Source organism: Solanum dulcamara, chromosome 1 (assembly GCF_947179165.1).
Source record: "Solanum dulcamara chromosome 1, daSolDulc1.2, whole genome shotgun sequence".
NCBI classification, from domain to species: domain Eukaryota; kingdom Viridiplantae; phylum Streptophyta; class Magnoliopsida; order Solanales; family Solanaceae; genus Solanum; species Solanum dulcamara.
The window spans coordinates 8,130,022-8,202,110 of record NC_077237.1 but is presented as its reverse complement, the minus strand read 5'-3'; the positions used below and the strand labels follow the sequence as shown (position 1 = coordinate 8,202,110).

At 33.8% G+C, this 72,089-nt stretch overlaps 6 protein-coding genes across 6 annotated transcripts; 2 read left to right on the top strand and 4 right to left on the bottom strand.

Moving 5' to 3' along the window:
- The first annotated feature begins 1,008 nt into the window (after positions 1-1,008).
- Positions 1,009-7,560, top strand: LOC129900703 (mitogen-activated protein kinase kinase kinase 3-like). Its single transcript, XM_055975726.1, has 11 exons — positions 1,009-1,611; positions 2,638-2,952; positions 3,141-3,228; positions 3,440-3,502; positions 3,679-3,839; positions 3,924-3,999; positions 4,431-4,490; positions 4,583-4,690; positions 4,798-5,034; positions 6,545-6,666; positions 6,767-7,560. The coding sequence occupies exons 1-11, from the start codon at positions 1,265-1,267 to the stop codon at positions 7,029-7,031; spliced, it is 1,842 nt and encodes a 613-aa protein (XP_055831701.1). The 5' UTR covers positions 1,009-1,264; the 3' UTR covers positions 7,032-7,560.
- A 12,770-nt stretch (positions 7,561-20,330) lies between these two features.
- LOC129900686 (uncharacterized) lies at positions 20,331-27,202 on the top strand. Its single transcript, XM_055975703.1, has 5 exons — positions 20,331-20,631; positions 21,809-21,914; positions 24,088-24,299; positions 25,680-26,815; positions 26,921-27,202. The coding sequence occupies exons 1-5, from the start codon at positions 20,443-20,445 to the stop codon at positions 27,051-27,053; spliced, it is 1,776 nt and encodes a 591-aa protein (XP_055831678.1). The 5' UTR covers positions 20,331-20,442; the 3' UTR covers positions 27,054-27,202.
- Positions 27,203-27,303: 101 nt separating this feature from the next.
- On the bottom strand, positions 27,304-28,976 carry LOC129900695 (NAD(P)H-quinone oxidoreductase subunit O, chloroplastic). Its single transcript, XM_055975713.1, has 6 exons — positions 28,701-28,976; positions 28,528-28,583; positions 28,265-28,330; positions 28,116-28,157; positions 27,942-28,001; positions 27,304-27,555 (listed from the first exon to the last, which is right to left on the bottom strand). Exons 1-6 carry the CDS (start codon positions 28,927-28,929, stop codon positions 27,526-27,528), a joined length of 483 nt encoding a protein of 160 aa, XP_055831688.1. The 5' UTR covers positions 28,930-28,976; the 3' UTR covers positions 27,304-27,525.
- A 6,084-nt stretch (positions 28,977-35,060) lies between these two features.
- Positions 35,061-36,610, bottom strand: LOC129886741 (U-box domain-containing protein 21-like). The gene has a single exon (XM_055961570.1). It carries the CDS (start codon positions 36,542-36,544, stop codon positions 35,246-35,248), a length of 1,299 nt encoding a protein of 432 aa, XP_055817545.1. The 5' UTR covers positions 36,545-36,610; the 3' UTR covers positions 35,061-35,245.
- A 5,660-nt stretch (positions 36,611-42,270) lies between these two features.
- Positions 42,271-46,590, bottom strand: LOC129900677 (receptor protein kinase TMK1). The gene is made up of 2 exons (XM_055975693.1): positions 43,798-46,590; positions 42,271-43,141 (listed from the first exon to the last, which is right to left on the bottom strand). Exons 1-2 carry the CDS (start codon positions 46,088-46,090, stop codon positions 42,612-42,614), a joined length of 2,823 nt encoding a protein of 940 aa, XP_055831668.1. The 5' UTR covers positions 46,091-46,590; the 3' UTR covers positions 42,271-42,611.
- A 22,726-nt stretch (positions 46,591-69,316) lies between these two features.
- Positions 69,317-69,988, bottom strand: LOC129886733 (ethylene-response factor C3-like). The gene has a single exon (XM_055961559.1). The coding sequence runs from the start codon at positions 69,986-69,988 to the stop codon at positions 69,371-69,373; it is 618 nt and encodes a 205-aa protein (XP_055817534.1). The 3' UTR covers positions 69,317-69,370.
- Positions 69,989-72,089: the final 2,101 nt, after the last annotated feature.

The window sequence follows — 72,089 nt, the reverse complement described above, 5'->3', positions numbered from 1 at the left end:
TACTCACTCGAATAATTTGATTTCACGTTGCATATGATGGATTTCATCATTCAAAGAGTTTGAACCCAGAAATAAAGGTAAAGGGTGAATTATAAAATGGTGTCACTCATCACGTCACATATCTCGGTGGTCTTTAGTCTCTTTTAATTGACAGTATGTGATCATTTAAGAGGCGGAAATTGTAGTTTCTGGAGACAAAGACAAGTTCATCTCTCTTTGATCGATCCTGTAAAACAACAACTATAGACAGTTATAAATGAATGAGCGATTAGATGTTTGTTGTGCCGATGAAGAAAAATACAACCGCCTTAAAAGACGTCGTTATACATTTGATTACGTATCTAAATGATATTTATAGAGGATTTTGTATTTTTCATCTTTAACGTTATTCGATACTTTATGTGAGATTACGTGATAGTCTTATATCTGTTCATTTTTGTCGGTGAATTTAGAAGGATTGAGAGATTATTTCTATCCCTTTCATTATCAATTAGGTATAGAGTACTTTGGTAATTAAGTTAGTTCTACTAATCTAGTAAACAACTTTATCACAAATTACAAAATAACTATCAAAACTTTCAAATAAGTAAAAGTATTCATAATGAGTACCATCCTCAATTAACAAATAGGTCAATATTAAAATTAACTGGACAAAATCGTTCATTAGATCAAATTCTTTGCACAGTCATATATCAAATACATATAATTTTCCATTCGAATGTAAAAATCTATACCGTAAGAAAAGCTAATACGTTCATTATGCAGCCAAAGCAAAAATTACAAAATTTTTACTTTCTTTCATTAATATATCATACTCTGAAGTATTTGCTTAAGCAAAATTTTATCTACATCACTTAGAATGGAATTCTTTTTCAAATTCTTAAATTTTGAAAAAATATAAAATATTTTGTGCATCATCCTTTCTTTTTTTTAGGCAAAACAAATTTGTACAATGAGAACAAATTTTAGTACAAATTGACATATAGTACATAGATTAGGGGGTGCAAAGCGCAAAACACGTAAAACCAACTTGGCAGGCCCTGCTCCCTCTCCTCCATTTCTCTATCTATCTACCTTCCTATTTCCTTCTCAAAGTTTTCTTCGTCAGCTACATCGATACATCCCCCCTTTCACCTAAAAAAATAATCTTGAAAAAAACTCAAATTAAATTCTTTTTCTCTGACTGTAGCATACCAAGAATCTACAGATTTCACTCTTTCTTGACTCAGTTGGGTTGATCACTGAATTAGCTCAGAAGCCAAAAATGCCTGCTTGGTGGGGGAAAAAATCCACCAAGAACAAAGACGCACAAGCTAAAGACAAAGAAAGAGATAAGTATGTGAAACCCAGAAGTTTTGATGAGTTACTTTGTAGAAATTCACCAAGAACCAGTAAAGATTTTAGTGGTTCTGGTTCTGGGTTTTCTGGGTTTGATTCAGGTTCTTCTTTGGAGAAAGCTCATCCTTTACCTATGCCTTCTGTTTCTTCACTGGGAAATGATCATGGGGTTTCTTTGGGATGTGGGTCGGGTTCAGTTTCGAGTACTAGCTCATCTGGGTCATCTGATGGTGGACCTGTAAATACTGATCAAGCTCAATTGGATACTTTCAGGTTGGTGTTGTTTGATTTCTGATCAAAAAGTTTCTTTCTTTTTAGGATTTTTGATGTTATATTTTGTTCATTTTTTGCTAGGATTACTGAGGTTTTGTTATATGGTTATTGGTGTTGGTTGACTTTGAATTGACTTGTTGTTAAAATTAGATCTTTTGTTGATTGGATTGGATTGTGATCCATAAATTGAATGTTTATTGATTAGCTAGAAAGACTATGTTGGTTCAGCTATTGCACCTGGATAAAAAAAGGGCCTTTTTGTGTTAAAAAGTTGTTACCAGGTACATGTCTCTGGTCGGAGGTGGAAGGTATCCCGTGGAATTAGCGTGGAATTAGTGAGGCCTGGACACCACACTTGTTGTGGGTTGTTCTTCAAAACTAGATGTTTTGTTGATTGGATTGGATTGTTATCCACAAATTGAATGTGTATTGATAAGCTAGAGAGACTATATATTGGTGCAGTTATTGCACCTGGATGAAAGGGGCCTTTTTGTGTTAAAAAGTTGTTACTTGACTCTTGTTGCCCGTGGGAGGTGGTAGGTATCTCGTGGAATTAGTCCAGATGCACACAAGCTGTCCCGGACACCATGGTTATCAAAAATAAAAAAAAGTTCTAACTTTTTTTATGCTTTCAATTTGTTTATATTTTTGGTAGCTCTTGGTGGATTATGCATATTGAATCAAACGTCTGATTAATGAGTCTGAATCACCTGCCCTCTTTTTTTTTTTTACTTTGCGTTTCCAGTGTACCCCAAATGCTAAACCTGAGAGATTTATATTAATTTCTTGATTTTGCACTTGTTTCTATGGTTTTGTGTGCTCTAGTTCAATTACCGATCTTTTAGGAGGCTCAATTAGGAAACTCAGAGAAAATTCTTTATACATGGTATAATCGCACGGTAAATAGTGTTACCTTCCTTTTTTTTCCACGGAATGCACAAGATGCATGAGTTACAAGTATTTCTTTTTAATTTAATTGATCCATCGTACTATCCTAATTGTGGGGACACTTCTGCTTGTTGCCAGAGGACTTGGAGATAATAGGTTGAGCCCACTGTCGCGAAGCCCAGTTCGTTCCAGAGGGACAACTACCACGTCATCACCTTTACATCCTCGGTTTTCGAGTTTAAATCTGGACTCTCCAACGGGCAAGTTGGATGATGTAAGGAGTGAATGTCATCAGCTGCCCCTTCCACCCGGTTCTCCTCCTAGTCCTTCTGCTTTGCCAAACCCAAGACCTTGTGTTGTGGCTGAATACGCAACCATTAATATGTCCAAATGGAAGAAAGGCAGGCTCCTAGGAAGAGGCACATTCGGTCATGTATATCTTGGATTCAACAGGTTTGTGAGCCTTCCAGATTTTTTTTCAATCAATGACGTTTGGGTTCTAATTAGATTCAGGAACATCATGGCTTTAGTATAGGTCATCTTATGCTCATTTTGAATTGGTGTTATGGAAGATGTGTGGCTAATAGTTCCTGGTGGACATAGTTACATAGTGATTAACTGGAGGTTTTCACTATGAACAGGGAGAATGGACAAATGTGCGCAATAAAAGAAGTCAAGGTGGTTTCAGATGATCAAACATCCAAAGAGTGTCTTAAGCAACTGAATCAGGTCTCTTTTATTTTATTTTATCACTAATTTTAATTTGATAAGTGACCAGGTCTCTTTAGTTACTCTTTCAGTATGTTTCTGTTCACAATTTTAATATCCTCTCCTTTCAAAGTCCGTGATAAACTTTATTCTGTAATCTTGGGTCTTTTGTTTAATATCTGCCCTTTTCAATTTTGCATTTGATACCTGACTGATTTTATCTTACGTACAGGAAATCATTTTACTCAGTAACTTGACACATCCAAATGTTGTTCGGTATCATGGAAGTGAACTGGTATGACTAGTTACTTTAGTTGGATGTGCATAATTATATTGTCGTTATGATATTTACACAACTTAGGCAAATATGTTGATCATATTAATTTGTTCTTCTGTAACCTTGTTGCTCTGTAGAACAGAAATATATCTTCCCATTTAGTTCTCAACTGTTGCCTTTTAATTATTTGTCAGGATGAAGAAACTCTATCAGTTTACTTGGAGTACGTTTCTGGGGGTTCTATACATAAACTGTTGCAGGAATATGGGCCTTTTAGGGAGCCAGTTATACAAAACTACGCCAGACAGATCCTTTCTGGCCTTTCCTTTTTACATGCTAGGAATACAGTTCACAGGTGTGTGTCTTTATGATTCGAGTACTTGTGACTCAGCTATTCTGCGGACACTGCTAGATTCAAATGCCAATTATTTCTTTTCAGGGATATAAAAGGAGCCAATATACTAGTAGATCCTAATGGTGTAATTAAGCTAGCTGATTTTGGCATGGCAAAACATGTAAGTAGCAGCACAATCATTAAAGTTATTTCTTTACCACTTTTTACTGAAAGGTGTCAGAGAACCAATTCCAAAACTTTGCCTTTGACTTTATTTGCAAACAAGAATAGCGGGAACTGATTGACTGTTGTTGTAGGTTATACTTGCTAATAACATGGAAAAAGTCTAAAAACTTGTCATTTGGTACCTTTGTTTGTGGATTCTATTTTAGTTATTTGGATGAATAATTTTAGGCCTTCATATAGAACCAGCAGACATGGTAGCCTAGCAAAAGATTAAAGTTTTCTCATTTCTCTTTTTGTTTTTATTTTTATTTTTCTAGTTCTCTTAAAAACAATTGATGCTACTAAAAGAGAAGTGTATGAATTCTTTAGAACAGTTTCTTTTCCAGCAATTGATCCATGCATTAACGTTATATTACCTTGGAGCAGATAACTTCGTGCTCGTCAGTGCTCTCATTCAAAGGGAGTCCTTATTGGATGGCTCCTGAGGTATGCTTCCCTCCCGTTTCTGCAAACCCTCGTGTCAATGTCCAACATTTTTAGCAAAGACTTATAATTATTCCATTCTCTGATATTATCAGGTGGTGATGAATACAAGTGGCTATGGTCTTGCAGTGGATATTTGGAGTTTGGGATGTACAATTCTGGAAATGGCAACTTCCAAGCCACCTTGGAGCCAGTATGAAGGGGTAAGATGTTGAAATATTTGATGAATGTTTTTACCGTGATCATCTCTTCTGAGGCCATCATCAGAGAACTCAAACCTAAGTGTCTTTGATTGCCCTCTATGCAACAGGTTGCTGCCATATTTAAAATTGGAAACAGCAAAGACTTTCCTGAAATTCCAGAACACCTTTCTAATGATGCAAAAAGCTTTATAAGGTTATGCTTGCAGCGGGAGCCGTCCACACGACCTACAGCTTCTCAACTACTAGAGCACCCTTTTGTTAAAAACCAAAGCACAGCAAAAGTTGCTCATGTTGGTGTAACCAAAGAATCATATCCTCGTTCCTTTGATGGAAGCCGGACACCGGTAAAGATTATGGAGTCTTTACTTCTTTTTACTTCTTTGGCAAAACTATAATGAATTATCTTGGAAAGAGTGAAATTACTCTCTGAACAAACTATAAATTACTGAGTTTGAAAATTGAGTAAACTTTGAGAAAGGAACTTAATAAATAGCAAGAGATGGAGAAGTGCTTAAGTGCAAGTTATCCTTTCTAGAGAGATGTGGCACCTTTCTTCCACTTGTCTGTCACTAGGGACCTACCAATTCATATTAATAACCGCGAGATCTGATTAAATGATGATTAGGAATTCATAAAACTATAACAAATTACTTTCTGATTTCAAGCCATTTTTGCGGATCAGTATTTGCATTTTGATCTTAATGAAGCTGCATACTGTGTCATGATTTCTTCACTTCCTATTATTTCTTTTTCGATCTATTTTTCCTTGAGTCGAAGGTATATCGGAAACAACGTCTCTACCTCCCATGGTTGGGGTAAGGTTTACGTACTCTCTACCCTTCCCCGACTCCACTTGTGGGATTACATTGGGTATGTCACTATGTTGTTGTTGTACCCTATTCCATACCTATCACATTAATTCACAAAATTTGAAACCTTACCCTACCCCTTGATAAGGAGAACTGTAAGGAATCAAAACCATATATACATGCATCGTAGCTCATATCCAGACAAGGTCCTGTAATCTTATTCTTCACGGTGTTTTGTTGGGAGGATAATTCATATGAAACAATGGTTTTACTAACACAAGACCTAATATACTAACAGATGTTACTCGATAATCTTTTTCATTGTTGTCTTTGTTCCATGAGGCTATGGGTGAAAAGTTAGTCCCTAATTTAGAACAATTATAAGAAGAGAAGGAATCTAACCTTGTGAGTTATGTTTACAACTTTTACCCAAATACTGATGTCTAATATGTCTTTAAATTTTAGTACGAGCTAATTGACAGTTTATCTAATCAATGCTCTTCTACCCTTGGACTGTGTGCTCTAGTTTGTGTTTCATTCTTCAATGTTAACCAACTACCAGCTAAATCACTATTTGGTTACCATACCATACTGTACCCTACACGATGCTGGTAGGCCATTATTTTGTGCAAGGGAATTCGCCTAGGTAATATAATCACGCTCCCATTATACAGAAATAGCTCTTGAAGATGCTTAACGCAACAGCACATGATTTTGTTTACTTGACTTAACATGGACAAACACGAAAATGTGCAAATTAGCCGATCGAACCAAATACTCATCTGAACCTTTGCCAGATCAAGTCCAACATCAGAAAAAATTATTTGTAACAACTCTTATGTGATTAACAGGAATTGAAAAGGTAGAAAATCTTAGCAACAATACTTGGATAGTTCATCCATCTATGTTATAACACCACGAAGCACGTGGAGACTCTTGGGGGATTTAGATTTTTGAAACTGATCATTTAAGCTTTCCATTTGCCTTTAGGTGGTTTTGGTATATATCCCTCTGAAGATCTCTATTCGATTTGCTTTTTTTACAGCCAGTGTTGGAGCTGCATCCAGGTGGAAGGAATGTTTCTCCTGGAAGGAATATCTCTCCCCCCGAAGGAAACTATGCATCCCATCCGGTGATCACAATCTCTAGACCATTGATCTGCGCAAGGTGATTACCGTTTGTACCTTAATACATCTACTTTTTAGTCTGTTTTCTACTCATACCAGAGGACAGATGTATCTAACTGTTCTTTTCTTGACATCCACAGGGAAAATGTAAAAGCCATAACATCTTTACCAGTATCCCCCACTTCTAGCCCATTAAGACAATATGAACCTGCCCGTAAAAGCTGTTATCTTTCTCCTCCTCATCCATCTTATGGCATCGGGGGCCAGAGTGGATACGATGCAAATGATTACTCAATGTTTCAAGCAAGGCCCAGCACAAGAACCACACTCGAGCCATGGCTTGAAATCCCTCAATTTAGAGCTCAGACACCATCTAGATCCCCCAAAACAAGACCCATTCTTTAGTAACATGTGATGTATGAGGTAAAAGTTTTCTTTTCTTGCATTGCACCATGCGTGGTCGGTCCCCTTCTAGGAAGAACTGCAGAAACTATGGCCCCTTCTAAGCGATCCGTTTCTGTTTGATGGGTGCATTATGATTAAGAGAGATTTTGGGTGACCAGGGGTTTGGTTGCATGATGGAGGAATTGCATTTTCTTGAATATAAGATCTGTAAAATGTACTTCATTCTCAATGTAAATGCAAGATGGCCACTTGATTAAATTCTATAAGATCACCACGAAACTTGTCCGTCTTATAGTAGACTTAGCTATGAATATTCAGGAAGAAACGAATACCGGGCTTTTCTTGCATTATGTGTTAACTGAAAGAAAGGGGAAAATAATGATCAGGGCAAAAAGTGTCTGTGTTAATGACTTCATTTTTCTTTTTTGGGCATGGAAAGAAAGTGAAGGAAAAAAAATGAAGAATGTATTTCCTTTTCCTTTTTGGTTTCTCAACCGCAGTCTAGTATTCACATTGAGTTCTCGATTAATCTACATTCGTATTGCGTAAGACTCCTTAAGGGGGAATTTCTATTTTATACATAAGATTCAAATTTGATCTGCATTTGCATTGCATAAGATAGACTCCCTAAGTGGAAAACATTTTCTACTTTACGTAAACTCAGATCTGCATTTGCGCTGCGTAAGACTAAGACTTTTTAAGGGGGAAATATTTTTTATTTTATACCTAAAACTTAAATTCGATCCGTGTTCGTGTTGCATAAAACTCCTTAAGGGGGAAATATTTCCTATTTATACATGAAACTCAAATCTGATCAGTATTTACGTTGCGTAAGACTCCTTAATGAAATTAGTTTTTTTCCATTGAAGTACTATAACACTCTTTATCTCTGAAGAAGTGGAAGAGTGTAGGATAAGACTGGTTTTTTTTTGTTTTTTTTTTGGAGGGGGGTTGACTTTTTCTTAGCTCTATCTTTAAATTACATTTTTCTTCTAATTTTGAAACTATTTCTAGATGAACCATGAAATTACTAGGAATACAGATTTCAAAGTCTTAGCATAGAAAATAAATGTCCCACAAAGTTGACCATTTTAAACTTAACATAGTATTTTCTCTGTTTCATAATAGTTATCATATTTTGCCTTTTAAAAGTTAATTTGATTAATATTTGAAGTTAAATTGAATTATATTAACTTAATATTTTAAAATTACAATTTGAATGTATAATTCTTCTCATATCAATATGGTGAAAAAATATATTTTAAAATGTTGATTAAAGTTAATATAGTTTGACTCTTGAAAATGAAACATGTTGAAACGGCTAAGAATTTTCACTCTTATCCTTAAATTGCATACATGAGTGTGTGTTTTGCCAAAGTAATATTATTGATCGGTTATATTACATAAAATAAGAATTAAAATGTAAAAATAATATTCTAAATGTTGGAATTTTTTTAAATAAAAAAATAGAATTATTAGTGATAAGAAATATAAGGGTCCTCCATTGCGGTTCCTGTATTACTAATTTTTGTAATTTTCTTCATATAATAATAGTCCCATTTCCCAAATTGGCCTACTAGTTGATTAATGTACTTTTTGTATTGTTGTTCTGTTTGGATGTGTATCATTTTTTAAGTCAATATATATTTTTTGTATAGTTGTCTCCAATCATGGCTAAACTGTACAATTCTTTAATTTGTACCTAAAAAATTGAAGATCTGCTTGATATAAAACGTTATACATGTTAGTTCATGGATTAGGTGCTAATTTGTTTGTGTATGTAATTATAATTCCTTTGCAAATTATGCTTTTATAATTTATAAGAGCGTGTGTTTGTGTTAAATTTCTCATATCTTATTAAAAAGCTAGTGGTTTGGGCAGGCCGCGAGTCAATTGACACCTTTTTATTAAGGAAAATAATAATATATATGTACATGTAAACTGACACTCAAATTTAATCTCGATTTTAATTTGATATATTCTTAAAATATTTAGTGACTAATATGTAGAGATACTTTTACTTGGCTCAACTGTATCTCGTGAACTCCTCTAACTAACATAGCAAAATATTTGATTTTCATATATGTGTGTCAACCCCCACTTTCTTCATCCCCAATCAATTGGCATAGTTATCACCATCCTCACTTCCCTATCCCACTAAGGACACAATAAAATACACGATTAAGTTTTTGAGGTGTAAATTAAATTAATATCTATTTTGATATGTTGTGTCCTCTTCACTCTCTAATACACATTATCTTTACTTCACCATCGTTGCCCCATCACACCCCTACTCCACTCCAACCTTCCATAATATTTATGTATGTAATACCTCGCAACTCTACTCTAAGGATTTGAACCATTTTTCGTGACATTATAAACTTGGTCGAGTTCTATACTACTTGTTCATATATGTTAAGGTTCATTCCTAAGTGTGAGAAGTGTATTGGATGTGGTTTAGGGTCATAATAAACCTCTAACACCAAGTCAAGTGCAAAGCTTTCCTACCGACTAAGTTTTTGCATGAGTTGATTTGAGGGTCAACTTCAAACAATCATATCTCTCAAATTATAAAGTTTTAGCATCGAACGACCTATCAAATTAAACGTCTTTGAGTCTTCTTTCCAACTCCACCAAGTTGCGTCAATCTGAATTCAGAGTAAAAAATTATGACCATTTTACCGGAGACACTGCAAGCTGTCAATGTCCGACGACCAAAGTGATAGTCTGTCAGACTTGTGACGGCCCGTCAGACTTGGCCGTCACACTTAGGTAGAATGTCCATTTTTTGGGTCAATTTTGACGGTCTGGGTGATGGATCGCCACTCAAACGACAGCCCATCACTCAGATGACGGCAGAATGGTAAAGTCGACTTATTTTGAGTTTCTAAATGGGTATTTTAGTCCTAAAACATGTGGGGAGTTATCTAGATGGCCTTAAATGTATAGAAAACCAGTTTTCATCATTAAATGCTCTCATTCTCAAAAATCTCTATGCTCAATAACTTCAAGAAACCCTAAGACTAGGGTTCAGCTTCCAAGGTTTTCTTCAAGATTCATCACTAAGGTATGTAAGGCTATCTCCATGTGTGGCAACACCTTGTTCTTTCCCATGAACTACGTTTCTATGGTTTCAAAGAATCCTCCATGAATGAATTAGGGTTAGGACGAAACTTCATATTCTTGAATTACTCTTGAATCTCCATGAAACCCAAGAACCTTCCATGAAAGTACTTCAATTTCTTGAAAATTCTTTTACCCATGAGTTTCTTTTAGATTTTCTACATGAAATTACGAATGATTATTGTAAGAAGAGAACCTTATCTAGAAAACTACTTTAATGATTTTCTTTATGACTTCTTGATAACTTTTTAACGATTTCTTGATGTTTTCTTAAAAATTCTTATGTTATAAACCCTAGAACTATGAATTATGAAAGTTCCCAAATGTGTGACCTTATGATGCTATCTTATGATTTTCTAACTTTATTATTATTATTATTATTATTATTATTATTATTATTATTATTATTATTATTATTATTATTATTATTATTATTATTATTATTATTATTATTATTATTGTTATATGATATATGTCTCTCATGAATGCCAAGCTATGATACATGAAATGTAACCTTATGATGTGATGATATGAATGAATTTTATGAACTATGGTCCTTGAATGTTATGAATATGAGCCTTCGGGCTAACCCATGATCACAAGAGCCTAAGGGAGCTAAATAGTTAACCGAGAAGGCATAAGTCTAAATGACAAATGCCCGAAACTACGTTTATTGAAGTAGGATAAGGATAGTACTGTTGGTTTGGGTGACTCTTTTTTAATGCCCCTGGTAAGGGCTAGTTATGGATTCATATGACATGTATATGTATGTCTCATATCCAGCAAGGTATGATATAGCTTAACTGATTGGGCCGAGATCAGACTCCATGTGCTCACATGGTGGTTTATGTCGGTTACACTATTAGACTCCCATAATGAACTAGAATATAATAAAAGGAATATCCATAAGGTAGGTTGAACAACCTCAGCTCTTAACCTTTCCATGTTATGACTATAACTGTGTTAGCCGCTTCTATTGATTTGACATGTACGTTATGTTTCATTCCGCCATTTTACATACAGTACTATTTCATATGTACTTACGTCCCTTTTGCCAGGGGCACTGCATCTTTTATTGATGCAGACTCAGGTACGTAGCCACGAGATCAGGCCACTAGCTAAGTTCCATATCTTCTGCTATTGGTGAGCCCCTCTCTGTTCCTGGGGCTTAGTATACCTATTTTAGGAAGTTATTTTTATTTAAAGGTATACCGGGGGCCTTGTCCTGGTTGACATTATTTAGTTCTGTTTAGAGGCTTTATAGATAGATGAATAGTTATGTTATGTTTGGATCTTTATTTCCTTTGACAATGGTTTTAAATTTCTATGACTTACGTTATGAAATCCAATCTCTTATGAAACTTGTCTCTTCAAATGCTTTCAAATTTATTCTTCTGCTCATGTTTAGATGTATACTCATGTCCAATGCCATGTTATGGATACGCTCGTGCCAGCAATGACATCGAGTGCCAACCACGTCCATGGTGTAGATTCGGGGCGTGACAATGTAAATGTGTGAGATCATCATACTTTAACCTAAGTCTTTTTTTTTTCAAAAGAAAAGGATATATGATTTCCTTGGATACTCAAGTCTGCGAGGAAAATAAACTTCTCTTGAACACATCTTTTCAATTAGCGAATTTTCTTCATGTTTGTGACCTTCGTTCTTGATTAGAACATTGCATACCATCCTCTTAATTTGCTGAGATGTTAACTCATTTCTACTTTGAATTCTTAAGAATTCCTTAAAAAGTTGCATCTTTTGAGTCTTCACATTAGTATCAATATTAAATTTCATTTTACCTGCATAAGGAAGAGATGAAAACCAATAATTTAAGGTATAATTAAGTAAAAATACTTGTTGGGTTTAATTGATAGGTTGAATGGGAAATTGAGGGAAAAAGAAGTGGAGAGGAAATGATATGTTCTCTCTTATTTTATTAAATAAGCTTTGGTCCCACATAGGTGGTGGAAATGAAAAGTCTCCTATTTAAAAATAGAAGCACTCCTTCATGTTGCTAAAGGGTCAAGAAGAGGGTCTCCCCTCGCGCCGTCGTCGTCGTCGCTCGCTCGGCTCGGCTTCGGCTTCGGCTTCGGTCGATTGATTGATAATCTTTTTGGACCAAATTTTCTTTAAATTTTTAATTAATTAATATTATTTATTTAGTTAATTAATTAAGTGGAAAAAATCCTGACCCGCGACCCGCGACCCGTTTCTTCCCGGATTAATTTAAAATTTCCCTCCGTTTTTTTCAACCGATTTTTGAATGGTTGCAACCTTGTCCGAAAAGTTGCAAACCTTCTCAACAGGCAAACCTTTTCCCAACAGGTGCCTTTTATGAAAAGGTATAAACAGTCTATATATATCTGTAAATCTTCAGAATGTTATATACGAAAATTCTGAACATACCATCTTCTTCTTCTTCTTTCTGCACTTCCTAAAATCGTGTGATATACATCCTTCAAGTGGTTCGCTGTCATCAAAGATTTGCAGTACCTCTACTTTGGTGAGTAAATCGTTCTATCCTGGGAGGAAAAATTCCAAAACCTCGGATACTTTGAGGGGAATAATTTCCTTAAGGACACACTGTGCATTCAGTGGGCTCGATTCTATTTCTGCATTAACTTTTCCAGATTCTGTATTTTATTACCTTTACTTGTTGTTACTGGTTTTAATATTTACAATACAGTTTACTAACAATCTTAAGGAAATTATATTATTATTGTTTTCTAACCAAACTGTATTCTGTCTTTGGAGACTAAAACCTGTGTGGTTTTCTACTCCGTATGAAATAAATATTCTGATTTGAAGAGTATAAAAACTTCATTGGAATATTAAAGTTCATACTTGTACAACGATTTGAAGAGTATAAAAACTTCGTCGTTGTTTTTGTAAAAGGTCTGATATTCTGAAATATTAAGACAGTTTGTCTATTTTGACAGTGAAAAGAAATGACAAGTGATACTGCTACTACTTCTGCGACTGTTGCTGCAACAAGCCGCACTTCTGTGCCACCGGCAGAAAAACTAGGAAAATTTTCTGGAGCCAACTTCAAAGGATGGCAGCAAAGGGTGTTCTTTTGGCTTACCACTCTTGGTATGCAGAAGTTCACTAACGAAGATCCTCCTGTGCCCGCTGTTGATATGCCGGCCAATGAAAAATTTATGATTACTGAGGCATGGACACAGACAGATTTTCTATGCAAGGGCTACATCCTAAGTGCTTTGGATGATGATTTGTACAATGTCTATAGTGCTGTGAAAACTTCTAAAGAATTATGGGATGCACTTGAGAAGAAGTACAAGACTGAAGACGCATGCTTGAAAAAATTTGTGGTTGCTAAGTTCCTAGACTATAAAATGATAGATAGCAGAACTGTTGGAACCCAAGTTCAAGAACTACAACTTATTTTTCATGACCTTATTGCTGAAGGCATGGTAGTTAATGAAGCATTTCAAGTGGCTGCGATGATAGAAAAATTGCCTCCTTCGTGGAGAGATTTCAAAAATTATCTAAAGCACAAGCGTAAGGAAATGAAGTTGGAAGATCTTGTGATTCGTCTCAAGATTGAGGAAGATAACAAAACAGCAGAAAAGAAGTTGCGTGGAAATTCAGCAATTATGGGAGCGAACATCGTTGAAGATGCTGCTCCAAAGAATAAGAAAAGGAAGCAACCTTTTGGAAAGAATCAGGAGCAGAACAAGAAAAAGTTCAAGGGCAATTGTTATAATTGTGGGAAAGTTGGACACAAAGCTCCAGATTGTCGTCTTCCGAAAAAGGACAAGAGAAAGGGACAAGCCAATATGGTGGAAAATAAAGAAGCTATTGATGATCTGTGTGCAATGCTATCAGAATGCAACCTAGTAGGTAATCCCAAAGAATGGTGGCTTGATTCAGGAGCTACTTCGCATGTGTGTGCAGTCCGAGAAGCATTCTCTACTTATTCACCTGCAGCACCTGATGCGACGATCTATATGGGAAATTCTGCAACTGCAAAGATTGAAGGATATGGGAGAGTTTTTCTGAAAATAACATCCGGCAAGGTGGTGACGCTGAACAAAGTGTATCATATTCCAGAAATGCGAAAGAATTTGGTGTCTGCCGGCCTTCTTATCAAGAATGGATTCAAGTGTGTTCTAGTTTCAGACAAAGTAGTTGTCAGTAAGAATGAAATGTATCTAGGAAAAGGCTACTTCACTGAGGGTCTTTTCAAACTAAATGTAATGGTTGTTGATGATAATAAAGTTCAAGCTTCTTCTTACTTACTTGAGTCAAATAATTTATGGCATTCACGTTTAGGACATGTCAATCATAAAACCTTGCGAAAACTGATTAATTTAAATATATTGCCTAACTTTGATTGCAATAAATCAAAATGTCAAGTATGTGTTGAATCTAAGTATGCTAAGCATCCTTATAAATCTATTGAACGGAATTCTAGTCCCTTAGAATTGATTCACACAGACATTTGTGATATGAAGTCTACACCAACTCGTGGTGGAAAGAAGTATTTTATAACTTTTATTGACGATTGCACTCGATATTATTATGTATATTTGCTTAATAGTAAGGATGAAGCAATTGATGCATTTAAGCAATACAAGAACGAAGTAGAAAATCAATTGAATAAAAAGATAAAAATGATTAGAAGTGATAGGGGTGGAGAATACGAATCTCCTTTTGAAAAGATATGTTTAGAATATGGAATTATTCATCAAACTACTGCCCCCTACACACCTCAATCAAATGGAGTTGCGGAAAGGAAAAACCGAACATTAAAAGAAATGATGAATGCTTTATTAATAAGTTCCGGTTTACCGCAGAACTTGTGGGGGAAGCTATCCTTACAGCTAATCGAATACTCAACAGAGTACCCCACAGCAAAACACAAACTATTCCATATGAACTATAGAAAGGAAGAAAACCCAACTTGAAATACTTCAAAGTGTGGGGGTGTTTAGCAAAGGTCCAAGTTCCTTTGCCCAAAAGGGTAAAAATCGGACCAAAGACCGTGGATTGTGTTTTTATTGGCTATGCTACAAATAGCAAAGCTTGTCGATTTTTGGTTCACAAATCGGACAATCCTGAAATTAATGTTAATACGGTAATTGAATCAGACAATGCTGAATTTTTTGAAAATATTTATCCGTATAAAACTAAAAGTGAATCCTCAAGTGAAAGATCTAAACGACCAAGAGAAGTTCAAAAGGAAAGTAAACCATCCGAAGAGGATCCAAGGCGTAGCAAACGTCAAAAGATATCTACTTCCTTTGGACCAGATTTTGTGACATTCTTGCTTGAAAATGAGCCTCAAACATTTAAAGCTGCAATGTCTTCTTCTGATTCAGCATTTTGGAAAGAGGCAATCAATAGTGAGATTCAATCAATTTTGAATAACCATACATGGGAATTGGTTGATCTTCCTCCTGGAAATAAACCTTTAGGATCAAAATGGATATTTAAAAGGAAAATGAAAGCTGATGGCACTATTGATAAATATAAGGCAAGACTTGTGGTCAAAGGTTATAGACAAAAAGAAGGTCTTGATTACTTTGACACATACTCGCCGGTAACAAGAATAACATCTATTCGGGTGTTAGTGGCACTTGCAGCTGTATATGGTCTTGAAATTCATCAAATGGATGTTAAGACGGCTTTCTTAAATGGAGAATTGGAGGAAGAAATTTACATGGAACAACCTGAGGGTTTCATAGTTCCAGGTAAAGAAAGGAAAGTGTGCAAACTTGTTAAGTCACTTTATGGACTTAAACAAGCACCTAAACAATGGCATGCAAAATTTGACCAAACAATGTTGGCAAATGGATTTAAGATTAATGAGTGTGACAAATGTGTTTACATTAAAAATACTCCAAATCATGAAGTCATTGTTTGTTTATATGTTGATGACATGTTGATAATGAGTAAAGACATTGCCAATATAAATGCTACGAAGCGTATGCTTGCTAGCAAATTTGACATGAAAGACTTAGGGGTTGCTGACTTAATCTTAGGAATTAGGATCCATAAAACTCCACAAGGTCTAGCATTATCACAATCACATTATATAGAAAATATACTTGATAAGTTTAAATATTTAAATTTCAATGTTGCAAAAACTCCAATTGATGTAAGTTTTGCACTTCAAAAGAATGAAGGTAAAAGTGACTCACAATTGGACTATGCACGAGTTTTGGGAAGTTTGATGTATATTATGAATTGTACACGACCAGATATAGCATGTGATATTAGCAAGTTGAGTCGATTCACGAATAATCCTAATCAAACTCATTGGATGGCAATGAAACGAGTCTTGGGGTATTTGAAACACACCCAAAACTATGCTTTACATTATAATAAATATCCCGCAGTAATTGAGGGATATAGTGATGCAAACTGGATCACCGGATCATCTGAAGTTAAATCCACAAGTGGATATGTTTTCACCGTTGGTGGAGGAGCAGTGTCTTGGAAATCATCAAAACAGACATGCATCGCCCGCTCTATAATGGAGTCTGAATTTATAGCTTTAGACAAGGCTGGTGAAGAAGCTGAATGGCTTCGAAATTTTTTGGAAGATATTCCATTTTGGCCCAAACCTTTGGCACCCATATGTATACATTGTGATAGCCAAGCGGCAATAGGGAGGGCAGGAAATGTTATGTATAATGGAAAATCGCGTCACATTCGACGGCGACACAATACTGTTAGACAACTACTCTCTAGTGGTGTTATCACTATTGACTACGTAAAGTCAAGAGATAATATATCGGATCCACTAACAAAAGGCTTATCTAGAGAGGCTGTTGAAAGATCATCGAGGGGAATGGGGTTAAGGCCAAGGACAAGTCAACATGGCGGTAACTCGTAGACTGGAGATCCCAAGAACTAGGTTCAAAGAGATCAAACAAAGTTATGATTGACGGTTCAACATTGTCAAATAACTCAACCCATTCTCGTGATGATGACAATGTTCAGAAACAAAGGATAAAACCTTAAGGCTTTTAATGAGTTAATAAAGCTTTAAAGGTTTTTTAATGATTATCTAAATCTGACGGAAAATAACTAGATAGTGTGTCTATAGGACTACACGTTTAGAAATCACCTATGTGAATGTGAAGTATAAGCCGCTTCAAGGGGAATGACAGTAAAGGCCCATTCTCTATGCATTCACGAAACCAGGCGGTGTTCATGGCTGAAACGAACACAACCGTGAGAACCATAAATGGTTGATGATTGATTGTGTGACTTATGTTGTCTAGTTATACAACAAAGTTCGACGGTTCAAAGATATCGCATCTACCGATTGATCGAGTATATCCTATATAAGTTCACTATGGAAAGTTCAAAGGGAAACCTACTTATCCAGATGCAATTAATTTTCGCTTGTATATCACACACTTATCCGTGCATTCCTTTATCTTGTAGACATTCCCCATTCATGTGGGGGATTGTTGGGTTTAATTGATAGGTTGAATGGGAAATTGAGGGAAAAAGAAGTGGAGAGGAAATGATATGTTCTCTCTTATTTTATTAAATAAGCTTTGGTCCCACATAGGTGGTGGAAATGAAAAGTCTCCTATTTAAAAATAGAAGCACTCCTTCATGTTGCTAAAGGGTCAAGAAGAGGGTCTCCCCTCGCGCCGTCGTCGTCGTCGCTCGCTCGGCTTCGGCTTCGGCTACGGCTTCGGCTTCGGCTTCGGCTTCGGCTTCGGCTTCGGATTCGGATTCGGATTTGGATTCGGATTTGGATTTGGATTTGGATTTGGATTTGGTCAATTGATATGATTGATTGATAATCTTTTTGGACCAAATTTTCTTTAAATTTTTAATTAATTAATATTATTTATTTAATTAATTAATTAAGTGGAAAAAATCCTGACCCGCGACCCGCGACCCGCGACCCGTTTCTTCCCGGATTAATTTAAAATTTCCCTCCGTTTTTTCCAACCGATTTTTGAATGGTTGCAACCTTGTCCGAAAAGTTGCAAACCTTCTCAACAGGCAAACCTTTTCCCAACAGGTGCCTTTTCTGAAAAGGTATAAACAGTCTATATATATCTGTAAATCTTCAGAATGTTATATACGAAAATTCTGAACATACCATCTTCTTCTTCTTCTTTCTGCACTTTCTAAAATCGTGTGATATACATCCTTCAAGTGGTTCGCTGTCATCAAAGATTTGCAGTACCTCTACTTTGGTGAGTAAATCGTTCTATCCTGGGAGGAAAAATTCCAAAACCTCGGGTACTTTGAGGGGAATAATTTCCTTAAGGACACACTGTGCATTCAGTGGGCTCGATTCTGTTTCTGCATTAACTTTTCCAGATTCTGTATTTTATTACCTTTACTTGTTGTTACTGGTTTTAATATTTACAATACAGTTTACTAACAATACTTTCGGTCATAAATTCTATTAATGACTTCTTCTTCTCCCTTATTCTTCGTTGTTTTCATCCTCCTCCTCATTTTCTTTTTTTTTCTTCCTCTATGTTCAAAGCTCATATTTTTTAAAATCTACGTGTCACAAATATGAATCGTTTTGAGTGAATAATATATCAAATGACTTGAAAAATTAAGAAGAGCTCATATCGAAATTATGGTATTGTTTAGAAGAGATTTGAGTCTACAGTGTATACTTTATTGTATCAACAATTTATATAGATATATGTACAACTCTGCTATATAGTTATACATCATCTATACATGAGTATATACTATCTATACAATATCGATACATTATATATACATATCGATATATTAAATATGCATATGACCATTTTGTTGCCCGTACATATACCGCTAATCTTGGGCTATTTTTTATGTAGATAAAAATTTGGCTATAAAAACTTCATATTACTACAAAGTGTGCGGAAGGAGCTAGGTGGATCAGAGGTGTAGGAAGCTCTTATGAGGAGGCAATGAGGAAAAGAAGAAGATTCACCTGGTAGCATAGGATACCGTTTGTGTGCCCCAGTGCAATGGAGGACTGAATGTCAAGGGATGCAGGAACTGGAACTTAGCTTCTGTTGGTAAACTGTTATATCAACTGGTGGTAGATAAAGAATCTCTCTGGATAAAGTGGGTACATGTCATTTATATGAAAAATGACTTTAATTTGGGAACATAAACACCCTCGTGACTGTAGTTGGTATTGGAAAAAGCTAAACTCTTGAGAGCTTGGTATACACACGGAAGATACAACCTAACACTGGGAGGGGGGTACTCTATATCAAAGAGTTATTCAGATATTTTGGGAAGCCAAGTGAAGGTTGGCTATACTACTTTAATTTGGAATGCAGTAACACAACCTAAACATAGGTTCATTATATGGCTAGCTACGAAGGAAAGATTGCTCACAAAGTGGGGATTGACTCAATTGCATATATCTTTAGATGTCCTGCATTGCTGCTTGTGTAGCTAGCGTCAATAACGAGGAAACAACTAAGCATTTAATCGATGAGAGTGTGCATCGTTCAAAACAATCAGGACAACTATGATGCAATGGACTGGTGTCAGATTACAACATGGAACTATGAAGCAAGTACTACTGAAAATCAGGAGGAAACACTGGAAGTCCATCTAAAAGGAGATTATAGAAGCCATATGGAGGGCAATGATTTATAACCACACCTGGAAGGCACGTAACTGAAAATTGTTTAAGGGACAAAATGTATATACAGTGAGGGTCATTAAACAGATTAAGGAGGAGATGGTAGATAGACTAACGGTGTCGTTCCTATATAAGAAGCTACATAGGTAGAGAGGATTAATGCTTAGATTACACATGTAATTAGGCCTGTGTTCGTCCTGCTATCATAAAAGGATATCGAGGTGCTCTTTTAGTTTATACTTATGTTGATTTTGCTTGTCAATGGTAATATTGATAGTGTTACCAAAAAAAAAAAAGAACTTGGCTATATTTACTACAGTATATTTATGAAATTTACCCTTAATTTATCTTATTTAAATATAGAGATTTGCCAAGGAAATACTTCCTTAATGGAGTAGAAAAAGTTTTTGAGGAAAATTACTTAATTATCTCAAACTTTCAGGACTGAATTCATATTTTACATTGTTTAGACGACTCCGTCAAAAGAGACGTGACTTTTATGAATCAAATCAAATTAAAGGTCCTACAATACCACAAAATATACCTCACCACAGAGGATCATTCCTCCATATGAATCGTGTTTCGCAATTTTCCCACCCATTTCGACCTCCATTATAGATGTTGAATTGAATAATTTCCCTCTCAAATCTCCATCTTCCTTCAATCTAAAAGGGAAAATGCCGATTGAGATACTAAAAGGGTTGCCATTTTCAGTAGATACATGGAGTTCGAAGTCAAGCACAAAGAGGCATCATTTCTTAACACATGCTCACAAGGATCACACTCAAGGGATTTGTATTTATGGTTCATTTCCAATTTATTGTTCCCGTCTTACCAGGACTCTTGTTTTACAGCATTCTCCTCAGGTAACCCGTCCTTTTTTTATTATGTTTTTGAAATTTCTGCAATCAAACGCCTGGAAAGTAATATTATTTGTACCAATTTATGACTTTATGTGGCATTTTTAGCTTTTTCAGATTCGAACTATGTAAATTTTGATCAATATTTTAAAATGTAAAATTTTCATCATATTTGATGAGAACAATTGCTTGCTTGCTCACAACTTATATCACTTGGACAATCTCCATTTTAGACGTTGAATTGAAGTTGTAATCCTTGGAGTCCTTATATGACTTGGACAATTATTTGGATTGAGTTAGGTTCAAGGTCTATTTATCATGGTATCAGATTCGGGCATTCCCTGTGGCCCCTGAATAGATTGTCCATGCCCTGTAGGGATAAGGGCATGCGGAGGGCTGATGAGAAGGGATAAAATCTCTGATCTCCTTAGTTGGGACAATACTACAAGGGTTGAGTTAGGCTCAAAAGACTTGCAACTTACATTAACTTTCTGTTAGAGAATGACAAAAGTTCCACATTGATGGTTAATGATATAGGTGGACTCCTTATAAGGCTTGGACAAGCCTCCTCCCTTTGAGCTAGATTTTGGGGGGTGAGTTACGCCCAAGACTCTTGAGAAGTTACAAGTGCCACATAAATTTATGTGACGGAGGGAGTAGTAGTAATTGTACTACTTAGTGGTGAGACTTGAATCAAGCCAAACTGGAGGAACAATATGGACTCCCTTACGAGCCACATGCGATTTTCTATAAGATGTGAAAGCTATAAAGCTAGTAGTTCAAAACATAAATTTAAACAGATGTAAAAATTCAATTGTTCTTACCATTTACATACTTCTTGTGATGACTCATTAGCTTGTATTCTTGTATTAGGAGAATAGGAGATAACCTGTATGTTGTTATTGCTGGAATTTGAGAACGGTAAAGTTGTCTCCATGTGACCAAGAGGTCACGGGTTCAAGTCTTGGAAACAGCCTCTAGCAGAAATGCAAGGTAAGACTGCGTACAATAGACCCTTGTGGTCGGGCCTTTCCCCGAACCCTACGCATAGCAGGAGCCTAGTGCACCAGGCTGTCCCCCCCCCCCCCCTGGTCTGTTACCCGTACAATGAATTCTCTTCGAATTGTTAGTTATTGTTTTCTCAATGTGGTCTGGAAATGTTGAACTGTTGTGTTTTGGACAGCTTGATGGATCATTTTTTGTGGGTATTGAAGTTGGGCAATGTAAAGTGATCAAGGACCCTGATGGTGATTTCAAGGTTACTGCCCTTGATGCCAATCATTGCCCAGGTGTGCATATGAATTTGCAGTGAGACTTTTATCTTTCTTTTTACTCCTTTTTCCGCTTTTCAGTAGCTTTTTGTGCTCAGACAATTCTTGCTTTTTTTTCTCTCGGAAGTTTTGTTCTATTCATAGCTTGCTCTTTACAGTAAAGTGTTTTTGTTGTTCATTACTAGGAGTTTCTTATTAGTTGTAATGTACACTCCAGTTTATATTAAATTCGGGAACATCTGTTGGTGTAATTAGCAAATTTCACCAACGATAGTCCCCTACCTTTTCGGAATGGCTATGTTATTGCATGAAAGAGTGTTTTGTTTGAAATGTTGTGACTCTTCATGCAAGGATACACTATTGAAAGGCAAACCTTTGCAAAGATAAGACCTGTCATAAATGGCGTTGTTAATCTACAAATAGAAGGACTAACTGATTTTTGCATGAGATAATTGAGAAGGAGAATTTGCAGTAACTTTTCAGATCGACATAGTGAATTTCCCAAATTTAATGAGCGTATCAGGGAATTCTTTAATATTGCTAGTTGCAGAATTCACAAGGCTTTGCTGTATCTTGGGAGAATATTTGCCATTAACTTGGGGCAAACCATGAGTGGGGCAAACCATGTGTGGGACAAATAATTCTCTAACGATAGTGTTCTACACACCTCAAAGCCTTACCAATTTTCCTACTTTATTATATTTTCTTTTTCTATATTAACCATCTTCTCAAACAATCAAGAATTATTTTAAACTATAAAGAAAATGTGTCCACTGTCCACCACATCTTTACTACGACCCCTCTGGTGAGGTAGCCGGATGCAATCATGTCACAATTGAAATTGTTGGTGAATGCACCAGCAGCTTTAAAGCTTCGGGTGTGCCAGTAGGCAGTTCATACTTCATAGTTTAGTAGCTGAAGAAAAGAGAAGGATTTGTGCTTCAAGGTGCTTTCTTTCGTCCTCAACACGAAAATGGGACTAGTCAAAATGAAACTTTGGGCTTGTAGAGCATTCTGTTCTGATGCCTATAACTTATGAATAACAGGAGTAACTTTTTTTCTTAAATAGTCGTGGTGTCTGGTCCAGCTTGTGACTCCCTTGACTAATTCCGTGAGGTACTTACTACGCCCCACCAGCACAAGCACCAGGTAACTCTGTTCACCCTAGCTTGGATAGATGGAAAGAGATCAGCTAGTGTATTTTGCCTCCACTGATTTTTTGAACATGAGTTCCGTATTTGAAACCTAGACCTCATGGTTTTTAACCTTCTTTATTGACCATAAAGAGTGTAATGGTGGCAGTGGTACCCACTATTGTGCGTCCACTTGTTTGTTCATGTGTTTTCCCTGCTCACTTATCTGACATTTCTCAGACGTTGTACTGACACTGAGTAGATTGTTGAGTTACCAAGTTGCGGAAGTTGTGTCACGGTGGTGACCACCTCTTTTCGTTTTTCATAGGAGGTATGTCGTATGTGTCAATTGTACATGAGCTACTCTTGTTTTCTGTACCTTGAATGCATGTACTGGATGCAAGTTCAACGAGATCCACTTTACCTGATCAAAAAAGGTGACCACCTCATTTCTTTTTTACGAGGTGGAAAAAACTTGGTGCAACCTCCTTTCTTCATCTTGGAAGGATGCATTTTTCTTTAGTTAGGTTGGTATTTGGCATTTCACCGCTCTTATGCAACACTCCTATCAATGAGCTAGGTGACTAGTACTTGCGTATTATTGTATGGGATTTTTATTTTTCTTTCTAATCCGTCCCACGGGGATCTTTTGTTGTTTTTATCAGTCTGGCTCTTGTTGGCACCTGAAGTGATGCTGTCTAATTGCAAAAATCTCCTTTTTTTTTGGATGGGCATTAACATATATGACTGTGATAAATGACTCCAGGCATATTAGAGTCTCTACCTAGTAAAGTGCAATCTGCTGCTCTTTTCTTCATTTATTTTTTTTTTTGTTTATCTTTTAAGAGGTTGTGTTGTATACCTAGGTGGTCTTATAGTCAACATGTAAACTCAGGATGAGTGGGGGAAACTATTGCCTTAAAGATTGTATCTTTGGCATACGTCAAAGCCTTTATTTGATGGTTTAGTTTCTCATCTTGCATTCTGTTCTTCTACAGTACCTTAGTTATTACAGGGCTATGGTGATAAACGTTTGGCATGATGTTAACAACTTGCAGGAGCTCTAATGTTCTTGTATGAAGGCAAATTTGGAAATTTCCTGCATACAGGAGATTGCAGACTCACGATTGAGTGTTTGCAACAATTACCCCTAAAGTATGTGGGCACCCCTGGAAAAGAACCAAAGTGTCAGCTTGATTGCATTTTCCTTGATTGCACATTTGGTCAGTCTCCATTGAAGATGCCCAGCAGGCAGGCAGCAATCCAACAGGTTCTAACACTCATTCTTGTAAAATCAAGAACCATATTTTTATCTAAAAAAAGAACACTCATTCTTGTTAAATCAAGAGCCATAAGCACAGCAGGAATTTTTTTCTTTGACTGTTAATTTTTTAAAATTATTGAGGTAATAAGAGATGAAGACAACTGTTCCAATAGCAATCTGTGTTTAGGAATACCTCTTTAGTATTGGGTTTCACTGAATACTAGAGAAAGCTTGTTTTACAGGTGGGAAATTAGTTGTCAGATGCTTCTTGTTTTGGGTTTTGTGCCCTATGATTAGATTCAATTCACCCTATACAAATCAAGTATATAAATCAAGTCCTGTCACTGGATCTAGATAGTGCGTGTCCTTGCTAAATCTTACAATTCCGTATCCAGCTTCGTTAGCTCATTGGTCAGATAAGTGGTGTGACCCTGAGTATATCCCAATGAAGCAGAACAAAAGCAGCTGCATGAGGAAGTTCTGGATTTTTATATACAGCACTCTTTTGTTTGTATTGAAGACATGTGTACTGTGCCATAGTGTCCTCCGAAACACCAACGTATTTGAAATTTTACCTGCACAAGTTGTGAAGGTTTCTGCGTTCTTGGTGAATCATGGGTGAGTAGTGAGAAAATGTTAGAAGTTGTGAGCTTTTGGTTCTCAAGCATCAACAAAGAATAGGCTCCAATCTCCTTTGTCGATAAAGTTGGTTCACTCTCATTTTACGTATGGCTTACGATTGGTGAAGAGACTTAGTATGCTGTTGTAAGCCTTCACAGTGATTCTTTTTCCTTTTAAATTAAAGGTTTATAAAATCCCTAAACCCACAACTTGGACTTATCTCAACAATGATTTTTCCGTAAGAGACATCAAGCACCGTTCTTGTTTAGGGTGATTAGAATTTTGCTTGGCAGAAAAAAATGTATCTTGGTCCACTGTCTGTTTTGCAATTAAGGTTTGTTCAAATAATTGATACTCTTGCCATCCTAATGTTGAAGATCCATGCTTACCTGGAAAGAGTATTGAGATGATAAAGGACGTTTTTGGAATGGACACCATTTTGGAAGGAATTAAAAAGGAAAGATGTACATTCAAGCTGGAGATACAGAATAGTCGGGCTTATCAAAGTTTCTCTGGATGCAAATCAATTGCTAGAGAAAGACTCGCCTTTGCCATCTACTAATTCTTACTTAACTCAAGTTTCTTGCTCTATTATCATGCTTATCAAATACAACAATAGCTTTAGCCCCTAAATGAATCATTCCCCTAAATGAATCATTCTTCTTTAGTCTACAGTCTTTAACCATTATTCTATGTGCCATTTCTTTCACTTGTTTGATTGATAAATATATTTAACATCACAAAATTGTTTTTTCAAACAAACAGGTCATCAATTGCATATGGAAGCACCCTCAAGCTCCTACAGTATATCTGACATGTGATCTTCTTGGCCATGAGGAGATTCTCGTGCAGGTTGCACAGACATTTGGTTGCAAGATTTACGTTGATAAAGCTAAAACTCCAGAATGCTTTCAGGCTTTGGAACTAATGGTGCCTGAAATCCTGTCTGAAGACACATCTTCTCGTTTTCAACTGTTTGATGGGTTTCCAAAACTGTACCAAAGAGCAGAAGCCAAGATCACAGAGGCTCGGTCTGATTGTCAGCATGAACCTCTAATTATTAGAGCATCAGCACAGTGGTATGCATGTGATGATGGTATTTCGGATATTGAAAGGCGGAAAAAAGAAAGATGTGATCAACCAGTGAGAGATATATTCGGTGTCTGGCACATTTGTTACACCATACACTCATCAAAGGAAGAACTGGAGTGGGCTCTGCAACTTCTTGCACCTAGGTGGGTCGTCTCTACAACACCTAGTTGTAAGGCTATGGAGCTGGATTATATGAAGCGTCTATTTAATCAACATCGGAATTTTGATGACCCTTTCTGGAAACTTTTGGGATTCACTATGGACGTGGAATCTGAGGTTGATGCAGAAACAGCTCCAGATGTAGTTGAAGTTTCAAGCTCACCTTTGGCCAAGAGCAATGCTCAAGATTATGCAGACAACTCCCAGTCAACGACATCATCTTTTAGCATTTGTAGGCAGTCACATCTGTCTTCTCCAAGCAAAACAGCCCCAGTAACATTATTTGGTAGGGCAAGGCTTGGGCTCAATGGTTCTCATTTCAAACATGAAGAAAAGGAGCCTATACTTCCAGATAAAAATGATGTATTCAGATGTTCCGATGAGTTAGAGGTTATTTCATTTAAGAAGGAAGAAGTTGTGGTGGAAGCTGGTAAGACCTTGGCAGTAAGTGAAGGTTTAGACATCAAGAGTAAAGAGTGCTTGATGCACACAGAAACACAGAATTGTATTTTTGAGTCAGCGGTTGGATTGTCAAACAGTTACAACCCAAGTTTGAGAAAATTATACCGGTCTATGCATGTACCAGTGCCTCGACCCCTTCCTTCGTTGACAGAGCTTATGAATGCTACTAAGCGTGCTAGGAGAAGGCTGTAAGTTCTGCTTTTGCCTGGCATCCCTTCTTTATTGGTTTCTTCATTTCATTCTCTACCCTCATCGCTTACAGATATTGATACCAAGTACGGCATTGTTTACAGGATAAAAATACAGATAACTTATACTCCATATACCTGCTCTTCACCTTCCCTTTTTACAGGCTGCTGTGCACTGAAACCTTCCAATTACCTGCCTACTGTATATTGTTTGTACATCATAATTTCTTATGAATAATTTAATGGTACACTGGAAGATACTTTTCGATATTCATTTGTTAACAGACTCCATTCTATTCAATGTGGAAGGTATTTTATGTTAGATGATATCATATTTCAGTTCTACCCTCTTCAGACCCCACTTGTGGAATTACATTGGGTAGTGTTGTTGTTTGATATATATCAGTTGATCTAGAACATCTCTAATTTGTCATATTTTACCTACTGAATAGTCCATTTTTGAATCAGTTACCTTTTGGATAGTCATATTAAGCTCGTAATAGTTAATTTGACGATTATTAGTATCAACCGAGAAGATAATTGAGTGATCTTCAAGGATAAATAATAATATATCTAGCAATCAGTAAAAATAAATCTGGAGGTGTCTCCATCTCATCTCTCTTCATCTTCAATGATCAGTTGTCAATCTGATGCTCCACTTTGATGTACTATTGTCTGGCATGTACTGGTCTGAAACTGTAGACTTGCTACTATATTCTCTCGTAATCCAGCTTATCAGACTGCAAAATTTGGATTCGGTTAGGGAATGTGTGATGACATAACAAACCACGGCTTTTTATCAAAGTGAAAACTGTATCATCAAATAAATATGTGACACTTATGTCTAACTTAGCTCCAAAAGCTAACTCAAGAGAGAAGGATTGCTCAAGTTCATATAAACAAACCATCAGTTCATTCGCTAAATCAACGTGAGACTCTAACACAGTTAATTGTCATGAGTCGTCCAAAAAGACTACTATTACAGAGATTCTCATTTGAAGTGTTGTGACATTTAAGTTCAAGGAGGTTTGTTATCAGTGTACCATAAGGTTCAACATGAATTTGTTCGAATGAAATGATGCAAATTGTTGCTATAGTATTTTGAATGATTTAAAATGCTGATTACCTTGATTAGCATATCTGTTGGAAGCCAAGCTGGTGCAGTTGGTATTCCAATCCATCCAATCTGCAGCATAGGTAAAGTCTCAACCTTGATTTCTATAAGGTTATATTCAGTGAAATTTATATTTCGAGGTGTGTTTTGATATAATAAATTGAATTTCGAAAAAGATATACTTACAAGTGCATATTCTCCTGTCTCAAATATGCGAATATCCAATACCTAACCAGAGATATGATTAGTGCAAGACCTTAAATAATTAAATAAAATGTTGTTCCAAATTGTATTTTCCCCTTAACATGGTTCATACAAAAATAAGAAAATGGTACCTCACCACGGTCTTCATATATGTAGTCCAGGCCTTTGTAATAAGGTGGATGATCAACAGACAAATACTGAAAATTATATATCAAAAAAAAAAACAGTCAAATTCCAGTGCAAGAATGTCCACAATTTCAATTCAGAATATTTATTTATTCTTTTTTTTCATAAATTTATTAATATTGAGTCTGAATTCATAATCATAAGCATAATGTTGATTAAATAATATGCATTCTCACGCTTTGAGTAGAAGTAGAAAAAAAAAACTCACATTGATGCTATTGAGATACTTCTCCTTATCCACCCTGACTATTTGACCTTTCTTCACTGCCAACCAAAACATAAAAAATTAAAACAAAAAAAAAACTTACATAAAGAAAATTTATGTAAGTAATAAAAGAATTACTGAAATTTGACATAATTTCATGAAATAGTGTTACTCACTAGAATAGACAGGTTTTTTAGGCTTTGTTGCAGTGGCTGTTGTACTAGAGGAAGTTGCTGTTGCTGCTGCTTGTTGGGATTTTTGTTTCTCATTATTTTCTTTTGGTTCAGATGAATTATTTTCTGCTTTAATAATAAAAGGGGTATAATTAATTCTACTTTTTCTTGTTTGTGAGAAAGGTGAAGAATATATGAAGGAGGTCTGTGAAAATGCTGCAGAGAAAGCCATTTCAATTGATTTTTTTTTCTCTCTTTTTTTTTTTCTTGAGATATAACTAGTTTTAGTTGTGGCCAATATAAGTGGATAAGGGAATGTCCTATTTAGCTGTGAGCCTGTGGTCAATAAATATTACTCCCACTGTCTTAATTTACATGATCTAGTTTAATTGAGTATATAATTTACGAAATATGAGAAGACTTTACTAAATTTCAAAATCATCCTTAAAATAAATGGGAAAAAAATAAAAGAATACATTTTCATAGACTTTTTGCCAAATAAGTGAGACCTAATATGGGTAAAATGTTAATAGCATGGCGTTGAACCGAATAAAAAATATGTCAATTCTTTTTGGAACTGATTAAAAAGAAAAATGTGTTATAAATATTTGGGATAGAGGGAGTAGCAGATTTGAGAAACAAAAATATTAAGTCTGTTAATAGATGTGATTACTCTATTCTTGATCGAAAATTTCAAGTTTGAATTTTGAAAATGAATTATTACCTGGCATGAATTCAAATTAATCAGGCCAGTAAAATTTAGATACGACATGGTCAAATAAAAAAAGTAAAAAATTTTGTAAATACCATAATATACTACGAACTAATATATTATCAAATGCAAAAACAGTCGTGGTGTAGAAGTTTGATATAAGTTCGGCCAAATCAAGTAACTTTTCACAAATAATGTATTTATATAAAAAAATTTATTAATTATGTACATATTAAATTTAAAATTTAATTATTAGCTCTTCATATTGTTATTCTAAAATTCAAAACAATAAATTCAAATCTTGGCTTCTGTTGAGGATATTTAATTCATTAATTGTACAAGTTAAATCAAGCAATTAGTTAAATCGGTTAGAGTGTTAGTTAGCATAGGATTCTCCGGTAATTAGAGAATGACAATTGTCATTCTTAGTAGAGAAAAATATCTTGTATAAAGCTCACATGTACAGTACCTAATTCTCACAATGAATGAATGAAGTAGTTTTCTCATTCTCCCAATTCCTCTCTTCACTAGATCTCCTCTCTTCTCTTCTTCCTTACTCCCATTAATGGAGTTTCTCAACATGGTATCAGAGCACAAGAAATTCTTCTCCGCCATGTGTCACTATATCTCCTCCAGCTGTTTCTGATGTTGTAGCCCTTTTTCCTTCTTCTGAGTCTACTATTTGTTGAGTCTGACTTAGTCATTACCCCTTCCACTTTTGTTGTCCCTTCTAGAAGGTCCACTAGATCCTCTAAACCTCCTGTGTAGCTTGATGACTACATTACTCCTAGTACCAAAGCTGCTTGTTTGTATCTCATATCCCAATATCTGTCCTATTCCAGATTATCTCCTTCCTATAGAGCCTCTCTTGCTGCATATTCTGTCATTGTTGAGCAACATTCTTACAAAGAGGCTTGTCAGGATCCTCATTGGGTTGATGCCATGAAGACTGAGATTACTGCCCTTGAGGATAATTGCACCTGGTCCATTGTTTCTTTGCCTCCTGATAAGGAAATGGGTGTTCAAGGTGAAGTATAAAGCCTCAGGGGAAGTTGAAAGATATAAAGCCAAACTGGTAGCCAAGGGGTACAGCTAACAAGAAGGCTTAGACTATACTAAGACCTTCTCGCCAGTTTATAAGATGGCTACTGTGAGATTAGTGGTAGCTCTAGCTACTTCTTATGGTTGTTTTTTGTTTCAGATGGATGTTTATAATGCTTTCCTTCAAAGTGATCTACTTCAAGAGGTCTATATGCAGATTCCTGAGGGTTTTGCAAACCAGGAGGAAAAACACATGGTTTGCAAACTTCATAAGTCCTTGTATGGACTAAAGCAAGAACCAAGACATTGGAACTTGAAACTTACCGAGGCATTGACTGATATGGGGTTTTTGCAATCTCATTATGATTACTCATTGTTTACAAAGAAAATAGGAAGTGAGTTCCTTATTATCCTAGTTTATGTTGATGATATTTTGATCACTGAAAGTAACCTGAGTCTCATACAGCAAGTTAGGAAGGACTTGCAACAGAGGTTCAAAATGAAAGACTTGGGTGTGTTGAAGAACTTTCTTGGAATTGAATATTTCAGAATTACTGATAGTATTCTTATGAATCAAAAGAAGTATGCACTTGGATTTGTGTCTGAATTGGGATTAGAAGGATGCAAGCCTACATCTACTCCTTTGGAGTTTAACCACAAGCTAACATCTACTGTGTTTGATGAATGCACACACAGAGATCCAAATACAGAAGACAAACCACTTGATGATTATGGGAGATACCAAAGACTAATATAAAGATTGTTATACCTAACTATGACTAGGCCTGACATTGCCTTTGTAGTTCAAGTACTTAGTCCATACATGCACTCACCAAAACAGTCCCACATGAAAGTTGCACTTAGGGTAGTAAGATATATCAAAGGAACAGCAGATCTTGAGCTGTTTATGCCTAACACAATAGGTTCAGAACTGGTGGCATTTTGTGTCTCTGATTAGGGGGTTGTGTGGAGACCAGAAGATTAGTAACTGGGTATATAGTGAAGTTTGGGAATGCAGTACTGTCCTGGAAATCAAAGAAGCAAAGTATAGTATCAAGGAGTTCTGCAGAAGCAGAGTTCAGAAGTATGGCCACTACCGTTGCTGAAATAGTTTGGCTAAAAGGGTTGTTTAAAGAATTGGGAGTAGAAGTAAAGATGCCTGTTAAATTATTCTGTGACAGCAAAGCTGCCATCTAAATAGCAGCAAACCCCCATCTTTCATGAGAGAACTAAGCACTTTGACATAAATTGTCATTTTGTAAGAGAGAAGATCATTGATGGGCTCATCCAGACACAACATATAGGAACCAAAGAACAACAAGCAGATCTACTGTCAAAAAGATTGTGCAAATCTCAACATGAAGTGCTTATTGACAAGCTTGGAATGAAAAATATCTTTTTCAATTCTCAGCTTGAGTGAGAGTGTTGAGGGTATTTAATTAATTAATTGTACAAGTTAAATCAACCAATTAGTTAAGTCGGTTGGAGAGTTAGATAGCATAGGATTCCCTGGTAGTTAGAGAATGACAACTGTCATTCTTAGTAGCGAAAAATATCTTGTATATAGCTCACATGTACAGTGCCTAATTCTCATAATGAATGAGTGAAGTAGTTTTCTCATTCTCCCAATTCCTCTCTTCACTCTATCTCCTCTCGTCTCTTTTTCCTTACTCCCATTAATGGAGTTTCTCAATAGCTTCATGTTTTATAATAGTGTAAACGTTCTTATACGCTACTGATTTATGTAAGTTAAATCCTTAATCTCTTACACTTGTTCCAAAATGAACAACTTAATTAATAATCTTTCGTACAAAAATTGCAATATACAGAGTAGTTTTTTTAAGAACATGTACAACTTAGCTTACTCCTCAAATGAATCTTGACATACTATTCTCGCAAAATGATTTTCAGCCTTAAATTTCCATAGTTTAAGAACGTTGATTAACTCAACGATATGAATAGTAATAACAAAACATTTAGAGCAAGTTTTCTTACATATAACAACAACATACAGATTGTAATCTCGCAAAGTGGGGGTCTAGGAAGGGCGGAGTATACGCAGACCTTATCGGACCTTGAAGGTAAAGAGACGATTTCTGCAAGCTTTCACTCCTCAGTTTTCTCTTTTTTATTTCTTATGGGAACAATGAATTAGGGAGCAAGCCACAAGTTAGAAGCTATTGTTGTAAAGCTCATCAAGTAATTATGGTGTCAGGGTCAGCTTCCGCACACCACGACTAATTTCAGGTGATACTTACCACCTCCTACCAATAATAAATATCAGGTAACTCGGTCCACCACGGCTAGGACAAATGGGATGAATCACCTAGTGTTTTTGTCTCCGCTGTGATTTGAACTTGAGACCTCATGACTCTCAGCCACTTCATTGCCACTAGGTTGACCACTTTATAGAAATTAGGCTAGTTATGTTTCACATTGTGAATAGGAGTCCTCCTACATAGAAACACTCATTTTGCTTACACGTTAGAGTTTTATCTCCTACACTTTTGTCAAAGATCTAACCTTCTCAATCTTCTCTTTACTTGAGGATTGAACCGGTTCAATTCTTACCTTTTTCTGAAGAGTTAGGGCAGAGAAATTTACAAGTAAGTTGTTTTAAATTTAAATCAAGAACTACAGTTACAAGTGAAATCACATTTCTCTGCTGCAAGCATAACTTATACCAGAAATTCAAAACATGCAAAGAGTGAATATAGGAGGCTATTATTTCAATACAAAAGTCATAATTCTGAAGGTAGTTATCTTGTATGATCAATTTTCTTAGCTTCGCAGAGTTGATTTCCAAATGCCAATTGTTCTGCATGCTGCTTGTTCCAAAAACTCCAAGTTAGGGCAAACCAGATAATACCTTTTCCAGTGCTCCTTCCATAAAATTATTCAGATGCTTAATCATAAGAAAAACCCACGTTGTGGGATTCCACTGGGTTGTTGTTGTTGTTAATCATAAGAGAAACGAGACTACTCCAGTTTACATTACCAAAAGGGTTCAGTTGGCAGCCCCATAAGATCAAATTTCTCAAGGACGTATTCATTATAGATGCAAACCGAGGAATCTCATAGCTTTGGTTGTTTATAAAATCTTCAAATAGTAGGGTTAGGTTTTAGTCTGGAGCATCTATGTGTTCCCTTATTAGTATTATTACTAGTATGCTAGCATTATCTTATGCTTCGATTTTATTTACTATATATATTGTTATTTCTTTTTACTTTGATTATCTTTAATATTTGTATTATCGGGATTTTTCTTTCTTCAATATCTGCATTATATCTTTTATTCTTATATTTCTTGACCTGAGAATCCATCCAAAACAACATCTACCCCATAACAGATAAGGGGTAAACTATGCGTACACCCTAACCCTACTTGTAATAGGTAAGTTGTAGTATTTGAAATTGACCATTGAATATTTGAAGAAGAAAAATAAGTACGTATGTTCACACCTAACATTTTTAGATTAGAGTTTTATTTTCTTTGAATATATTTTTGGAAAAAATGTTTTTATACTAATTGGGTAATGATGTTTTTATCTCTTTAATGTAATTTAACCTATTATAATGAATTATGTATATTTATTATAAGTTTCCTATTAATATTCAAAAATTGTGGGGCCCAAATTATTCCATTTCACTAAACTTTAATAGAAAAAACGTTTGAGGGTATTTGATTTCATTCCTCTTGAAAAAAAAAATCGAAAGTAAGTTGACGTGTTTTCATACTTCCCTGTAGATGGCAAATATTCCACATTATTGCTTCACTATTAACTGTATTCATAGCTTTGCTTCCCCATTCCACCATTGGTAAGCTAAACAGTAGAGTCTCTCCGATGATAGCATATGTTAAATTCGAGACAATCTTGATTGATTCCACTTTTTTACAAAGCAATATAAATTGATACGTAAAGACAATGTATTAAAGAAATGTCGAAGACAATATTATATAATGAAGTATACATCATCATTTTGTTTGTAACTTGAAAAAACAATAAATAGAAAAAATCTTTCAAATTAAATATAGGTATCTATAATTACTTGTATCATTTAGTAGACCTAACTATTAAGACATTCATTAATTAACTCATTATTATATTGTTACCATTATTTGAAAAGGACTCATGACGTTACTATTGCACCTAAATCATCGTTGTTGTTTTTTTTGAAACTTTTAGACTTGTTAGGACTTAGAAGTAGGCAAAAAGGCAAATTACAGTTCAAAAACTGTGCCTATTTAATTATTTTAGACCTGGCATACAATTTTTAAAATTTCAAAAATTTCCCAATTCACAATGACGATCTACCTAACCAAAATATTCACCCATTAATGGCGAAACAATATCAAAGATAGTAGTAAGGTTATACAATCAGACGAATATGAAAAATATTTTTTCTACATTAAACGCACCCCTAGTCACCCTCTACTCTTTATTTCTTAAACAAGTTTGAATTATGAAAAAAATGGGTAAAAGCAAATATAAGAAGTCATTTGACTATGAAAATTATTCATTTTTTTTCAAAAATTTCAATCAAATATAAGGAGTCATTTGGCCAAAAAAAAAAAAGGGTAAAAGCAAATATATAAGGAGTCATTTAACCCTTTTTTTTGTATATCTATACATATTAATTCCTAAGTACTACAAAAATTGTGTTTCAATCTATGTTGCTCAAATTCTTCAAAAGTATCACTAATATCATAGTGCGGCGGATCTTTCAAAAGTAACAAACATGATCTTACACCACTACAATATTTTTAAAGAGTACGAACAACTTAAATTTCAATTCAATATGACTTCTTGAGATACTTGAAAGTTAATCCATCAAAACAATCCACTCTATCTTTGTAAAGATTCATCAATTTCAACAATTCAGTAGCTTTTTCCTTTGTTTTTTCACCACATCCCACTTGTAAAACCACCAATAGTTTCTGAAATACACCTAATTCAAATGCGTCAATTATTGAATTCTCATTTCCACCTTTGCAAAGCTTCCACAAAATTGAAATTGAACATTCAGTGGCCATTTCTGTAACTCTTATGATTTTTTTGGCTAGTATTGCCATAGTCAATCCATGTTCATAAGCCTTTTGTTTCCCTTCTTGGAAATTGCAAATAATGTCCAAAACAGCCAATGCCTTCTCTGTTATACTCTTTTCACAATCCACAAGCATTTCAAGAATCAAAGAAACTAACCCCATGTTGACAAATTTAGCCACAATTTTGTTGTTATTTTCACTTGATGTATATGAAATAATAGAGTAAATTACCATTAACGAAGCTTTCGTAGCCAAAGGGCAAATCGGTACTTTCACCATTTGGTACAACGATTCAGTCAAATCTTGGATTTCTATTAGGACATTTGTGCAACTTTGGTCATAAAAGAGCAATTCTTTCATGACTATAACTGCATTTTTTCTTGCTGATAAATCTTCACCTTTCATGAACCGTGACATGCAACGTAAAGACGTCGATAACCCGAGTTTCGATATCCCCTCTTCACCAATCGGAAACATCCATGTCATCCCAGATAACAAATCCTTCAATAGTTCCTCCTGTAATATTCCCACGCTAACATTCGAGAAAATCTCGAAACATGTTGCAAAAACAGAACCTGCCCCACATTCCACTATGCATTTCTTGTTTCTTTCACTCTCCTTAGCCAAAATCCTGACTCGTCCTACTAACTCCTTACATTTTTTCTCGTTTCCTCGTTGAGATTCAATCATTAGCCTCGAGTAAATCTCCGTTACTTCAGACGAATCTATTGGAATTCTTGGAGTTGGAACTCTTTCAATGCCATAATTTTTATTATCCACACACCAATCTTGAATCATTTTCCTTATGGCATGGTTCGGTATGATATCGAAATTTCTCAAGGGTTGATTCGTCACGGGGCACGTTGAATTCCGTGCCTCGATCCATTTTTCGATGTTTTCACGATCGTATGAAATTCCAGTACATAATGTCACTGGATCTTTCATTAAATCAAGAGAAATTGGACAAAGAAAATGAGATGGAATTGTAAGTTCTTTACAAGAATTCAATTTTGAAAGCTTCTTTTTACGGCTCCAAGAAAAAATCATAGTGACTATAAACTTTTAACAAATAATATGAACAAAAAAAAAGATATTTGAGAGATTTGGAAGTATTTTTTTGTACAATTTTTTGATGTGTTTTTTTTACCACTTCTTATGAAGGGGTATGTGTATATATATATATATATGGGAAAAGAGAATTTATTTATTTATTGGTAAAAGAAAGAGTCAAAATTGATAAGAAGAAGATTTGTTATTTGAACGTTGAACGTTGAATATGTGAAGAAGAAAATTATACATATTTACGTTCACAGCTAACATTTTTAGAAATTGTTTTTATTTTTCTTTTGAATATTATATATATTTTTAATAATATAGGAAAAAATTGTATAAAGACGGCAAAACGGTTTGACCCGATGACCAAGTCGTTAGTCAATACAAGTCGGTGGGTCGTGGCTGACCTGTCAAAGGCTGGACCTTCTTTTATTAAAAAAAATAATCAAATAAAGACGGGACATTAATTAATTCATTTTTTCTTTCTATTAGCGACTTTTTATTTAGCATAATACATAAATATGTTGTGTAATTTAGTTTTAACTAGCATATATAGTCTCCGATTTTGGGTATATATGTACAAATATATACTTAAACTTATATAGAGTTAAACAAGTAAACACATGCATCCTACATCAAGTAGGACGTGTGTGTCTACTTATTCAACTTTATATAAGTTTAAATCTCTACTTATGCTCATCCAAATTTGAAGAGCATAAATACCCGGAAAAACCAAGTTACAGGACACATTTATTATCCAAACATAAATTATTATTCCAGTATTAGCATAACTATTTTTCAGATTGATTAGCCAAATAAAAATGGCTACTTTCAAAAAGAAGATTTTCTAAAATAAGAAGATTTTGATAGATTGGTCTGACAGGTCATTAGTCCTACTTGTTTGAAACAATTAATGTTGAAGACACAAATAAATTAAATTCTATATATGATACTCTTCGATGCAATAATATAAAGAAGGATTCATAGTGTTAAAGAGCTAATTACATTTTATTTCTATTTTTTTTCAAATTACAATTTTTTTTTAAATTTGGTGGAATCCGAATATATCTCAAAACATCTTCGATCAATACATCGCGCAAAATGATGTATCCAACTAATACATTGCGTAAAGTGATGTATCTGACGTCCTGATACATCACGAAAAGTGATGTATTCGATTGTTAAATCGCATAACGTGATGTATCCGACCGATACATTACGTAAAATGATGTATCCAACGTTTTGACACATCAAGTAAAGTAATGTATCCAACCGTTACATCGCGTAAAGTGATGTATCTAAGAATAGGAGAGAGTAGAGATTTTTATAATTTTTTCAAATGGTAAGAAATTTTAGAGAATATAGTAAAATAAGTTGTGTATTTAAATATTTTTTTCATAATATAATGTATAGACATTATTTTATGAAATCAATCTAACAACAACAAACAACAAACTCAGTGTAATCACACCATATGGGGTCTAGGGAGGATAGAGTATAAGCAGACCTAACCCCTACCTTGAAAGGTAGGGCGGCTGTTTTCGAAAGACCCAAGCGAAAAAATCATGGTAGAATAGTACGGAAAGAAAGAGGCATTTATGAAATTCAATTAAAACAGATAATAACATATCCCTTTATTTAATTAGATTTTGATTTTGATCTTTGTTATATAGTGTAAATGTATAACTAAACAAATGCGTGATATTATTTGTGGAACAATATCACCTCAAATATGTAGTAGCAGTACAAACCTAACATAACATCTAGCTAATTAAATAGTTTAATAATTAATAATACATTTAATTGCGAACTTCACAAGTAAAAAAACAAAAAAAAAAAACATATATTTCAATTAATTCATGAAGAAGAAAAATTTTAATAGCTCAATTGATTGACTATTTGAAGTTTCACATTATTAATGGGTTTCGATTCTCCATTTTCTATTTTCCTCCCCGTTTCCCCTTGCCCTACCCCACAATTTTTTTAAAAATAAATAAATAAATAATTGAATGCTAAATATATTTAGACAAATATACTATATAGTCAAATTTAGGGGCATTCACGGTTTGAGTAAAAATCGGTTCAAATCAAAAAATTAAACCAAACTGATCAAATAGACTGATTTTTATTTAGTTTGATTTTAATTTTATTCCAAAAAACTGATGAAATAATTGAACCGAATCGATAAATTATATACAAATATTTTCATAATTATATATATATATATATATATATATATAATTTTTTATGAACACTTTTTTTTTTTGCAAAAAGGCAGCACACTAATTTTTTAAAAAGTAAGGTATGATGCATCTTTTATTTGTGCAACAATATCATTAATTTATGCATTATTCAGGAAGTTTATGTTATTTAGTACATTGGATTAGCTTACAACATAAGCATGAAGTTAAATATAATTAAAATTCTGATATAAGAATTATAAGATCAAAAATGACATGAAGATAATTTATTTCTTTTTGAATGAATTGTTTTTTTTTTAATTTTATTTTAGATTTTTCGTTAGTTTTTTATATTCATATTGAAACTCAATTAAATTTAAATTCATACATTATAAAATTCATTTATGAGAATAAATTCTCAATACAAAAAAAATAATCAAATAATGAAATATAGGACCTTTAATTAAGGGCGAAAAATTGTACAATGAAATTAGTATAACAGCTATCGTCTACTATCTAATTGGACAGGTTGGATGTGAACAATTTTAACTCTCTAATAATGGTAATAATTAAAGTTAAATAAACTATTCAGAAGAAATGAAATCACGACTTAAAGTTATTACAGTAGTTTGAAATTGTATTTAAATTGATAACTAAATTTATAATTAAATATTTATACATATTTAATTAATATTTTTTTTATATAAATATAAAATTTAAGCAAAAAATGTTGAGCTCGTTCAAATTTTTATTGTAACTCCGCAATTGATTATCGTTATATACACAGTAAAACCTTATAACCCGCACATATTTTTTTATTTGCACATTTATTAGTAGATCATAGTTAAATAATATGTATTCTCATTTTATTTTTAACTATTAAAATAAGATGTATTCATCGGGTACGGTTAAATATTTGCCTAAATATTACTACCTTTTTTTCCCTACTCTTACCCAAAAATCCTAAAATAAATCTCCTTCAATTAATTAATATGGTTTATAAGGGAAAAAATTAAAATGAAATAGTATCTTAAAGAAGTTGGCACTGCGGATATTTCTTTCTACTTTAGTTTGTTTTTTGAATTTCAAAGTCTTCTTTGCTCTTGCTAATTAACTTGACGCAAAATCATTTAATTATGATCAAAATATGTGAAAATATTTCCAGAAACAAGTATTTGAAAGATAATAATAATAATAATAATAATAATAATAATAATAATAATAATAATAATAATAATAATAATAATAATAATAATAATAATAATAATAATAATAATAATAATAATAATCATAAATGAAAAATGGTTCATATCTGATATGAAAATAATCCTAAAACACTACTTATAAGTCTGTTCGATCAATTTATAAGTTTAACCAAACACCTTTATTGTTTTCGTAACCGACAAGATTTAGGGTTGCACTTAGATAAATTCACTCTAATACAATAATGTCAAGGTAAAACAACCAATAAAGTAAAATGTTAGTTCATTCAATTGATTAAACTAAAAACAATCAATAAATATATAATGTATAGTATAATTCATGTATAATATGTGTATGATTACGTGTTCTCTATATATATCAATTAAAAAAAGTAAATAATACAACTTTAATTGAGTTTTTCAATTATATGTAAATAAATTATATAAAAAAAAATTAGTATAAAAGATAAAGAACAAGTTCTTGAGATTTGGAATTAAATGTGTTGTAGACAATACATAGGTAAGTTTTTGAACATACTTTTTGAATAGTTTCGGAAATATAAACTTCTTATTAAAGGTATATTTGATCCAAAAAATGTGTTATAAATTACTTTTTTCCCTTTCTTTCACATAACATAAAAGTAACTTTTGCTACAACATTCCCCCCCCCCCCCCCCAAAAGTGTGGCTAAACGCCTAAATCCTCCCCGTATCTCATAATAGTTGTCATATTTCATTTTTTGGGAGTCAGTTTGGTCAATCTTTAAGGTTAAAATTATATTAAACTAACATATAAATATTAAAATTACATAGAAAGTACTATAAGATGCAATTCTTCGTATATCAATATGGTTCAATAATACATCTTAAAACATTGGTAAATCCACTTGATGGTAAGAAGACGATAAGGGGAGGGGCATTCAGGCACTTGACGGTAAGGAAAGGGGTCTAGCGAGAAAATTAGCTCGTCTTTGATGAAAGAAGACGCAAACTTAAATAGAAAGAACGATCAAATTCAAATAGTTTGACTTTCGAAAAGTGAAACGTACCAAAAATTATGAGACAAATAAATTATAACCATTCAAGATATATATATATTTTTTTAATTTTGAAACCCAAAATCTTCGTAAGCTATTAGTTTTAGATAATATCTTCAATGATTGAGACAGATAAGGAATCAATGAACAAAAGCTCCATGTGAAGACTCTAGTTGTTGGTCCACAATTTTTAAATCTCCTTTGAATAAACTAAGGTGGAGAAAATCACACAAATTTTGTACATGTGACCAGCTATTTTTTCACAACTAAAAAAATAAAAAAAATCTCACATTATGGATGATGACAGTAGAACATGCTCTTTGTTTTTTATCCTCTACAAATTGGAGGAAAAAGTTTACAATATTCCATTTTTTTTCTCTTTTTTGTGTGTATCACTCATTTTGGTGATGAAATGACTTTCTGCTTATCTTATATACAAAACCTAGCTGCTATTTTGTGGATGTGATTCTGGATATGAGAAATATCCCTTTAATTAATGTCTGCTTTAGACATATGTATGATCTTGAAAAGCTAAGACTTTCATTTTCATCAGTCCAATACCACATTTGTCTCTCTATCTTCATGAAGTAGTGGTAAGGTCGGTGTACATCCTACCCTCTCCAGACCTTACTTGTGAAATTTCACTGGATATGTTGTTACTGTTTGCAGTCCAATACCACATTCTTTTCGTTTCTTAATAAAGATAGTATCTTGATCAATTTGCACGTACCTCAATTATTTCATCCTAATACCTACTATACTTGCCATCTTGCACCAAATAACTCAGTCCGTTAACCTTAGCTCGATGAAGAAAAAAAACTAGTGCAATTTGGCTTTAATGAAATTTAAACCCTAGTCTTATGTGTTTTTCACTCACTTCATTAACCTCTAGATCGAATCAACGACCACATTCTCATTTTTTTTTATGAAGAAAGAAAATTGAGACTTGTATTTCTTATATCATATGATAAAGAATAAAGACAACTTCCTTTAGTGGAGCTCAGACATTTGGTTACTTGTGAAATTTGCTTGTTTGACATGACTGAATATTAGATGCACCCTAAAATATCTCTAAAGATTTTGCCATTAGGCTATTCTTTTTTTTTGGACTGTTCTTTCCTTGAATCAGGGTGTATCGAAAACAGTATGATATTGTTGTACTAAATTTTATATCTATTTGTAATGACACAGGCAAGTCTGCAGTTGATCTGTAATGATAACATAAATTTTACAGTTTGCTTGAAAAAGCATAAACCTTCATAAGCAAAAGCTAACTTTATGATTTGCACACTTCAAAGCCACTTTACATTTCAATACAGCTTGCACCTACTATTTTTCTAACAAAAAACAATTCAAGAATACAAAAGTACCATGGTCTACTGGTAATTGATGACATCCCTTTCATTTCCAACCAAACCACAATGTATTCACATGGAGAGTGAGAGAGATTCATCATACAATAAGAGACGAAAGACAACAAAAATCTAAAAAAGAATCCCTATCCACCACAGTTCCAAAACTAACAATGAGTTAAGGTAAAAGCATCAGAGTTAAAAGCAAAAAAAAAAAATGTTGTGTGACTCGCGACGAGGAAGAAAACAGATAGAATGAACAGCCAAACCTAGAAAAACAGTGTCAACTTCTCACCTACCATCAGAAGATGTAAATGACTCGGCAAATCCGTAGGGGCGAGTAGGTATGCTAGTTTGAGTGTTATCCAAGCTTGGAAGGTAAGAAGAAGAGGACGAATCCATGTGGCTTGTACCTTCATAAGCCTGCCACTTCTTAAGCGCTTGGGGCAGTGACATATCGAGATCAATGCCGTATATGTCCTCTGAACACTCATCGGATGGTTTCCAGAGCTCCACAAGAGATGAAAGAACATTGACAGCATGGCCCATGTCAGGCCTTTGATATGGCTCCCTTGCAGAGCAGTGCCCAGCTAGCTCAGCTACAGTGCTGACGCTGGCGAGTGTTTCCTCGCTCTGGTCAATCGCTGGGTCAATTGACTTTTTGAATGTATCCTTATTCAGATGCATTCTTCGGAACCATGTTACAAGATGCATGCTCTCCTCTGGCTGGCTTTCATCAAGAGCCTTTCTTCCCGTGATAAGCTCCATCAAAATCACACCGAAACTGAACACGTCCACCTTGGTTGTCACTCTCCCAGTTACTGGCAAACGAATCAATAAAATACAAGTTTAGAGATTGATGTATCTACATTCCAAGAACTTCTATGCACATATCACGATTAGGAATGCGAGATGCAAGAAACGAATTTGGCTGACTATATTTGAAGATCCTTGAATTCCACTAAGGGGAAAAGAAAACAAGAGGATCTTCTGTCATAGGAATAATAACATGTTTAAAGTGTGAGATTAGGCCAAAGTAGAAAACGGTGGCATTAACCAAAGCATCAGGAAAAAGTGTTTCCCGTAGGATGGGTATCCACTTTTAGAAACTAAGTAATCATAGCACTAAAGGGGTTGACAGAATCAAGGATTTTTGATATATGACACTGTATGAATGACATGTTTTAACCATGAGCACAAGTAGAATTGACTGAGAAAAGAAAAACAAACATTAATATATACAACAGATATGGACCTATTATAGGACGAAAGCTGATTAATGTAAAACAGGCTAAGTTTCTTGGATTATGACTGCTAATTCTCCAGAAGCATCCCGAGATCTAACCCCTAAGGTTGACACAATTCATACTTTAGAGGTTGGACTTAAAACCATGTTTATCTAGGCACAAACTGCATACAAATACTATATCAGAAATTTAGAATCAGAAGACACATATAAGTAAGCAAAAAAGCATACCTGCATATTCCGGTGCCAGATATCCAAATGTCCCAGCAATCCTTGTCTCTATAGAACCTTTCCCTTCCGGAGCAAGTCTGACAAGGCCAAAATCTGCAACTTTAGCCCTCATATCATCCCCTAGAAGAATATTTGAGGGCTTCAGATCCCTGTGAATGAAACTCTGGTGGGCTAAACTATGGAGGTACTCTACACCCCTAGCAACATCTAATGCAATGGTCAATCTTTTTGTCCATTCCAGGGGTTTAAGCCCTTCCTCTGCCCAGTTGAAGAGATGACTGCTTAATGTTCCTTGAGGCATGTATTCATAGACTAGAAGTTTCTCATTCCCATCAAGACAGTACCCGAGTAGTCCAACAAGATGCCTATGCCTGACCTTAGTCAAAACAGCAATCTCAGATTTGAATTCAGTGAGTCCCTTCCCAGTGATGATTCCATTTTCCATTCTTTTGACTGCAATCTTCGTCCCATCATGTAACTCCCCTTTGTAGACAGTGCCAAAGCCTCCCCGGCCTAGTATGTTGTCTTCACTAAAATTGTTGGTCACATTCTTCAGTACTTGAATGGAAATCACCATATTCCCTGCTTCAACCATTTGAACATCACCGGCTTCACTAGCAGAAACAGTATGAGTTTCACTAGCTGCACCAATACTGACACTGGATCCTGCAACGGTGATTTTCACACTATCATTGTCAGAACCAGAATGGCGTGGATGCAACACCACAGCATTAGGACTTTGCACTCGGCTAAAACGCTTTTGTTTGCTTTTGTAGAGGCAGAAAGCTGCCACTCCAATCAAACAAAGCATAAATACACCCCCAATTACAGAAAACACAACAATTCCAACCCAGCGATTGGACTTTTTACGAGCTGCTTGGGCATTTCCATCGTCAGAACCAGAGCCTGTTGAACCACCTGGAGTACTGCCTTGGGAAGGTGCATCACTCTTATCCTTTCCAATATCAGGGTTACCACTAGTTTTCAGAATCATATTTTTCCTAAAAGCAGGTACCTTTCCATAAAATTGATTGTTTGACACATCTAACTCTGCAAGGCCTGTCAATGTGGTCAGCTCCTCTGGAATTGTACCAGTCAATTTATTATCTGCAAGAACTATTTTTTGTAATGACTTCAGTGAAGCAAACTCAGGAGAAATTGTTCCTGAAAGCCCCATTTTCTGGAAATTTATGACTGTAATGTTACCATTGCTGCAAGTAAGACCAAACCAATCAGCACAGGGATCATTACCCTTCCAGTTCTTCGCAAAATTCATTGGATAATCCATCGCTTTTGCAATTGAAAGCAGTGTATTTACTCTAGGATCACAATCATCTGGTTGTGGCAAACAAAAGCTGTTTATACCTTCTGCCGAATCAACAACAACAGAACCTTTGAAATTCGGCATTGGTCCTTGAAACAAATTATTCGTCAAATTAACAAACTTCAAAGACTCAAGATTCACCAAAGAACTTGGCACAGGACCTGTAAAGACATTATCTCTAAGACTCAATGTCTCCAAAGCCTTTAATCCTGAAAAGTCTGGCAACGGCCCCGAAAAGTTATTGGAATGCAACCAAACCTCCTTCAGGAATGTCATGTTTGTTAGAACATCAATTCCTCCAGTAAGCTTCTGTCCATTTAGCCATAAAGACTCAAGCAGCAAGCCAGAAAAACTGGAGGGAAACTCACCCTCCAAGTTATTCCCAGCCAAATGTAAATTTACCAATCCAGGAAACTCATCAGGACTGAAAAAGCTAGGAATTCTCCCAACTACATTTGCTGAATTTGCTGAAAAGTTTTTAAGTGAAGAAGCATTTCTAAGGCTCTCAGGGATCTCCCAGCCAACAAAAGGGTTCTTATCAATATCAACAGATAGTAATGAAGACATATCAGTAAAGAAATCAGCAGGAATTGAACTAAACTGATTTTCACTAAGCAGTAACACTTGCAATGAACTCAAACCACTCAAACTAGGCAAAGGACCAGAAATATTGTTCCCTTGAAGCTCTAAACGTTCAAGTTCAGTAAGTTTAGAGATTTCTTGAGGGAGAGTACCTTGAATGTTCTGGCGCCCAATTTGGATCCGGGTGACCCGTTTATCTGAACAACCAACATGGTTCCATTTGCATGGATCCGGGTCCAACCAACCCAATTCCTGAGGTGGGTTTAAGCTCTTTTTCAAAACTAACATCACTGAAGCATCATCATCTTGAGACTCAACACTACAAAAAAATGCAGAAATCCCAAGAACAAGTAAAGATACAAGCTTTAACACAAGAAGGGTGTTCATTTCTTTTGTAAAGATTGAATCTTTTTGACAAAACAAGAAACCGAGTGTTCTTTAAAGCAAAATTTTGCAGGAAAAATTCAAACTTTTTTCAAGATTTTTAGAGAAACACAAGCTTTAACACAAGAAGGGTGTTCATTTCTTGTGGAAAGATTGAAACTTTTTGACAAGACAATATGAAAAAAACAAGAAACCAAGTGTTCTTTATAGCAAAAATTCAAACTTTTTTCAAGATTTTAAGAGAAACATTGTGAAATGTTGTAGGGTTTTTGCAGAGATGAAGTTTAGGAGGAGGAGGAAGCACATGAAGGAAAGGGCCCACAGAAAACTGGAAAGCTAAGAATGGGGAGAGTTTGTATAGAGAAGCAAAATGACAGTAATAAAAAAAGCTGGATGATTCTTGGGAACATGGCCTAAATAAAGGACAAGTTGGCAGTTTGATTTGATTTAGTGTTTGTCAATCGTTTCATTTCTTTCTGGTTATGTTACAAAGTTTAACAACTACTCTACTAGTGTTTCTCTGGTTGTCATGGTTTTTACGTCCAGTGTCCTAATTTATCTGATATTTTTAAAATTATGTAAATTTTAATAATATTTTAAGAAAAAATATATTTTTATGTGATAGTACCTTTCTTATAAAAAATAAATATTTAAAGTTTACTTTTAAAATATTGAGTTGATTTAATTCAATTTAGCTTCAAAATTAGTCAAATTGAGACTCTTGAGAAATAAGATTTGCAACATAAATTAAAACACAGAAAGTAATATAATCTTGTACTCCATCCAAAAATAGTTGTCATGTTTTGTTTCTCTAAAATTATTTTAAGATAGGTTATAACAAATTTAAATTATCGTATATGCGCAAATTTTATATTTCAACTATCTAATGCTCCTATTATATACCTAAATTATCACATGTATATTAAAATACATTTGATGATTAATTGGCTAAATATTTATAATTATTTGAAAAATAGGAGTATAGGGACTAGAATAAATTATCACACATATATTAAAATACACCTCGATAATTAATTGGTCAAATATTTATAATTATTATTTGAAAATAGGCGCATAGGGACTTGAAAATCCATAAAAATGAACCCACGTATTATCTATTGAGGCTAATTGAGCTAACCAATTTTAAAAAATAAATCTTGTTTTTTATTTTCCTTATATTTCCTTCAAAGCTTTGTCTTCTTCCCCTTTCTTCTCCCCCATTTTATGGAAATTTTTAGAAGAATGGAAAAGTTTTTTCGCCGCGGATTACAGGTGATAGTTACAAGAATGACGGGGAAGTTAACAGTACCCGACGACATTCAGGGATGAATGTAGACCCATCGGGCAGGGATAATCATTCTGTTCCTGATAGAAATGGCGACCATTGCCCTTTCATTTCTCCATTTAAACCTTCTTAATAATAAAGGTGGAACAATACTTTCTAAGTTAGAAGAACAAAATCAACAACAACAACATATTCCATATAATTTTACAAGTGAAATTTGAAGGGATAAAATATTCGTAAATCTTATTTTTACCTATAAAAAAAGACAACAAAAAAGAAATATAAAACAAAGGAAGCAACACATAGTAATAACTACCGAAGAACAAAGAAACTATGTGATACCTAAACTATTTATTTATTTAATTTTTCAAATTCAAATCGACCTGAACAAAAACTTTGACAACTAATAACGTAACTCGAATCATCAACCACCCAAAACTCTCCAAATTTGCAGCTAAATCCCATATATATCTAAGCTTAATTATAACTCCAAAATAATATAAAGATTTCGAATCCAACACCCACACCTCATATGTCAACTCAACTCAAATCGATGCTTCAAAGTTTCAACAATTATGATTAGGTGGAAGTAAATTGCCATGTGGAGTGTCAATTAACACTTTTTTAAAGTTAAAATAGAGTGTGCGTTAGACGCACTTGTAGCTAAGCAACGAGGTATGTTTTAACATACGAGATATGATAAATTAAGTATATATTGGAAACATTGACTAGTTGAGATATAAAATTCGCGAGAGTGTTGATTCATTCGCATTCAAATCATGAATGTTTGAAATACATATTATGCAAGGAGCTATTGCTTTTGCTAATTCGAATTGAAGAATGATATAAAATCGATTTATTTCCGACATTATATCCACAGTTAGCTATTTTTCCTAAAATGTCCTTACATGGTTAGTGAAGGCCCAAGTATACCTATAAAAAAGAAATACACGGGGAACTTAGAACGGCCGGCCTGTTTAGACGGTAGAACAGATGCCCGAAATAAGTGAACTAACCTGGTATTCAATCTCTTTTGTCGGAGTTTTTGGGATATTGCTTACAAGTCTGAATTGTGCAGGATCGAGCCCTGGCTTTGAAAGTTGTCGTGTGAGTCCCAAAAAAGAGAACAAACCGGTATATCATTCTCTCTCGACCAGGTCATCATAAGAAAATACGAAAAAATCTTTCCAAAGTGCAATAGTTTAGATATGTTTTAACCTATTCATTCTTAATTTGACTAATAGTTAGAGTTAAATTGAATTAGATTAATTTAATATTTATAAAACTAAAATTTACATATTTAAAATCATATGAAAAGTACTATAAATTAATATTTTTCTCATACCAATATAGTGAAAACTGAAACTATATGTTAAATAATGATTAAAATTCATGTAGTTTGATTAAAAAAATAGAAATGTGACAAATATTATTGAGACAGTAATTTGTGATTCTTATTATTGTAACCAACTAAATTCCTAAAATAGACTAACAAGTAAGAAAGTAGTTCAACCAATCATGATAAATCATTATTTAGCTCAATCATTGGGGACAAAATGAGCACATTAATTTTGATTTTTTATTAAGTGCATCTTAAGCTAACTAGCAGGTCACACACTATGTTGGATGATATTATGTTCTTGAAAATAGCCAATAATCTTTATAATCATACTCCAATTGTTTTGAGAAAAAGGATATAATAATAAAATGTTCATTTTAGACATCTAAATTATGATCTGTTTTAGTTGATTAGATGAACATATAATAATAAAGTGTTTCTATTAGACATTTTCATTTCAAATTCTGAAAAAACTTTTGTCTATGTTCTCATGAATCGTCTATTAGGTAGTTAAATTAATTATATAGAATATTAAAATCTTTTTTAATTGTATATGCCAGTCTCAGTTAGAATATGCATGAGGTTTTATGGCTTATTAAAGCTAATGCACATAACCAAAATAGTTAACTTATATACATAATGGGAACTTGAGAACACATGATTACTTAAATTGAAAATGTCAAATAAAATTATTTTATCATATATTCAAATATCAAATTAAATCAAATCCTATTTTAAGTATCTAAAATTTACCAACAAATTTAAGTTACTATCAATGTATTAGGCCAAGCTACCATGTAAATTATAACTTAAATGTTTGATTCTGATGACAGTAATTTTAGTAATATAAATAAGGGAAAAGGTTCAAAACTACCCATTAACTTTCAATTAATAGTTAGTTTTACCCTTTGTTATACTATGTGGTCATTCATATTTCCACCGTCTACAAACTTGTAATCGGTGCCTCTCAATTGGATGGAGAACCTCATATTAAATTAAATTATCAAATTTTCTTAAAAATAACCCAAATTCCTCTAATTTGGGGTTTTCCATTCAATTGGGTTATATGAGGAAAGTGGGTTATTTTTTTTAAAATTGAATAATTTAATTTGATTTGGATTTTTTTATCCAGTTGAAGAATACAAATGATAAGTTTATAAACAAGATATGAATAACTACATAGTATAACAAAGGATAAAATTAATTATTAAATAAAAATTGAAAAGTAATTTTAACCCTTTTCCCTATAAACAAAGCCATTGGTTTACTGAAAGCTTCGCCCTTTATTCCATATTAGAAAGGTTGTTAAAAAGGGGAAAAATAAATTAAATTAACCAAATTAAAAAGGTAGCTTATCTTGTTTTTCTTTTCATATTCGAGGGATAATAATATTTTTTATCCCTCAATTATTTATAAATTTTAATTTTTTTTTGTGATATTTGATAAAACACATTTCATCTTCAATTAATTGAAATGCTAGAAACATGTTATATTTAATAAAAAAAAAAATAGAACTAAATTGATGTCCAAAGAGTAATAGCATAAGCTTAATTTACCACATATGTAATTAAGTGGTGGAACAATTGATAGTCATGATAAATTGTTGAATATTACAAGCAAATAAAAGGTGCATGTTTTCAATTAATTAAAGGTAGACTAAAGTAGAATTTTTTGATAGATAATGAACTAAATAAATTAATTTTAGAAATTTGGACGAATATTCTATTAAACTATAGAGCTAATGTTGACATAAGTTAATTTTAACTGTCCAATTTGTCTTTCAAATGATCTGATCTTCTATTTTTGAACTTTAAATGAGCTAGTCTATAGTTTTTGCATTAAAAATCAAACTTCTTTAAAGATGTTGGGACATAATTTATGAGATATTATGATACAAAATATTATTTTGTATCCCAATTCACGTAGATCAATTATTTAAAAGACAAAAATTGAAAATCAACTCAAAACTTGGAAAAAAAGGTGCAAAATAACCCTATAATTAATGGAGCGACTTACAATGCAATAATAATCGAAGCCTAAAAATCAGATACATTCTGAAATACAGATACATAACAGAGAGACGAGCAAGAGAGGAGAGAGACGAACAAGAGAGTCAGTCTTGAATGCAATGTATCTGAAATAAATTACACATAATATGACCTGCATATATCCAAAATATATATATATATGAGTGCACCAAATATATAAAAATGGTATGGAAGATAATTTCCAAAATTGATATGGGGACACGTAATTGAAACTTAAACTAGTGAGATTTATGTTGTTCGCTTTTATCCAAATGGGGAGCTGTAAATGGGTCCATGTAATGGAGTTGTAAAGGGCCCAAGGCCCATAAGTGTTTGCTTATCTGCCCACTTTCCAGTTCAAAAGAAGAGGAGTGTGATGTTCCAAGGGCCCAATTCAAGCTTTAACAGTTATTTTGTCTATATATCTTTTTTAATTACTATAACATTTTTTCAGTTTCCATATACTATATTTTTTAGTGTTGTTATTTGTTGAACGTGGCCAACTAATGAAAAAGACAAAAAATCTTAGCCTCCAATCGAGATAAATTTAGAAGGGGATTCAGAATTTATATTTAATTTAATTTTTAATATTAAATTTATTATATTATTAAAATTATGATTTGTAATTAATAATTATTAAGCTTGTTATAATTTCTTACATGTATATAAAATTATGAGTTCAAATGAATTCATCGTCAAATGACTATATCTGCAATTGCGATAAATGGCTGTGGAAGATTGAACATCCAATTTCAAATCTTAGGATAAATAGCTCATAATTATTATTGTGGGAAAAGCACAATTTCATTCTTTTTAAGTTGCATACAATTTCTATTTTGACCCTTGTGTTAATGGACTTGGCATATTTAACCTTGAATGAAATAAGATGTGTGATTTTGGTCTATCTCTAACGAGACTTGATAGAGTCGTAGAGAGAAATCAACATCCTGAAAAGAATGAGCATCTATGTAATTGAATCCCGAGAGTTCAATTGAGTTTTACTAGGGTTAATTAATTAATTTGAAGGTGAAATGACTGAAAAGCCCTCTTGCTTTTATGCTATTTATCTGCTGTCTTTCATCGTTTTTGGCCCAGGACCACATGTTGTGTTGGTTACTACTTGTTTATTTTACTTTCTATGCACGTGTGTCTCGCGTCAATCAATAAAATTACATACAATAACAATAAATTACACAATTCTAGACACTTTAGAAGTTTCACGTCTACGAAACTAGCTAAAACATCTATATGGTTGGAATTGATAAGACCAAAACTTTTTGGAAAGTTTTAAAGTTTGACATATATATCCTTAATTTCTAATCATGTATAAAGATTTTTCACATACTCGTAACTTAAATGTATTGATCTCTTTAAAAGAATACGTGAAGGCAACACGTCAACTGACCTAAATTTGGAGGACCTGCTATAGCAATATTGATTTTGTAAAGATTTTGAAATCTACGTTCGAAGACGCATCTGATGTGTACGCTGTATAAATAAGTATTGTGGTGTCGAATTAAGGTTCAATACCTTTTTTCTGATCACACGAAACTTCGTGTTTGAATATTATGTTTGAAGTATACATTCACACCATTCATAAAATTGAGTACTAATACTTCTGAGTGGATCAATAAAAGGCCACAACTTTGTAGCAATTGTCACATGAAAGTAAATACGAATGGAATTAACACGAAAGCAAAACAAAGAACTACAAGAGTTCTGCTTTTGAGCCGTTCTTAGTAAGCAGAAGCAGAGAAAAATATTTCAAACCGTAAAATTTCTATTCTACGATTACAAGTCATGTGAAAATAGAAAGTAGGTTTTGTTGGTCATATGATAAACATATGTGTGGAATACAATAGAAGATTGAGATAAATAGAGAGCATAGAAAACAGAGGAACGTACAAGCCGATGGAAAATTTACCGCCGATGGAAAGTTCACCGTCGATGGAAAGTTTATACTTAAGAACTTCAGACTTCAATTTTTGGGTGTAGGATTTGTGTTTATTTTGGGTGAAGTGAGGGAAAAGACTAAAAGTGTGGAAATAAGAGGAAAATAATAGCAAAAAAGGAGGGGGTAAAATTTGTTTACCGTCTTTTTTGCCCACGAAATTTAGCCACAGTTACTAATGTGTAGAGATTTTTAACTTTTAAATTAATTTTGCCATGATATTTATAACCGTGACTAATAAACCGTGGCTAAAATACATTTTTTTGGTAGTGGAAGGACTTGAAATTTGAAGCCATATAATATACTTCGAGAATCTTGCGAAGAAATTTAAATATTCAATAATAATATTGAATTTGATTAGGATTAGTGAGAAAAAAACTAGAAAATCAATTTTTCGTGGAACATTTCCTTATTCTATTAAATTTCTAAATACAAATCTCTCTAAGAAGAATCACCTGAAATTTCTTCACCGGGATCTAAATAAAAACTCTTAACATATGATATATACTTTTGGAAACTATGTTTATATATATAGCCCTTCCTTAAACCAACAATAAAAACATTTGAGTCATTTCTAACACATTTATGTTTGCTATATTTCATTAGATTAGCTTCTATAAAATAATGAGTATATTAATTTATTTTCATATGATATATTATGTATTTATGAAATATATTTCGTAAATGATAGCTATAAAAAATATAGAATTAATGTCTAAACCTCTCTAAATTATTACGTTTTGATAAATTTCATACTTAAATTATATTGTGATTTCGTTACTCCTTTGAGTTATATATAACTGAAAGAAAGTCAAAAAGAAGGTGCTACATGCACCGTCCTTTTGTTTTCAGAAAAATGACAAAGTCAAAAAGGAGGTGTTGCATGCACCATCCTTTTGTTTTCAGAAGAAAAGATGATAGAAAACAAAACGCGTTTTTTGTTCCTTTAACACGTTTTTGTTTCTTATAAATAGAGAGTCTTTCTTCCCTCATTTGATTCATCCCACAAAACTATAATCAAAGAGAGTAGAGCACAAAGAGAGTTATACACCAAGATAAATATTGTAGCCTTCAGTGTCTTCTTTAGTGAGTTATTCCTTTACAAGATGATTTTTCCTCTCTATCTGTTTGAGGGATTTCCACGTAAAATTCTCGTGTTCAATTTATTTTTATTATCTATTATCATATCAAACTTTAGTTGTGGTGCTTTCTCCCCCAACAGTGATATAGAGCCCTCGGTTATTCTATCTATTTTATGCGAATGTACTATCTGTGAATAGTAATTTTTCATGAATAGTAAAATTCGATGAAAAGTACTATTCACATAAATAGTAAATTTCGGTGACGATACAGTTTGTCATGATTTCTCGCAAAAATATTCAAAAAAGATCTAGAAGGGTGTGAAGCAAATAAAAATATCGAATAAACAAAGTTTGAGGTTGAGAAATTTAATGGACTAATTTCTCATTGTGAAAAATGAAAATAAAAGCGATATTGAGAAAAGTCAATTGCTTAGCTGCAATTGAAGGCAAGCCCACAGACTTCACTGATGATAGCAAGTGGAACGACATACACAACAATGTAGTTGCTGATTTATATTTGGCACTAACTGATCAAGTGTTATCTAGTGTGGCTGAAAAACGGACTGCGAAGGAAATATGAGATACTCTTACGGGATTGTATGAGGCCAAGTCTTTGCATAATAAAATCTTCTTAAAAAGAAGATTGTATAATTTTCGAATGGCAGAGTCCATGTCAATTATTGAACACATCAATACTTTAAATACTCTATTTTCGCAACTTACAACAATAGGTTGCAAAATAGAGGGGACTGAACGTGCAGAGCTTCTACTTCAAAGTCTGCTTGACTCGTATGATCAACTCATCATCAACCTGATGAACAATATAGACAGTCTAGTTTTCGATGAAATTGCAGCCACCGTCTTAGAAGAAGAAAATCAGCTCAAAAATAAGAAAGACAGACAAACAAGTTCGCAGCAAACTAAGGCTTTGATGATGGTGAGAGGAAGACCAACAGAACGTGGCCCCAGTGGGAGTCACAATCATGGTAGATCTCAATCAAGAAGTAAGAAGAATATCAAATGTTACAACTGTGGCAAGAAAGGGCACTTCAAGAAAGATTGTCGGTTCAAGAAGAAGAGTGAACACCCTGAGTTATCAAATGGTCAAGGGAATGTTGCAAGTACCTTGGATGATGGTGATATTATATGTAGTGAAGCAATATCAAATAATGAAGGCAGAAAACGTTTCACTGATGTCTGGATCATGGACATATGAGCAACATGACACATGACTTTTCGGAGAAAATGGTTCCATCAATATAATCCTATCTCAAGAGTGTTTGTGTTCATGGGAGACGTTCATGCTTTGAATGTTATTGGTATTGGATCCATCAAAATAAAGATGTATGATGGCACGATACGCACCATCCAGGAGGTACGACATGTAAAAGTCTTGAGGAAGAATCTATTTTATTTGGGACAATTAGATAATAATGGATGTTCATATAAGACTCGTGGTGGAGTAATGAAAATATCCAAAGGAGCGCTTGTAGTGATGAAAGCAGAAAAACTTGCTGCAAATCTATATGTGCTTAAAGGTGAAACACACCAAGAAGGAGAAACATCAACTGCGTTAGCAATTTTATTTGAAGAATCAACGATGATATGGCATCATAAACTTGGCTTTATGTCGCAACGAGGTTTCAAGATTCTTGTTAAGCAAAAGCTTCTTCCAGGGCTCAAAAAGGTTTCACTATCCTTTTGTGAACATTGTGTTACCAGTAAACAAAATAAACTTAAGTTTAGCAGTTCCTCTGCTAAAAGCAAGGAAATATTAGATCTGGTCCACTCTGATGTCTGGCAAGCACTAGTGGAGTCCCTAGGAGGAGCAAAATATTTCGTGTCATTTATCAATAATTTCTCTAAGAGAAGTTGGGTGTATCCAATCAAGAGAAAGACAGATGTTTTTTCAGTTTTCAAAGAGTGCAAAGCGCGGGTGGAACTTGAATCTGATAAAAAGATCAAGTGTTTTAGGATAGATAATGAAGGAGAATACACTGGTGATGAATTTGATAACTTTTGTAAACAAGAAGGTATTAATTAGCAGTTCACGATGGCATATACTCCACAATAAAATAGAGTAGCAGAGCAGATGAACAGAACCTTGTTGGAATGAACAAGAGCTATGTTGGCACCCACAGGGTTGGAAAAACTATTCTGGGAAGAAGCAGTCAAAATCGCCTATTATGTGATCAATCGGTCACCATCAACCGTAATTCATCTGAAAACACCAATGGAGATATGGACAGGAAAACCAACTGATTATTCTCGCTTACATATATTCCAAAGTCCTGCTTATGTTATGTACAACACCTAAGAAAAATCGAAGTTGGATAAAAAATTCAGGGAATGCATTTTCTTAGGGTATGCTGATAGAGTCAAGGGGTATCGCTTGTGGGATCCCACTGCCCGCAAGGTGGTAATCGGCAGGGATATTGTATTTTTTGAAAATAAGATACAAGCAAAAGAAGGCAGCACTTCAAAAAAAAATCAGAGACTACTACAGTTGAAGTTGAAGAAATAAAAAAAGTTCTAGTTTCTTCTGAAGCAGCACCAGAGCACGAAGAACAAGAGCAAGCTGAGATCGAAACTCCACAAGTTCGATGGTCAACTAGGAAGAGAAGAGAATCATCTAGTCACTCAGATTATTCTATGGAGGGAAATGTTGCATACTATCTATTAACTGAAGATGGAGAGCCTTCAACTTTTTACGAGGCTATGAAAGGCCAAGAATCATCTCTGTGGATGACAACAATGCAAGAAGAAATTGAAGCTCTTCATAAAAATAAAACATGAGATCTTGTTCAATTACCATAAGGAAGGAAAGCCATTGGAAACAAATGGGTCTACAAGATCAAATGCAATGGTAATGATCAAGTGGAGAAGTATCGTGCAAGATTGGTGGTAAAAGGATTCGCTCAAAAAGAAGGTATAGACTTCAATAAATTATTTTCTCTGGTGGTTTGACTCACAACAATTTGAGTGGTCCTGGCAATGTGTGTTACATTTGACTTGTACTTGGAGCAGTTCGATGTCAAAACTGAATTTCTTCATGGAGAACTTAAAGAAGAAATTTACATGCTCCAATCAGAAGGTGTTGAAGAACAGGAAACAGAGATCTTGGTTTGCAGGTTGAACAAATCTCTATATGGTCTCAAACAGGCACCGAGGTATTTGGTATAAGAGATTTGATTCCTTCATTATAAGCCTTGGATACAACAGACATTGTTCAGATCCTTGTGTTTATTACAAGAGATTTGGTGATGACAATTTTATTATTTTACTGTTGTATGTTGATGACATATTGGTAGCAGGCCCCAACAAAGATCGTCTCATAAATTTAAAGGCACGGTTGGCTAGAGAGTTTGAAATTAAGGACTTGGTACCAGCAAACAAGATTCTAAGGATGCAAATTCATCGAGACAGAATTAATAGAAAGATTTGACTTTCTCAAAAGAACTACTTGAAGAAAATCTTGCGACGCTTTAAGATGCAAGACTATAAGTCAATTTCTACACCACTTCCTATTAATTTCAAGTTATCCTCAAGTATGTGTCCTAACAATGAAGCAGAGAGGATGGAGATGTCTCGAGTACCGTATGCATCAGTAGTGGAAAGTTTAATGTTCGCCATGGTATGTACAAGACCTGACATTGCACAAGCAGTGAGAGTGGTTAGTCGATACATGGCTAATCTTGGTAGAGAGCATTGAAATACTGTTAAGAGGATCCTGAGATATATCAAGGGTACCTCAAATATTGCAATGTGTTATGGAGGATCAGACTTTACTGTTAAAAGTTATGCTGATTCAGATTATGCAGGTGATCTTGATAAAAGCAAGTTTACCACAGGTTATGTGTTTACTCTTGCTGGAGGAGCTGTAAGTTGGGTTTCAAAACTGCAATCTATTATGGATACATCTACGACGGAAGCAGAATATGTAGCAGTTACACAAGCTAGCAAAGAGGCATTATGGATGTAGATGTTACTGGAGGAGCTCAGGCACAAACTAGAGAAGGTTGCTCTTTTTTGTGACAGTCAGAGCGCTTTGCATCTTGCAAAGAATTCGACATTTCATTCAAGGACAAAGCACATACGAGTTCAGTATCACTTTGTTCATGAGAAGGTGGAAAAAGGCAGTGTGGATATTTAGAAAATTCACACTGATGACAACCTAGAAGATATGTTTACGAAGCCGATCAACAGTAACTAGTTTAAATGGTGTCGATCTTCTATTGGACTAGCAGAAACGTAATATTACAATAATTGGGTAGAAAAGATGGTGTGAAGACTAATTGATTCTCAATTAAATCTTCAAGTGGGAGAATGAAAGAAAGTCAAAAAGGAGGTGTTGAATGCACCGTCCTTTTGTTTTCAGAAAAATGGCAAAGTCAAAAAGAAGGTGTTGCATGCACTGTCCTTTTGTTTTCAGAAGAAAAGATGATAGAAAACAAAACGCGTTTTTGTTCCTTTAACACGTTTTTGTTTCTTATAAATAGAGAGCCTTTCCGCCCTCATTTGATTCATCCCACAAAACTATAATCAGAGAGAGTAAGAACACAAAGAGAGTTATACACCAAGATAAATATTGTAGTCTTGAGTGTCCTCTTTAGTGAGTTGTTCCTTTTACAAGAGAGAATTGTTAATTGTTGTTTTCTTCTTGTATTTGAGAGCAGTGTATTGCATATTATAATAGTAAGATCCTTCTACCCCGTGGTTTTTCTTTTCTATCTGTTTGAGTGGTTTCCACGTAAAATTCTCGTGTTCAATTTATTTTCATTATTTATTATCATATCAAACTTTAGTCATGCTGCTTCCTCCCCAAACAATAACTTTTAAGGTTAAAATTCTTGGGCTTGACAAATGACACCTAAATCATCCACATAGTTTGTATAATGTTGAAAACCTTATTGAACTATTAATGTTTTGCAAATTTCATGGTTAAACAATCAGATGTTTTTGTTACAATTCTAAACTATTACTTTTGAAGATTTCAAGCCCCCACCCCCAACCAAATGGACAAATGACAAAAAAATTGTGATGAAATAATGCCACATTAATTTTTTTAACGACTAATTAGGTTGAAAATAAATAATGGTATTGCTTTTTCCTCCTTTTTATTTCCTTTAGTTTTTATTCTATATATCTTCTTTAAATGAATTGATCTGGTTGGATTGTATACTTGGATTTCATCATAAATTATTCATCTCTTTCTTCTTTCATTTCTCCCCATATTATTGCTGGGGGAGAGGCACCTTCTCCATTCCTTCCTTTCTCGAGAATTGATTTTATAGGTCACTTACAAAAAAAAAAAATTAATTTTATAAATTTTTTATAAGAAATTTTCATTTTTATACATAAGAAATCTTCATTTTACAAATATAAAATCTTCGTTTTACATATAAGAAATTTGAAAAGTCCATTTTAATTTCTTTTAACTAATAGATCTTAATTCCTCCTTTTTCCTTGATGTCATCCTATTTTCTTTAAAAATCAAATACTTTCTTTAGGACGAAAATGAATGTCTTATGTAGTTGTGCATAGCCGACATCAAACTCAGGAAAAACTGTGTATTTTTTTAAAGAAAAAACCCAAAAATAAAAAAAGTTCTATTTTTTTTTTACAATTCCTAATTCCAACAAAAAAAGAGAGATATAATAAAAGAATGTGTGTTCTTCAATCATTATGGCAAACCCAACGACGATCCTTTCTGTTTATCAATTTTGGTTCTTTTATTTGTATTTATTTTTACTTTTAACTAGTTTATTTGGTTTTTTATATTAACTTTAATCAAATTTTAATATGAGCTGAAAATATAATGTCACATGTAGTCCCACTAGGTGCATTGAGCAATTTCTTCAGAGGAGTTTTTAACTTTCAAATATTATAGTTTTGTTGTGAAAGGGGATGAGAATAACAGAAATGTCTGATAATTTAAATGTGAAACTCAAAAATAGTGATAGTTTAGTGGTCAAAAGGATAAAATAAACTTCAGCTAATTGAAGTATAGAACTTGCAAAAATATAATTATTAGGGAGATTTTTAGCTATTATCTCTATAATATATCCATATTTTAAACTCCATAATTTAAGATGTATTTATATAATCTCAAGTGCAACGCCTAGATCAATTGATTGCAATTTTTTATATTTTTTTTTACAATAAACATAAAAATATAACTATGTACAATTAGAAATTGCCTCCCCTAGTGTTTTCATGAATAAGTTTTAAGTTTTACACTTCTACTTAACAAGCCCATCCTCCCTAATTCTTCATGTTCCTTCTATTTTCTATGTTTTATCACATGCTGTTTTGATAAATTAAGTGAAAAAATGGCTTTACAATTTTAATAATAGGTGAGTTTAGGCATATTTTTTTATTGGTCTAATTATATATAATTGTGACGAATTTCCCAGTTTTTAAAAGAAACTAATAATCAAAAGAAATAGAAGTTTTAAGTTATTATTATACAGATGTGATACTTGATAGGTTAAAATACACACATGTTTTTGGATGAAATTCCCCCCAAAAAAAGAGTTGATAGAGTGAATATGTAAAAAATTTGGAAGAGTTCGAGTTATGTATATTATAACTTGTGTAAAAAATAATTAGGCGATTAAGATTATACAGATAAATTTATATAATTTTAAGTATTAAGTGATAATTTGATAAAATTTACTATTAGAAACGTGAATTTCTGATCGACTTTCATTGAGAATCTGTTGAAAATATGCTCATAGCAAATGTTTCGGACAGAATATATATGTATATATATATATTTCATGTTGAAAAATTATGAATTCGAATGAACTCATAGCCGAAAGGCTATATATACAATAATACAAATGAGACTATTGTTTGTGAAAGATTGAGCATCCTATTTCAAATTTCACGATAAATAACTTATAATTATTTTTTTGGAAATTTCTTGAATTATATAATGAATAAATATATATATATATATATATATATATATATATATATATATATATATATATATATTTTTTTTTTTTTCTCTCTCTCTTTTGTGTCTTTTTAATTTTCTGATAATCTTTTTTAGAAGACAAAATAATAGATTGAAGTAAAGAGAGGTCCAGAGGAAAAGGAGATAGGTTCAATAGGTTAAAAGGATTGTGTCTGGAGCAAAGTTAGTGGCTGAGGCAATACTGACATTGATTTGGATAGCCAATGAAATTAGATATTTCAGTCATTATAATCGTAATTAAATAATGTAAGCTTAAGAAAATGTTATCATTTCAAAACAGATTGAATGAGATCACGAAATAATGTTGAAGAAGGTGTTCTTTCAATAATATGAAAAAAAGTAAAGAAAGATAAGGCTAAGTAATTTAGAGGAAATCCAAATAAGCAAATCTAGAATAGTTCAGTTTAGAAGAGATTGAAGAGGGTAGAAGAAAAGACAAAAGAATATAAAGAAAAAGAGTAAAAAAAGTACTAAAGACTGGAAAAAAATAAATTAACTTTGACATAGTGAATGAATGTATGAGGTTACTGATCAGATTGACTCACATTTTATAAAAATAAATAATAAATTTTAACAAATGACCCACAACCTCAAAATGGGCTCATCAACATAGAGAACAAGTAAATCAATAGCCGTGCGCAGATGTCCCGATCCCGATCCGCCGTGATTGACACCCACACTAATTCTCCGATGGAAGAACCACTATGACAGCTCAACTATTAATGCACGCAGTAGATAACACAACATAAGGATGCGGAAGCAGTCTTCACTATAGAAATAAGCCTGAGTCCCCATAAACTCAGAAAGATTCAGTCAACAACTTAAAACATGCGGAAAACATGTCAGGAACTAAAAGTCAATCGTACCAAAACTCTAGTAAATTATCAAGTGTAGAAAAGAGAATGCAATCCCAACAAGTCATAAAATAAACAGAGTTTAAAATCAAGTCTTGAAAAAGGGACTAGAGTTGGAAGAGTCCACGGCAGTCTGAAGGAATGGCTCATCCTTAGACTCTGACAGCTAACGGTCTTCTAAGCGAGGTCTCTCCGCAATCGGCTGAATATGTCCTCTACTCAACAAAAACAGAGCAAATGTAGTATTAGTACACAAATCAACAGTGTACTGGTAGGACCACGCGACTAGCCAGCAAGCAAGTCATGGACAAGTAAACCCAACACGATACGCACATATATACAGAATAAACTTAACCATCTTCATCTCAACAGTACTCAACAAGATCACAGTTCACTGACTCAATATTATGCAATTTCACATAAGGGTCCTCTTATGGGATTTGCAAAGACTTATTATGTGTCGGAACGTGACACCCGATTCAAGGTTTGTGTCGGAACATGACACCAGATCCAATTATGTGTCAGAACGTGACACCCGATCCAACATATAAGTAGCCACAATTACAATCAATAGTCAACAATATATCACCAAGAACATGTTCATCACAAATTAGGCCAGTAAGTGATCATTTCACATAATTCTTTGCATGCTTCCCTATTCATATATACATATGCATACAATGAAGTAATTTAGCAAGTACATGAGTCACATACGGAAAACAAAAACCATCACCTACCTCGAAGTCAAGCTTTGACAACTCTAAAGCGTAGGAGCTTTCCCTTTTCGGGTTCGGTCCTCTAGTTCTTGGTCTAAAATAGTAAATACATACAAAAGATCAACAAAATGACCTAACTAATATGAATTATAATAGAATTCCCATCCTAGGCCAAACCCATGATTCTAACCCCCATTCTAGGGCTACTCCCCACCGTTAATTTCAAGCCAAAATCCTCCCTCAAAGATCACCTACCATTGATTATGGGTTCTAGGAATAAATTTACAAGTTTAGGGAGCAAATTACTTACCTTTGACACAAATTGGGGTGGAAACCAATAGAAAATCACCCTAAGTTGCTTCTGGACTTTTAAGAACAAAATGGGAATGAAATAAATCATTCTGGAATTTTTCCCGACTTAAGTCCCGTTCTATCCCGCTCCAGCGGGATCATCCCTCTCTGGCGGGATTATTTCCGCTCCGGCGGGTTACACGAAAATAGAGAGCTCGGAACTTGATCTCCAAACTCTCATTTCACAACACACCCTCAACCCATGGCGTCTTCAATCATACCCATCACGCCAAATCCAATTCTGAGAGTTTTACTCACCCAAATGCGATTCCATAAAGCCGTAAAGGCTCCGTATCATTTTGGATATCAACTAAATTAATCAGATTGCCGATTTAACCCCCCACCTATTACCGGGTCATCTTAGACCTCACCTGACTTAGAATTTGTCCAAATTTGACCTAGGCTAAAAAAAATTGAAGTTACTACCCGAAGTTTTCTGGTCCAAATTCCTTCCCCATTGGCCTATCCATAACGACGGGGACAGGTCGTTACAACAGACCGTCCTTCTCACGATCAACTCTTAGAGATAACCTCATAAAAATGATGTCTGACCATGAGAGAGTGTCTAGTTAAACAGTTTAAATTCAAATGAAATTGATAAGCTCAAGTAAGCATTTTAAGTTCAAATGAAATTAGTTATCTTAAGTAAGTATCTCGATTCATCAATTTTAATGTAAGTACAAGATCGTTAATACAATAACTTATTTCATTCTTAAAAGAATACATGAAGGGAACAAGTCAGCTGGAAAGAAATTTGTTTTGAGATCTTATTGCATGAGTTTCAAATTACAAAAAGAAAAAAGATTGGAATGATATGTGGTCATATAGTTTATGTCATTACGAAGAACACTTTATTATTACTTTAAAATTTTGTTGTGATGTCCGATATAAATTATTCTAAGAATAAAAATGGATACAATTAGGTCATTTGCATAAGAACTCTAGAGAATCACATAATAATATTTTTTTCAATTACTCCTATCATATTATGCTTAAGTTTTAAATGAATTTGGGCAATTGTGACACTTGACTCACGTTTTATGTACAATGTTTGTATGGAATGAATTTTTAATTCGAGGAATTCATTATCAACTCAAAAAATCTCATTGAATTGTTGCTTTAATATATATATTCTTGTAGAGCCTTTGTATAGATCTTAATTGGTAGATAATCTCGTGATTATGCTAACCAAATATTTAAAAAGATGGGTATTTGAGAAGGCTCACCAAAGTTACTTTGAAAATCTTGTGAAGGAATGTGAATATTTATCTAATTATAATATTGATTTTGATTAAAATTCGTGCATGAGAAGAAGAAAGAGTAGAGGAATAATTTTCCGTCCAACATTCTCTAATGCTATTGAGTTTATAAATGAAGATCTTCAGTAGGAGAACTTAAAAATTTTCATTGGGACCTAAATAAACACTCTAACATATGTTTATAAAGCCATTCGTTAGACCATTAATAAGTACGTTTGAGTCACTTCTTACATTTTAAATACCTTTTTTACATTTATATTTGATTTATTCCGTTAGATTTGCTTTTATAAAATATTGAGTATTAATTTGCTTTCATATGATACATCATGTATTTATGAGATATATTTCGTAAACTATAGCTATAAAAATATAGGTCTAATGGCTAAACCCCATTCAACTATCACATTTTTATAAATTATTTTTATAAGTTTCATAGGTAAACTATGTTTTATTCCTTGTATACTCTCTCCTAAACTATAACTTTCAAGGGTTAAAATAATTATCTGACTTGTCACATGACAAAGTGTTTGTTAACACACACTTAGAGGTGCATGGGTAAACTAAAATGTTGTTTTTATGATGATTGTAAACCCCCTTGAACCACGACTGTTTCATAAGTTTCATGTTTAAAACATCAAATGTTCTTGTTACCACCTTGAACTATTAATATTAACAAGTCCTCCCGGACATATGTCAATAAACTTGTAATGACTTTCGGGATGGCTCGTCGAAGGTAAAAAATAATGCAACATAAATCTTTTAACGGCTATTTAGGCCGAAAATTAATAATTTCTTAAATTTGTTATTTTTTCTCTTCTTTATTTCCTTTATATTTTTTAGTTATTATTCTATCTTCTTCAAAATAATTGATCTAGATTTGAATATTTGGATTCTTAATTATTTATTTCTTTATTTTCTTTTCTTTTTTCCACCCTGATTTCATTCGATTTTTTTTTGAAAATCAAATACTTACTTTTGAATGGAATTAAATATTTTATGTAGTTGTGGATAGTTGACATCAAACTCAACTAATTGTAATTTTCCGATTCTTGAGAAATTACTTTTTCGTGTGAAATGACTATTTTGTCCTTTCCTTTGGCGTTTTCATGCTTTGTTTGTGTTGTGGGAAAGGTTGGTGTGGTCCCCGATGCGATTGAGTGGGATTTTGGTGAATTTTAGCCTTGGAGTGAAATTTTTATGAAATGGTTGACTTTGGTCAACATATCGAGATCCGAGGGCCAGATGGAAATTTCGTCAGTTCCATTGTGTCTGGAACGTCGAGTTTGGTCTACAGGATTATTGAGTTAGAGCCTTGAGATGTAACACCCCAAAAATTTCTATGCTAAGACCCGAACCACTCTTCGTATGCGTATAGGCCCGAATCCAATAAATTCTAATTGTAATATAATTATTATGACTGATTCTTTAGTGTTTGAAGTGTATTTGATGTGAATTAGGGTCACAAGAATCCTCTAGCACAAAGTTGAGTTGAAACTTTTCTTATCGGTTGAGTTTCGATATAACATTTTACCTGGATTAACTTTAAACAATCATATCTCCTAGAATATAAAGAATTAGGTGGCCCATGACCTCTCAAATTAAAGGTTTTTGAGTTCTTTTTCCAACGCCACCAAGTTAGTCTCATTCGAATTTGGAGTAAAAAGTTATGACCATTTAACTTGAGTCTTCCAGATCATAAAAAGTTACGACTCAACTCTACGACCCGTAGAATTTCCTACGAGTCGTAGGAAGGATTAGTAGAAAACCTGAACACTCAGAAAATTGATAATTTTGGACTATTCGATAACTACAGTTAATTGAGGGATAACTTTAGATAATTAATTTAATTAGTGGGCTAAATTGATAATTTATTTAATATCCTATATCACTTTATTATTTAAAATAAAGTAGAATAGGGTTTGATATTTCTTTTGTCAACTGCTATGCATGAAAGGAGAAGGGAACGCTGCTTCAGGTATCATCCCACGCCTAAATCTTTGCTATACGAATATAGGTGGTCACATTACTGTCAATATTATGTTGGATAAATGGGAATGGTGTTTGATATGTGTGTTACTGGAGTAATGCAGTGGTGACGGCTAGCAATTTGCTAAGGAATTAGTTGCCAATGATGGGTTAATGATTACCCATCATTGCTTAATGATTGGTAGGATTAAAATTTGGGTTAGATAGTGATTGCCTTAAAATACTTTATAGGAATATAGGTGTATGGCCGAGTTCTGCATATTGGAATTAGGTTCTGCATAATTTCATTTTTGTCTTTTTCTTTTCTAATTTGTAGTTGTAATATATATACAACAACAACAATTCAGTGAAATTCCACAACATGGTATCTGGAGAGGGTAAAGTATACGCAGACCTTATTCCTACCAAGGTAGGACGACTATTTTCGAGAGACCCTTGGCTCAATAGAAGCATAAAAAGAGGTCAGATGAGCTAACACGGTATATTTTGATCGAGTGTCATGAGCCAACACGGTATATTTAGATCGAATGTCACGTACCGATATGATATATTTGGATCGGGTGTCACATTCCGACATGGTGTATTTGGATCGGGTGTCACCTTCCGACATGGAATATTTGGATCGGATGTCACCTTCCGACATGATATATTTAGATCGGGTGTCACGTTTTGACACAGTATATTTGGATCGGATATATTAAAATGACTTAATACTATCCAATATCAAATAACTAATTTCTCAAAAGAGCGTGGTGTGGAGGTCGGAGTCCTCATGTATACTTTGGATATTGTTGACTGATCATGTAACTGTTTCATTGTGTTGTCACTTGATCTTGATCTTGTTTTTTGCCACTTGTTAAATGTTATAGCTGATTTTTTGCTATTATATTATGCATATTGATTTCTATTTCGAGTCGGCCGATGCTACGTACTCAGAACATGTTGCCCCGTACTGACCTCTACTAGTATTTTTCTTTGCTTTATTTTGTGGAGTGCAGCGAGTGTACCATTGACTTCGACTCTCCCTTAGCTCTAGCCAATCTCCGGTATATTAGATTCCAGGATGAGCTAGGCTCCTAGTTCGTGTTGGATTCTCTTAGTCATGACATGCTGTCCTTAGTTTTCGAACACAAACTAGTTTATTTATCTATTCTGGTGTTTGATACTCTTAGACTTGACATTTCGAGATTAGATGTCCTTGATGTGATGACTTTCAGATTTTAGAGAACGTTACGTAATAGACTTTAGTGGCTTTTGTTATTTCTTACTTTAATAAGGTCTTAGCTTCAGTATTATTGTCGTATTTTATAAGTTGAATTGCTAATATAAGTTGGAGTTTGTATCGTTGGTTCTCCCACCTATGAGGTTAAGTGTGGGTGCCCCTCATGGCCCATTTTGGATCGTGACAATGAGAAATTTTGTGTATATACATATGAGTTGAACACTACTATATTTAATGTCTATTTTGAGATAAGTTGAGAAGAGTTGAGTTTGGGTTAAGTCCAAAATAAACTAATTGAGTTATGAGCATAACAAACTATATTTTGAGAGTAATATTAAACACCGATTTGGGTAAGAGTATAGAACAACTTGAATCTCATAAACTATGTAGCTAGCGTAGGATAGGATTGTACCGTTCATTCAGGCGACTTCTCATTGTCCCAAAAGAGGACTTTTATTGGATCCAGAGATGAGTTTGGATCCCTTACCCTGGCAAGGTATTGAACGGTTGTGGCAACGACAACAGTTCATTGTATCATCACTAGCTTATAAGTGGTGGTTGTTGGTTAGAGAAACTCCCAAGAAGTAAATTTATTATATTTTATACACTGAGTTGCATTGCTATCCTTTAAAGTATTGTTTCTTATTATATTTTATTATTATTTAAGTTGAGCTATTTTTCGGAATTGAGTTCTTGAGTTGAGTATCTTGAGTAAGTTTTCTTTTTCCATTTTACATACTCCTACATTCTATGTACTGATGTCATTTGGCTTGCATCATTTTATGATGCAGATACAGGTGATAGAGATTCTCAACCAGCGCATCATTGAAGATCAGTTTTATCCATCTTTTGATGAGACCTCTTTGCATTCAGAGGCATCCACGAGTCTTTATCCTTTCAGTTATTTACTATTAGTTTGAGGTAGCCGTGGGTCTGTCCCGATACCTATTTCAGAGTCAATTCTAAAGGCTTCATTGAGTAGTAGACGGAGTTCAGTTTATCTCCTTAAGTATGTTTTTTGAAACATTGAGTTAAGTAGTTTATCTCCTTGAGTATGTTTTTTGAAACATTGAGTTAAGTCTCATATATTTTACGCAATTGAGTTTCATTATTATGTTAAAGAGTATTAAATTGCATACGTTATATTGCCCATCCGAACTATTTTATGAGTTAAAGTCTTCAATTGAGTGAGTTAACCAGGCAAAGTGGTTCGCTTGGGACCAATAATGCTTTTTGAGTACCGATCACGTTTACGGTGTAGGTTCGGAGCATAACATGAGACCTTAGAGTTCGTGTTGAGTCACCTCTGTTGTGTCTGGACATGCTTATTTCGGATTGGTGGTGAGATTTTGTGTTCCGGATCACCATTAGTTCCATCTTCTATTTCAGTCCTTATTATTATCCGAGACTTGTGATGTACCTCATACTCCAAAGTTGTAATCGATGCTCTTTATACTTATGACACCAGATTTTGAAAAATTCTTCGTTATACTTCTTTTCTTTTCTTTTGTGGCTTATCTTCCCTTGGAAGTCTCGTATGTGATTTATTGCTCGGCTTATACATCAAATTGGTTTTGGGAATATGTGTGTCATCATGTCCACATTTTTTGGATGGTGATACTAATTTTTTAATTCAAAAATATAAAAATTTTAATTTATTGACAATTTCTAATTTCAACCAAAACAAAGGGAGAATATAATAACAGAATCAGTGTTCTTTGACGCAAACCGAAGACTGATCCTTTCTGTTTTTCACTTTTTTTTTGTTACATTTAATTAGTTTATTTGATTGTTTGTGTTATCTTTGATAGAATTTTAGTATGAGCTAGACATATAATGTGACGTGTAGGTGTGGAGCTAGTAAAGGTTTATTTGAATTTTTATGCAATAAAAAATTATATTATTTATATATCTTTGATTTTTTTTGTATTTACAGTAAAAGTTGAATCTCGTTTGACTTTTTCGCGTGTTTATTTATATATATATTTAGCTTCCTTAATGAAAATTCTAGTTTTGATACTAATCATGTGTAGTGTCATTAATTAGGTGTATTGAGCAATATCATCCAGAAGGGTTTTTAACTTTAAAAAATTATATAGTTGGGGTGGGGGTGGAAATAACAGAAACACCTGATAGTTTAAGCATAAAACTCAAAAACAGTACTATTTTAACAATAAACACAAAAATATAACTATGTACCAGGAGTACTAGGAATAATTGCCTTCCCTACATTATTAAAGGATCACAACATCCTTCAGACAACATCAAAATTTCCTCCAAATAATCAGCACCTAAATCCTCTAAAACCAACACATTTTCAAAACTCATCTTTTTTTCCTCCTTCTTCCTACTAATATTACTCTTATTATTACCCTTTTTCATCATAGAATGCCATTTCTTCAAAGCCAAAACAGGTGAACATCCTTCTTCAAATCCACATTCCATCTCCATTAACGATCGATACACCATCTCCACAGGAAAATTTAGCACCGCCATTGCCCCATGCAACGCGAATGCAGCTTGGTCATAAGCCAATGCTGCTTCTTCAGCAGTATCGAATGTTCCTAACCAAACCCTAACACTATTCCTAGTTGAATCCCTTATCTCCGCCGCGTATTTCCCCCATGGCCTCCTTCTTACACCTCTAAAACTACTAACCACTTCTTTTAGTGATCCTTCGTTAATCTCTTGATTCACATGGATATTATTATTACTATTAGATGAATTTTCCCCGGCTTCAGATAGAACATTGAGAAGAAGCATGTCCTCAGTGTCATTCTCATTGAAACCAAGATGATGATATTGTGAATATGAGTATGATGAGAAGGGTATTGAAGAATCCATTAATTAATCTCGAGAAAGAATTAAAATAATTCTATTTCTCAAAGATTGAAAAAATCAGTTGTTCACAAATACTGATGAATGATTTCTCGAATAATTATAAGGATTGTGGTGGTTTAATGTGAATTTTTAAACGTAATATATATATTTGATCAAATTTGGTTTTTGAAATTATAAGGGGAAGGTGATCTATATATAGAGAGAGATTGAGATGTGTACTCTAGGGGTTTGTTAATACAGTATGATTTATTTTTTACAAAGTTGATTGAAAGAGTCTACTAATTAATCATATAGATTTTTGTGGTTGAAAATTGATGGAGACTACTGTGGAGTGTGGTCTTCTTAATTAGTAGTAGTAGTAATAATAGGGGCTGCATGAATTAATCCCAAATTAATAATTGTGCACGTGTGGTCAAATGTTGGTCAAATGGATTTGTGGGGATTAATGGCGGCCAGCTCATCATGAAAACCATATATTAAAAAAATAATATTAGAGTCATCTCAGCACTGACGACTTTTAGTTAATTGGTCTTCATTTGGTCCCCTTTTTTTTATTTAATCGTTTGTGTAATTCTCTGATATCTAAAAATATGTTTATCGAATGCTCAATATACCAATAATTTAAATTTGTGAAGCAAATTTTATTTATACGCTTCAACTTCAACTCGTTTCAATTGAGCATTTAAATATGCTAGGCATTTTCAATTTAAAATATACAAAAAAGGATTAAAATTACCTTTGAATGATTTAAAATATGTCAGACCCCACGTTGTGAATTTTACTGGGTCGTTATTGTTGTTGTAGCTCAAATATACCCTTCAACTATTTCTAGGATCAAATATACCCACGTCGTTACCAAAGAGACCACAAATATCCTTCCACTTATCGATTGACCGTTAAAACTGACGTGACAATACTACATGAAAAAAAATATTCACATGGAAGGCCATGTCATTCTCTCTCCCTCTTCCTCTTTTAGTTCATGGTTATTTTTAACCTCTTTTTTTATAATTTTAATTTTTTTCTAATTTTCCTACACTGCCACATACCCCCTCCCTCCACAACCCACCCACTTTTTTATTATTAATTATTATTTTTAAAAATTTTCTACAACACCACATACTCCCCCCTCCCCCACCCCATGCTCAACCCTCCCAAAAAAACTATTTTTTAAAGTTTTACATTTTTTTTCAAAAAATGGGTATATAGAATCAAAAATAAAAAAATTTCAACATTTTGTTTTGGAGGGGTGAGGGGTATCCGTCGTGGAGGAAGGGGGTCGTGGGGTAAAAAATAGAATAAAAATTCAATCTACTTCATATTTAATTTACCTTTTATAAAAATTAAAAGTTTGAGTGGTTAAAAATTTAAAATTTTGGAGGGAATAGTGGCGTGGGGGGTGGGGGGGGGTCATGAGGGTTGGTGGTATAAAAATCCAAAAAAAGAACTTTTAAAACTTTTTTTAAGATTTTTTTTTGGGTGAGGGGTAGGGAGCTGAGTATGTGGTGGTGTAGAAAATTCAGAAAAAAAAATTAAAAACTTTTAAAATAAAATCGGGGGGGGGGGGGGGTGTTGGAGATATGTGGTGTTGTTGAAAATTTTAAAAAATAATAATTAATAATTAAAAAAAGTGGTGGAGTTGTGAAGGGCCGGTATGTGGTGGTGTAGGAAATTTAGAAAAAAAAATTAAAATTATAAAAAAGGGGTTAAAAATACCCCTGAACTAAAGAGGAAGAGGGAGCGAGGCTGACGTGTCCGTCCATGTGGATATTTTTCTCCATGTGACACTGTCATGTCACCTTTAACAGTCAACCATTAAATAGAAGGATATTACTGGTCTCATTTGATAACTACGACGATATATTTGATCCCAAAAATAATTAAAGAATATATTTGAGTTATTTCAAATAGTCCGAGGATAATTTTGACCCTTTTCCGTAAAATATATTTGGGTCGGTTCTCTTTTACCTTTTGCAAACACGGAATTACTTCATTGACCACCCAATGAATTATTACAAGATTGCTCGAATTTGGTCATTTTATGTCTCTAGAAAATATATCACACAATGTAAAACCCTTATATATATATATATCAATTCTAAAT

Excerpts from the sequence above, each read along its gene's own strand:
- LOC129886741 (XM_055961570.1), bottom strand. The coding sequence starts at position 36,544 with ATGATTTTTTCTTGGAGCCGTAAAAAGAAGCTTTCAAAATTGAATTCT.
- LOC129900677 (XM_055975693.1), bottom strand. The coding sequence starts at position 46,090 with ATGAACACCCTTCTTGTGTTAAAGCTTGTATCTTTACTTGTTCTTGGG. Across the intron at positions 43,142-43,797 it reads TCTGGCACCGGAATATGCAG|TAACTGGGAGAGTGACAACC; the intron begins GTATGCTTTTTT and ends TTCGTTTGCCAG.
- LOC129900686 (XM_055975703.1), top strand. The coding sequence starts at position 20,443 with ATGCCGATTGAGATACTAAAAGGGTTGCCATTTTCAGTAGATACATGG. Across the intron at positions 20,632-21,808 it reads TTTTACAGCATTCTCCTCAG|CTTGATGGATCATTTTTTGT; the intron begins GTAACCCGTCCT and ends TGTTTTGGACAG. Across the intron at positions 26,816-26,920 it reads AAGCGTGCTAGGAGAAGGCT|GATAAAAATACAGATAACTT; the intron begins GTAAGTTCTGCT and ends CATTGTTTACAG.
- LOC129900703 (XM_055975726.1), top strand. The coding sequence starts at position 1,265 with ATGCCTGCTTGGTGGGGGAAAAAATCCACCAAGAACAAAGACGCACAA. Across the intron at positions 3,840-3,923 it reads GCTAGGAATACAGTTCACAG|GGATATAAAAGGAGCCAATA; the intron begins GTGTGTGTCTTT and ends ATTTCTTTTCAG. Across the intron at positions 4,000-4,430 it reads ATTTTGGCATGGCAAAACAT|ATAACTTCGTGCTCGTCAGT; the intron begins GTAAGTAGCAGC and ends ACCTTGGAGCAG.
- LOC129886733 (XM_055961559.1), bottom strand. The coding sequence starts at position 69,988 with ATGGATTCTTCAATACCCTTCTCATCATACTCATATTCACAATATCAT.
- LOC129900695 (XM_055975713.1), bottom strand. The coding sequence starts at position 28,929 with ATGGCTTTCTCTGCAGCATTTTCACAGACCTCCTTCATATATTCTTCA. Across the intron at positions 28,002-28,115 it reads AGACAGGAGAATATGCACTT|ATTGGATGGATTGGAATACC; the intron begins GTAAGTATATCT and ends CCTATGCTGCAG. Across the intron at positions 27,556-27,941 it reads CAACAGATATGCTAATCAAG|TCTGATAAGCTGGATTACGA; the intron begins GTAATCAGCATT and ends CAAATTTTGCAG.